General features: G+C 41.9%; 1 protein-coding gene across 1 annotated transcript; it reads right to left on the reverse strand.

Annotated features, from left to right (window-relative positions):
- Window positions 1-332: 332 nt before the first annotated feature.
- On the reverse strand, window positions 333-38,594 carry UFL1 (UFM1 specific ligase 1). Its single transcript, XM_074990863.1, has 19 exons — window positions 38,486-38,594; window positions 35,288-35,433; window positions 27,889-27,917; window positions 27,034-27,131; window positions 26,446-26,560; window positions 24,609-24,739; window positions 23,827-23,885; window positions 20,943-21,089; window positions 18,623-18,798; window positions 17,391-17,570; window positions 15,329-15,449; window positions 11,604-11,726; window positions 9,129-9,249; window positions 7,567-7,733; window positions 6,279-6,409; window positions 6,025-6,105; window positions 5,192-5,277; window positions 4,512-4,692; window positions 333-3,791 (listed from the first exon to the last, which is right to left on the reverse strand). The coding sequence occupies exons 1-19, from the start codon at window positions 38,560-38,562 to the stop codon at window positions 3,579-3,581; spliced, it is 2,382 nt and encodes a 793-aa protein (XP_074846964.1). The 5' UTR covers window positions 38,563-38,594; the 3' UTR covers window positions 333-3,578.
- Window positions 38,595-72,089: the final 33,495 nt, after the last annotated feature.

A 72,089-nucleotide genomic window follows, 5' to 3' on the forward strand; every position in this document is an offset into this window, starting at 1 on the left:
GCAATACACAGGCCTTCATAGCAACCTATTTCACAGCAGTAACAAGTCCAGCCAGATTTAACCTAAACTTCCACTTCTACCCTCACTGATATGGTGTTATCAGCTCTCCTCCCCTTTTTATTTTGCTCAGGCCAATTCACTCACTTTTCTTTTTTTAACTAAGGTTTCAATCCCTGACAATTCAGGAAAATAATCTGAAAACCTAGTTCATGGTTACATTGATTTTTTTTTTGTGTGTGTATGTATTCTTCAGATTACACTTTTGAAAAAAAAGCACAAATATTTACTTAAAATATATGCTCTCACAAAATCTTCAGAAGACCATCACTTTCATGTTCCAGTTATAAAATGCTTTCCATGACAGTAGTAAACTTCTCTCAGAAAGGCCACAAAAATGTGAAGGTTAAAGCATGAAGCCATTTAAAACATTAACCGAAAGGCATATAGAAGGCTTTAACAGAAGTTTTAAATATCAGCAGCTCAGGACAACCTCTGCGAGATCTCGCCACCTATCTGAAGTTACATCTACACGACAAAACCTGTGGACCATCCACACGAAAAATGCGTTCTGTCAACATACCATTGATAGAACTTGGCGCTTTTGTCAACAACCTTCTGCCTCTCCCCCATGAGGCAAAAAGCCGTTCTTGACAGAATCTGTCAACAAAAAAAAGCCACACAGATGCTCCAGGGGGCCCTCTGTCAACAGACAGGGCTTCTGGGTCATTGGGGCAGCCCCATCTGCTGTGCTTCCAGTTGGCCGTTATGTCGAGATAGCAGCTGGGCAGTCTGGCTGCTCTCTCTCGACAGAGTGGATTGACAGAGCGGTCCACTTTCATATGTGGCTGCAATCTGTCAATAGAATTTTTGTTGGAAGATATCATCCAACAGTAACTTCTGCTGACAGATCGCTGTACTGTTGACATAGCCTTAGACTGCATTTGTGCAAGTCATTTATGTTGTGAGTACACAATATATTAAAATAGTTTTCAAAGGTCAGCACTTTTTGAAGTATAACCTCAAGAGTTTATTTCCCCCATTTTTTTTTAAAGTCCCTTTCGAAGAGCCTTTATACAAGAAATTTTATGAAGCATGTATAGTTAGTGAGTAGAATGAGGGGCAATTTGTCCATAGTAATGCTTAGTTGTGGCCCTCTTCTAAAGAGTAATTTTAAATGAAGCTACAATATGAATTTATACGAAAAAGAAATAGGCAGCCTTATTTTGTGAACTGAACATCCAATGATTAGACTAAGAATCCAAAGAATAGGAATGAATCCTTTCCTTTTCCCCACTGGCTAAACCCTTCATATAAAGGAAAAATATTCAGCAAATTGTTTGGATAAAAATATTTCATTTATCTCCCTTCTGTCTCTCTCTCTCATAATTAAGTCAACTCTATCTAGGAATGTTAACCTCTGAACTTCATGGACAAATATCCAATTTTTCTGGCATAGAAATACTGCTGAAGATTTCTCTTAATTAACCACTGAAAATTCTAGGAAAAGACCACTATTGGAATGTTAGTACTTTTTTCCCATCTATTTTAAAGAATGTTTATTATTCTTATGATGTGGCCTATAATTTAAAAATCTGTTGCATTATGTAGAAGACTTGTATTAAGTTCATTATTATGTCTTACAACAGTATTTAGCAAAAGAGAAGCAAGTGTAATTGCAAATACAACAAATCAAATGGAACACCTTAACAACTGAAATTTACAAGCAACAAATACAAGTCCATTCAATATCAGTGGTGAAGTCAACAGCAGAACCTATTTTATCTGCTTACTAATTCATTTTATTAACATATATTTACACAAGCATATCAAATTGTAAAGTATTATTTATAAAATCATCAATGGCATATGAAAGTGTGCACATTTAATGTATGAAAATTAGAACTATTAGGTTTAGTAACAATAGACTAAATATACTGTAAGCAAACCATTTTTTTTAACAAAGTTAAAGCAGTCAGAATATTTCACTTTTTGCCTTTTTTTTGGGGCAGGGAGGCTTCTTTTCAGGTTTTGTAAACACCATTCTAAAAAGAAGACCAAATGCGAAAAAGATGAAAGTCTCAAACCACCTTTTACTGCAAACACAATTTTGGGGATATTTTAGGTTGGCTTTTACCTGGTGTACTGCACTGCACCCAACCTGCAGGAAATCAACAGCCTATGCAACTTGGTAATATCCCTATAGGTTTTTCTCAAAGCCAAAAGAGTTTTGGCAAGAGTGGGAGAATACTTAGAACAACTATTTTTGCTGGATACCTATGTCTATTACCTTACTATTCAAGCTTGATTTTATGCAAGCAAGTAGGTAACATTACAAGTGTAGATAATCGAAGTATACTCTAATGATAAGTTGAAACTGATTTGATAAATTAAAACTACACTGGCTTCAAAACAAATAAAAATATAGAACTAACATAAAATTATATAATTAACTAATACAGGCAAGAATTTAGTTGGTACTCTTTCCATGTTTTCTCTCAAACATATAATGCACCCCATGTATAAATGAGGATTTAAATTACAATGGAACATGACAAAGTATTGTTAAATAATATCAAGTACCTCTGGGAATAGGTTACCACCAGAAAAACAAAAACATTGTACCAGAGACCCCAAATGGTTAACATTTGCAGAATTTCTTTTCAAGAAACATACCGTAAAGCGTAAAAAATTCTGAACCAAACTCCCTCAAATAAAAATAGTATACATAATGAATATTTGCTCCTAAGAAACCTCTCTAGGAATCATATCTCAAATTGTGTGGTAGCAAATGTGTCCTTCAGTTACATGAACAAAATGAACAACGTAATCGGGGCATTAGCTACAAAAATCACTCCCACCTCACCCCTCAAAAATGAAACAAAGCAAAAAAACAAACAAAAAATCTAATACTGGTCACTTGCACTCCTTAACAGTTTTATTGCAATTCATTCGCTAACATAGAAAGATGAGAAATAATAGTGTGTACAGAACTCACTGGAATTCATCGAAAAAGATGTAGAAATTCATCTTTAATTCATCACAATAAACTCTGGTTAAAAACCTTCAAAACTCCAACTCATGAGATTAAAGATGACTTCTCAGTCCATACTACTATATCCCTGTAACCATAATTTTAAAGTGTAGCTGTGAAATCTGGACAAACTGTTATATTATGATAATTACTACAGAAGTAAATAAAAGAAAAAAAACCCACAGCTGTAAAGTAAATTATAAATGTATGGATATATGTAAAAGAATCAACTTGAAAAAGGACTTATTTCTTGAAATGCTATACAAAGGGTCCATCTTAGAATTTTAATTTTATAGTCAAAAGTGTTGCTATCAGTGTCTTATATACCAAATGTGCACACTGTGGTAATATCTTTTTTATAAACAATGCAAATCAAAATTCATATCCATCACTGTCTGCTCTCCTTCAAACTACAATTCTATAAGGAAAGTTTCTGAAGCCAAGGCCATCTCAACCATTCTTAAATTCCTGAATGCAGTGAACATCTTTTTCCTTTCAGAAACAATAATATTCTGACTGTTCACTGGAATTAAATTTAGTTAAACCTTCACTCATCTGTGACTGAAGATTTTCTGGGCCTGAGAACAAGATCTTTAAGAGGGGTGGTTATTGCTTGAAGTTCTTTTCGAATATTGTCTGCACATTCTTCCTCCTGTAGATTATCCACTGTGTTGTCATCTCCTTGCCCAAGTTTATAATTCTGACCAACCAATTGTTTCACTACTAAACCCTGGTATTTGACCAGAAGAGAATGTTGGTCCTGAGGGGAAAATATGAAAGAAACAGGTTAAGATTATTTAAGGCAGCACCACTAACTTCATAAGCTTAAAGTCAGAAAATCTTTTTCCATCAAGACATTTTACAATTTAAAATCTCGCATGAATATTTTGTGGCATCTCAAAAATAAAATGTCTATAGTAATCAAAAAAGCATCTGAAACAGCACGCTTAACCACTGGAGAAGGGAGTGCCATGCCATGAATAACAGCTACCACTTTGGGAGAGTAAGACATCTGAAGCACATTTTTGGGAACATCTTGGATTTCCTTCAAAACTAAACTGAAAGAAGTCAGATTTTATTCTCACTTCACAGAGGAGATGTAAAAATCAGAGAAAAAGGGCCTTTTCAATGGTCCAGCAAAAATGAATCCAAAGAAGTTGCAGAAACCTGTAGACTGATGAATATTCATGGTGTGGATCCCATAAATGTCAAGAGTTTGACACCGATATACCTAATTTCTTTGAATCATCCTCACAGATCACTGTAATTTACAGACAACTTGTGTCAGATGAAGCCACACGGAAGGAGGCTAGACAGGTAGTGCCAATTAACAGACTGAGTCAGATAAAACAGAGGAGTTTTATATTCCATACCTACAGAACTGGTTACAAAAACAAGTAAATCAGTTTCATTCAGGTTTGTACCATGCTTTGCTTACAAAAGTGTGACACTAAAAGATGTTATTACAGAAGTAGAATACCTCTGGGATCTTAGTACTTAGGAAAGTAATGATTTGTGGTACACATCTTCCTGGTGCATGAAGCATGCAGTGTGTTGAAAACTGAAACAGCAGGACTGATGTCAGGTGTAAAACAAGAGCTGGATCTTCTGTGTTTTTCAGTTGTTCAATGAGAGCCTGTCTATGCTGGAAGAGAATTTGCCTAAAAAACAAAAAGTGCAGAGTGAAAATGCTTTTCTCTGTTTTGTTCTTTATGAGGTTGGAATTTCTAATATGTATTTTGATTTTATGGACTTTAAGCTTTTTCCTCCTCGCAAACTGATTTTAACATCAATGGGTGGCATTTTTACAATAATCAGAGGAGGCCAATCTCAGAGGCTTTTGAAAATACAACCCTGAACTTTTAAAATGCCGTCTCTATAAAAATGATTTGAAGCAGCCAATTCCATTATCAGAAAAATTAGTTCAAACTTGGTACACTACGTACAAGTTAAATGCCTGATGTTTGGAAAGATGCCTTATATTGGCCGAAAAAGAAGACTCCCCCCACCCCAAAAAAAAAAAAGTTATCTCCTTCCCTATCCCTGACCTGACTGTGTTCAATTGCTACCAAGATAATTATCAAGAACGCATTCAGAAATAGTGTTATATTTCTCACTTTGAACAATTCTTTAAGGTAATAAATACAATTTAAAAGTTACCTTTCCTTTTTTTTGTCCCCTTTTTTCACCATAACATCACAAGCATCTGCTGAGGAATCAAGGCACAAAAGAAAGTCTTCTAAACTCTAACAAAAAAAAAAAATTAGACACGCGTATATACACATGTGTATACAGACAGTTAATTTGTGCTAATGGCTAAAATCCCAGTTTACATAACATTATTTTTTGTGTTTAAAATTATGGCATTCAGATCTTAGAGAGAAAATTAAACAATATACGAGGAAAACGATTTTGTTTAAAATAAAAACACAAATCTTTAAATGATTATATTTTTAAATACTAAAGAGTATGAAATTAAGTAATTGAATACAATTCATTCTAATGCTAATATAGTGTGGAAAAAATTATGATCTCTCCCAGGAGGTATTGCAATATTATATATTTTTTAAAGGAAAATATTATAAACTATTTTGTAGATTAGGCAGTAACCAGGTTTTTTCCCCAGTTTTGTTTTACAGCTGCTATAATCCACATTTTAGTATCCATGATTACGACAACTACATGCCTATAGAGGTGAAGGGGAATCAAGAATTTTAGGGTGAGGATCCATGAAATATGAAGAGTTCCAAATGAAGGTGAAGAAACTGCATTTTAATCTCAACTATCAACATCCTAAATTGAGAGTGCCCTCCAGCCCCTTAGAAATGTTTAAGGTATGAAGATTTACTTATTCTTACTGATTTACAACAATTTGGATATAGAATATTTGTATGCAGCTTTCACGGCAACAGTAATCACCTATCAGAATCTTTAATTCAGCTGTTTATTAGTGGAATGGATAATATGATCTGTAAGTTTTTGGAGCAAATTACCTTGCCATTCAGAGAACTATGTAGCTTACTTAAAGGACCTCTGGTTTCTTCAGGTAATTTAGCTAAAATCTTTTTTCTGACCTGTTGCGGGGGGGAAAAAAGTATAATATTGTTTTACAGATAAATTTCAGGCTTACTTTCATATCAGTACTTTATAACTGAAAAACTGCTGCAAATAATTATGAAAGAGTATCAAGATTGTGATTAATAAAATGAAACTGCCTTAAAGAAGAATACAAATGTTATCTACATACCTCACTTGTAATGGCAGTGCAATCTTCAGTTGCCATCATTAAATCGGCAGCAACAAAGCTGAAAATAAGATTTGTGATATCTGTACAAATGGTCTTCAGCATGTGTTTGGCAAGATTAGTTTGTGTCTCATCTGTAAGATATAATTTATTTCTGTAAGCAAAAGCAGAGTAGGAAAGTAATTTATTAGGTTGTCTAAACCACCCACATGACAGTTCACACTTCCCTAAAGCAGTGGATCCCTTGTGGCGGCCTAAGGACTAAAGGTAGTCTACAGAAGGTAAGCTGGATTTGTATGCAAGCTCTCCTTGTTTGCAGATGCTGCTATAAGGGTCCATTGTTTTTCACTTCATGCAAGACCCCAGAGGCCTGAAAAATGCAACTAGAATGGAAGAGTGAGAGCAACTGATACTACTAGGAGATACAGCTACATAAGAAGAAACTGGTGCCAGAGGGCAGCTGAGCCATAAGTGGGACTGAAGCCGCTCATGGGAAGCAGGAGAAAAAGGAAGAAAGCAGTGAGGTTCCAGAGACTAGGGGTAAAGAAACAACACTTCCAATTAAGAGGTTGTTCTGAATATGAAGAAATATGAGAAGCCTTGACTACAGTATATTGCCTAATGATTTATTTTAACTGATTCACATGATGATGGTTTTTGCTAGTTCACTTGGGAGACTGTTTCATAATCAAACAGATGTCACAATCAGGATATTTTTCCTGATAGCATAATTTCCCTGTTCTTAGTTTCATCCTAATCTTCCTATAGTTACAATATACACCCTTGCAATATCAGTGTAATTCTTTTCCCTCCTTTGCATTTACACCATTTAAATAAAACTACAGACTGAGCCTCTCTAATCCAGCATCCTTGGCACCTGACCGGCGCTGGATGAGAGAATTTTTCAGGCCATGGAAGGTCAATATTATCTAGCAGCATTATCAACACTTTCACTGCTTACAGGGCTCTTAGAAGATATTTAGGGGTAAATTACAGCTCAATAACAGCACAGAACACTGAAACCTAGGGGTGATGACTGTAAACAAACTTGACGGAACTGTGGGAAATTTGGCCCCAGCCATGATAAGTGGTCAACCAGATCACTAAAATCATGCCGGATTATGGATGTTGTTGAACGAGAGCATTCCGAATTAAAAAGGTTCAACCCACTCAATGACAGCATAGTTTCTCAAATTTAACCATCTGTCACTCTTCTCTTAAGTTATTCAAATTTCATCATTTTTCTAGTATTATGCTGTTAATGCTTGGTTTAAGGAAATATTTATTGTACCTGTAAAATGCTTTGTTCCCTTTTCAAATAACCGGATATTACTGTACAAGTTTGAAACCTCTTCCTGCAAGTCCTTGATGGTCCGCCTCCTGCTAGCTCCAGATGAAGAAGAGGTGGAAGACACAAATACTGAACGTACCACTTCCTGGTAACTCTTTGTTAGGGGCCTCAGAACAAGAAAGAAAAGGAAGATCTTTAAAGCTACAAAAAAGAAGTAGGTTATCTCCAAATTTATTCACTACTAATGGTAAGGCTTTTATAGTTCTGTTCCACATGGACATTCCAAAATGCAACAAAAATATAGAAAAGCGATAGCATGTAAGTGATGACATATTATTAAAATGAACACACATTATGGCTGCATCTACACGAGCGAGTTATTTCAAGAATTTTTTCGATAAGGGCTCTTTCAAAAGATCCCACAGAGCATCTACACACAAAAAGTGTTCTTTCAAAAATAAATGGAAAGAAGGTGGCACTTCTTTTGAAATCGCCCTTCCTTTCTCCTTTCAGGAAGAGGGTCCCCTTTCGAAAGCTTCTTTCAAAAGAAACCATGTGTAGATGCTCCGTAGGCCCTTTTTTTTGAACGAGCGGTCCTCCTGGGGCCTGATTTCTTGATCCCTGGCCCATTCTTTCAAAAACGTGGGGGCTGCGTGGATGCTCTCTTTTGAAAGAGCAGATTGCTCTTTCGATACGCCTGTTTGTGTGAGGACTCACTCTTTCGAAAAAGCTCTGTAGAAAGAGATCTTCTGGAAAGACTTCTTTTGAAAGATCTCTGTTGTGTAGACGGAGCCTATATGTTTCTGGTACTTTCTGCAGCACAATTTGCTACAATACAGTTAAGTCCTTGTCAATATTTTCAGTTTCAAAGAGCAACAAAACTTGTCCCTATACCCAAAAAAGAGTGGGGGAAAAGTGAAAGAGATGTCCAGTAAGGAAGCTATTTATATTCTGTTCCAAATGGTAACTGAACTGAAGTCAGATCAAGGAGTGGCATGGCGTGTTGGTTTTCCAAGGTCACTCTCAGACTACAGACTATGCTGACTGTCAGATACCATAATACAGTTTGCCACCATGCAGATGAAGAATTTCGCAGAATGTCATATCAGCACAGATTTCTGATATACTAGGAGGTTTGCTATATTATACTGAGCCTCACTAAGTACCAAGCACTAAAATTCTGGCTTCAGTCTGTCTGTGTCTACACTAGCTCCCTACTTCGAAGGGAGCATGGTAAGTAGGGTGTTGGGAGATTATTAATGAAGTGCTGTGGTGCATATGCAGCACTCCATTAAGCTAGTTCTACCCTGTGGCAACTTTGAAGTGTCGGCTTGCATGTAGCCACAGCTAACCCATATGTACTTTAAAGTGCCTGCGCAACTTCAAAGCCCCTTTACTCCTCAAAATTTTGATGCTACCATGCTCCCTTCAAAGTAGGGACCCAGTGTAGATACAGCCTCTGTCTCTCCCACCCCAAAAAAGTATATTCTAGTCAAACCAAGCAGGAGACTCATTCTGAATGAGAAATACCTAATTTTACCATGATGAAGTAGTGCACTTACCTTATTAAATGTTCAGCAAGTTCTATTATAAGCTCTTCAGGACAGTCATGTATATGGCTCCTTAAAACATCTTGAACCTCTTCCTGTGTCATGAAAGGAATCTCCTGGTGCCTACTCCTACCTGCAATGGTCATGAGCAACATTTTAATGGCAGAAGACATCACAACAGCACTAACCCCTAACGTGAAATGAATCAGCAAGGGATGTCAAAACATATGACTGACACCGATGCAAGTACAGCTGTATGACAAATAAAAAGACTGATATTTCTCTTCAGATGACATGAAAATACAGAGTAGTAGTGCTTTCAAAAATTATCCACAAAAGGTAAAAATGTCAATTATAGATTTTTTTCAAATTTGTTACTTGGTGCAGACATTTATACTTTTATAATGCTCAAAAGCCAGACAAAATGACAGAGCACCCTTTATTCTAGGTTGTCATCTAAATTTTAACACGCAACAAATGAGAGAAGAAATGGGGGTTTACAGCAATACAATCACATAGTTACTCAGTATATTCATGAACATATCTTGGTGGTTTTATATTTTTTCAAGTTGACTTTTTTTAAATTTAGCATGACATTTTTGTGGAAGCTGCAGAAGAAAGGAGTTCTCAAGAGAATTAAAAGGAATGCAAGATAGTGGCTTGGAAACGTTGCGTGGGAAGTGGATTCCATGCATAAAGGGCAGCAAAAAGAGAGATGCAGATCTATATAAAGAAACAGAAAATGAGGTATCAAGAATGGCAACACTGTCGAGTGGCAGGGTAGAGGTGATGAAGCAATAAAGGTTGGACAAACAGGAAGAGACAGAGTTACTTGTTCAAGGTCTTGGAAGTGAGGACATGGTTAAATTTCAATTTATATAGGAACTTCTTTCAGTCAAATTGGTTGGGAATTTGAAGAAGAACTCTGTAAATAAAAGTCTGCCACATACCATGCACCAAAAATTATTAAACTCAGCACATTTATTAGAACATATTAATATTTGCAATGACTGATTTGAATCTAAACTACTGAGGATTATACTTTAAAAAACCCCTGCAGTGGCAGCATCTGACCTAGTAGATAAGCAGACAGATGAATTACCTCTCAATGATCTGGCCAACACCTAAAAATTAGATTGACCTAGATGTGTCACTGACAGATATGAAAATATCATACACTGAGGCTGTGTCCTCAATAAAGAGTTTCGTCAACAGACGGGGCCTTCTGTCAACATAACTCAGGGAGCATCTACACACATAAAGCATTCTGCCAACAGAGTCTCGACAAAACTCTGCATTTGTCCTGAACTCTGCAAAAGCCCCGTTTGTCAGCAGAACCACGTCTACACTGCTTGATATGTGGCACAAATATACACATTAGCCTCACGAATATACATATTAGTTGTGCAAATATGCAAATGAACCATTATTTGTCATTTTCGAGACTGCTTATTTGCATCAAATTCTCAGCACTAGGGCTCAGTGCGGACAGTGCCCAGAAATGCAGTGTAGATACTTCTCTCGACAGAGAGGGCTTCTGGTTCACTGGGCAGCCCTGTTTGCAGAGCTTCCAGTCAGCTGGTCTGTTGACAGTGGGCAGGGCAGACTGGCTGTTCTCTGTTGATTGAGCAGATTGCTCTGTCTATCTGCTTTTGTGTGCAGATGCACTCTGTCACTCTGTCAACGCAGATGTAACCTGAGTGTCATCAGGTGAACACCCGCCCCGCCCCCGGTCCCCAGTACAGACACAGCTAAGTTGATGGAAAAATCTGTCCACTGACATAACTATTATCTCTTGGAGGGGTGGATTAGCTGTATCAATAAAAGAGTCTTCTGCTAATGCAGAAGTGTCTATACTATGATGCTATAGCAGCAGAAATACAACACCATGCTAGTTAGAATTTACCAACATTTATAGCAAAGCAATGTTTCTCCTTTCATTTAGAAAAGAAACAGAAGTATTATAACTGTGCTCACTTTTCGACTGCAACCACTACAGGTCACTAAATCAAAGTGAAAACTTTTACTTGGATGATTTCCTTTTCAAGGGAAAAAAGATCATTTATTTCTAGTCAGTCATTACCAGGATCTGTCAATTAAGGTAGTTTAATCTTGGAATTAGATGAGAATTGCTTGGTTTATCATACATTATTCAGCAGATATTTAAAGACCAAATAGGATCGGCATATTGAAATCAAGGTTATTTTCTACATTTTGTGAATTTAGTAAAAATTCCACTCCATATCTTTTTACTTCGATTTCTTTAAGGATTGCTTACCATGCTCACTATGAATGCATATTACAACACCACAATTTACTCTGAGATACATTTTCATTTATACAAATTAACCCAATCAACACATTAATATATTTTGATATTTTATTTGATCAGATAGCTGTGACGTGGAGAAACATAGGAAGAGTCATAAAAGCACAAGGTAGAGCATACCATTGTATGTAGATCCTACATAAAACAAAATTACAAACTTGTGCTACTTGCTTGTGATTCCTCATCACTGTCAGCATCCTTTCTTCCTTTCTTCTTGATCTTCTTAATCCTGATCTCTCTGGCATTTCCACCACCTCCTCCTCTGACACTTCCACTGCCCTCTGGTGGCAAATTATTTGTTTAGTACACAAGGAAGCATCCTCACATAATACAAATATTTCATAACTATGGTAACAAATGGGGCTGGACTATCTGTAGCCTACAATATATTTTGAAGATTAGTGAGTCTGATATTTAAAAAACATGCAAAGAAAGATCCTGATTACAACTTTTTTTAGTCATCACTTCATTATTAAAATAAAATGAACTTCTAAAAATGTGACTACTCCATACATCAATTTATATAGCTCATGCAAACAACACTGGTTAACTAACTACTCCTGATAGATAACAAAACTAGCTATCATTGCCCAACACATGAACAGGTCATCTGATGGCTGAAAATAAGATTTTATTTGTTAATGGAGGTCAGTGCTGCTGAATAGTTGAACTACTCAACAAGATTAATTTTACTGTTTCCTCACAAAAACTTACAAAGGAAGCACACTTGAACTTCCTTAATCACGGGTGTCTGTGATCTGGGAACAACTGTAGCTCTGACCCCTACATGGCTGGACTGCAACTGCCGGGGGGTAGGGGAGTGAGTGTTGAGGGCCAGATTCAGGGAAGCCACAGGCTGGATCCAGCACATAGGCGCTGCCTGCCAAGGGGAAGGAGGAAGCATCTCTGAATGCTGCTACTTCCCCCACCCTCCACCTGGGGGAATGACAGAGCAGGGATGCATTCATCTGGAGGCTTTTCCACACACTGCTCCCATTGGCCAATGGAAGCAGCAATGGGGAGCCACCTGTACCCCAGAGTGGGCAGCACATAAACACCCCCCACCACCACCCTCATGCCCAAACCCTACACTCCTTCTCCTCACACACCTTACCTCCTTCCCAGACCTCACCTCCTCACCCCCAGCACCCTCCTGCACCCTACCTCACTCCCTCCCTGCCAGAACCCCCTCCGTCCCTCACAGCCCATGTGCTCCTTTTTAAATACAGTGCATTAAGGATTTATCTTATGGCCTGTTACACATGTACAGCACTCTACAATGGTTTGTACATACAAAAGCCTTAATAAGAGACTCTGCGTACCCTTCATTACGGCCAACACCCATGGTCTGGAAAATTCCGTAAACCAGCACAGCCTATTTCATGGCTGTGGAACTAAAAAGGTTCAAGTATATTCAAATACTTGTACTACACAATTTTCTGGCTATTGTATTTGATATGCATTTCCAAGCCTGGCTACTCAGTCATGTCCTGGGACCATAACACTTAAGCAGCTATATATTTGGGTAAGCTCTAGCACTTTGCAGTTTCCTTGGGTGGGGGGGAAACAGGCTTTTTGTAGATTTATTTGAACTATGACTGAAGCTGAGCAGGAATCAGTCTTTCATTAACAATACAATAAGCAGAAATGATAAAAAGCTATTTTAAAATAAGCTATTTAATAATTTGCATCCTATCTTTCACTCTGTGGATCAACACACAAAACACGCTTCTTATATTATTGACGTGCAACCCAAGATTTGACCTGTGAAGAGGAGAAACGGAACAGCATGTAGGCCATAGTTTATTGACACCAGGTGAATGGAATGAAAGCCTAGTTAGAGAAATGATACCACAGCAGGCTTTCAACTTCATTTTTTTTTAAGAACTAACTTGCAAAAGTACTGTTAGTGTTATCTTAGTGTCTGTTTTTAGTTTGGGCGCAGAGACACACCATGGACACATTTTAGAATTTCATACATATAAAACTGTCCACCACTAAGAGCAACTAAATAGGTGGTAAGTAGCATCTGTCATTATTTCCCATGTATGTAATAATGGTATGTGGAACCTTACACCACGGTGATGTGGATCTTCTTGATGCATGCTACATAACGGCCAAAAAGGAAACACCACATCACTAAAGCAGATTTACCAGGATGCAAGATATATTACATATGTATGTGACTATATTTATATGCATAATTTACGCTTATGACAAAAAAGACACCAGCAGACTGGAAGTCATTCTATTTATGACAGTTCTATTAAAGTTCAAGCTCCTCTTTAACAACCATGCCCTAGAAAAATCTGCCGTCTCTTGGGGTGAAATGAGTTTGGTTTCCATGCCAACTCAGTCCCGGCCTCTTGAGAGTGGAAACTAATGTTCTATTTAAAGATATGGTTAGACTTGATATCCAATAAAGCTAGATATTTTAGCATTTTGATTCTGTTGCTTGCAAAAAACACAACACTATGGAACTAAAATAAATTTCTTAATTGCACTATTTAAGAATTTATTGTATTATGTTTACCCTGATGAAAGGTTTTCAGTGATTACTGAACACTATAGTTTCAGGAGGTTTTTACACATATTTACATGCTGGAGCAAACTGAGATCTATTATAAACAACTTTATTGCTAAATGGTGTTATGCAAGCTGACACCCTTTATTAATTTGGCCCAGAGCATATTTAATAAACAACCTTGTGAACCTTCAGATTATTATTATCTGGCAGTATAATAGAGAACAGGCTACCAAATTATGCATGGAGAGGACACCCTGGTTCCAAAACTCACTCCTACTTCATATGACTAGCTTTTTTGTTTTGATAGGATATAAACTAGCACGGCTCCCTCTCTGTTACTACTTCCTATGGTTTGGATTTGATGAGTTTTAGAATACACCACAAAGCTCACCAATTTCCCCTGCCTTTTGGAAAGTAAGGGGAAGGATGAGGATGGTGATTTGGGGGATGGGGATTTTTCAATGCTTACTTTTTGCCTATCATTGATTAGGGGCTTAGGTGAACCTGGTGGAGTTTTAAAACTTTTCTAAATAAGTATGACCAAGAAGAGACAGGTGCTCTTCTATATAAATAAAAATCAATCCAAATGTGATTTTGTGTTGTGCCCCTGCTGTGCTGGTCACACCGCTGACATCTGCCTCCCTGCTCTCTGGGGCACTCAACAACCCTGTCTTGGTGGGCCAGATCTTCTGGTCTTCCTGAGCCAAGTCAGAGCTGGGGTTACTGCTTCCCCAGCAGAGCAGCACAAAGGCTGAACCAGTATAGCTCTGATACAGCTTAGTTTTAAAGACTCAGCCCCCAAGAAACCAATTGCTGAACAGGACCCAAACCCCCAAGCAAACCCATCTTGCCCCATGTAAAAGTTTCACAGAGGAAAAGCTCATAAGCTTAGCTCACTTTAGCAGTTAAAAAGAGATATGTATTGTGGTTGCTCCCTCTCCCAGGCACCAATTATTTATAGTGGCCTTGATAATGAACGAAAGGTATTAAGAAAATACCAGGTTTAAGATGGTTTATAACATGGTATGGACTAACCACAGTTTAGACTTATAGGGCAAACACTACCATTCACAAGTTGGTGGTTTGAATAGTGAATCATTAAACACCTGAAGTTTCAGGAATGATCTGCATTAACACATTCAGAACTATAAACAGATTCACACTTCATATTTCTAACTTTGCATACAAGAATGATACATGCATAAGCGCAAGATATACAGATCCAGCAGACTGTAACTATTAAACAGATATGCTACATTACCTGCTTTGCATAAAGCACCTCTGAGTTACGCATATTTATTTTCATAAGCCAATCTTCAGAAAGCCTGGGGCGGAGCATGACATTAAGTACTTTACCTGTTGCTTTCTTCCTTCTTTCATCCTTTCTGTCTTTTTTATTAACAGATGAATTTTCTAAAATAGAAGCCTGTTTCAGTTCCTCTTCTGTGACTAAATTTACAGGGTTATTTTTCATTTCCTAAAATGAAGATAATTCATTAAGTTTCAAAGTACAAATGAAGATTATGACTAATACAGCATCACTCATGCCGTATAAACATTTTAAAAAATATTGTCTTAAACACAGAATGTGTTCTAAATGCAGAACAGGAAAAAGATACTTATTTTCCTCCTCTAAACACAACAACCTGCCCTGCAAGCTTCATTTAACAAAGCTGGTTAATAAATAACTGAATGTAAAACAAATCCAGGAAAAATTACATTATTTTACAGTAATCAGTCGAGAAACTAAAGTGTTTAAATATGTCACCCTCAATTACTGAAACAGATTTCAGAATTATAGCACTGCACTTTATAACCTGTCTGTTATTTCCATCGTTATATTTCAAATCATAATTCTCCAAAGAATATGGGATTCACAGTCAATAGTGTTTTCTGTGTGCATTCTAATGAATTTAAGATAATAGCACACATGACAATTGGCAAAAGCAGACCAAGGCACTGACAGCACGTGGGGTGAACGAGCAGCCATGCCCTGGAAGGGAACCTAGCAGTAAGAGACTAGCAGGGATTGTGGAGTATATGCTGGTCCAATAGATGATTTAGGAAACTGTGATTCTTACTCAGATTTAATAATATAGGGACAGTCCTGGAAAATCAGGATTGCTGGAAAGGTTTGAATTTACTCTTGCTTTCCTCTGTGTGGTTAAAATTACTTATGGAAAAATAACAGCTTACACAAGCAAAACTGAGAAGAAGCATACTTTAAAAAAATCAGTCAGTAAATAGCATGGGGAAATGCAAGTTTTTGATAAAGTGCAACTTTTATCTGAATTGGAATGCTGAAATAACATGCAAAAGTCACAATGATTTCTTTATGATGGCCTGACATACTTAAAAATGATCCAGAAAAATCGTTCTCTACAGCAACCTTGGTCAACAACTTTGATTTCCCCAATCTTACACTAATAGAACAAGGAATCTAGGTATTATCTGATGTCCTAAGTGTGCCCAGATGTATTTCTCAACTTCGTTGCAGTAAAAAGTCAAATTACTGATCCTCAAACACTGAGAAATTCTAAAAAAACTTTTCAGGTTCTCCTTATTTTTCTCAACTTATTAATGGGAATGCACTTGGATTTCTAAACACAGGAAGCAGTCATTTTATTTATAAACCACAAAAATTTCAATAACTAAAATAGGGCCTGATGCTGATCCCACACATATATTTCATGCTAGAGATTTCAATGAAGTTCTCATTTACTGTGATGTAGGTGACATAAAAATAAGGTTACGACTATAAAACATGTAAAGATATACAGTGCAGATGTATAACTTTGATATTTATGGATTGATCTGACAGAATCTTTTAATCAGGTTTAATAAAACATCATTTAACTCACACTTACAGAAAGTTCAATAATGGATTATAATAGTGTACGTATCTAGTGCTTTACAAACATTATGTGGGCAGGAGCTGAAATCTGGCTATGTAAAAATGGCACCTGCAGTTGCTTGGTTTTCCTCCAGCATATGTTCTTAATCATAGCCACCTAATTTACCACTTAGGGGAGTTTAGGGAAAGCTGCACAAATGCATCCAACAAAAGGACCTGGTCCTACAATAATTTTTCCTTGTGTTAGCACTCCAGATCTCAAAATCAGCCAAATGCTTTTCTGGCAGCATCAACAGAACATAATTAAATTCTTTATAGACATGTTAGGTTAAAAGAACATACTGCCAGATCAGGCACTTGAGGGATGGCATTGGAGAAAACTTTTACTCTGAGTAATATCTGCTTTGAAAGACGATGACAAACCCATGGCATCTGAAGATGTCATTTTTACAGGAATAAGTTTCTGCCCTAAACCATAATACAAAGGATAAAAACAATACAATTAATTTCAAGTATGGTTAAAACCTGAAACATACACACATCCAGATATACATGACAACATACCTTTTCTGCTTTTTGGTGCATCAAATCACTGAACAGATCTATACAACTGTTTATAAATTTCTCGCTGACTACAATAGTGTCACTAAATATTATAGTTGACAATTGCTTATTGAAAGCTCTCATCACTTGTTGAAGCAAAATTCCAGCATCTTCCATGGATAATGAACTGGGCAGAAGAGTCTAAGATTAAAAAACAAAATCATTTATATATACTGCACAAAATAGTACTTTAAGAAGATCAGAAAAGGTCACTTTTACATGTATTAAGAGGATCTACAACATACAGTAACTGTTTAAAACAATCCCAGAGGGGTAAGTGTGTTTGTCTGCAGCTTCACAGGTAACACACAGTCCTGTAGCACCTTAAAGACTAACAAATTTATTAGGTAATGAGCTTTCATGGAAGTGGGTCTTACCCACTGAAAGTACATTATCTAACAAATTTGTAGTCTTTATGGTGCTATAGGACTGCTTGTTATTTGTTTAAAACATACAGTAAAAGCTTGGTTATCTAGCACCTGGATAACCAGCATGCTACAAGCTGGCCCAGCCCATCAGCCCCGGGATGGCTATTGGGCCACCAGTGACAGCAGCGGGGCTGGAAGCAGGGCCAGTAGTCAATATCCAATACATTTCATTATTTAGCCCCTGCAGTTCCCTGGAGATGCTAGATAATAGAGCGCTTACTGTATTATGCTACACCTGAACTAGATGTGTCCTCATGTTTTAAATTAACTTTTAATCTTGAAAGACTCCCGAAGTGGCACAGGAACACTAATTAACTTCACCCAGCAATGATATATAGCTGCCTGTGGGAATGCAAGGTGGCAACTTCTTAAAAATGCATCCCAACAGAGTAGGATAGAAAATAAGGCAGCATATTATTGTTAAAATGAGGTCCAATGTCCAACATCCTCCTATTTTGGTAAAAAGCGTACCAGACAGTCTGTTTTAGACCTCCTCTAACAAATGGCACCTCTAGAAGTACAGTGTTCCCTAACACAATACTGGGTTAATGGCTCTGTACTGAATCAGAGAATGAGTTTGCCATAAATGTCTACCTACAAAGCTTGAGTCAGCTTCAGGAAAGTTTAAGGTAGAGAAACAGTAGTTATGTGTTTTACTTGTTACTAGATCAAAGTAAATTGAAAATTCTGCTTAAAACTAACATTACTAGAGGATATATGACCAAAAAAAAGGCAGAAATACACCAAACTGAAAAAAGAGCATACCGCTATATCCACCCACGTTCCAGAGCTGATGGCTTCATCTACTGATGCCTCTACCTGATCCACAATTTGCTGACCAACACAGGCTGCTTTCAGAAATAAAAGCTTTGTGGACTTGTATCTTTTCTTTATATAGCTCACAGGGTCTGGGATACCAAGTCTGGACAGTGCATCAAATTCTATAAAATTTAAAAAGTTTATTAAGTTTTATCCATTCATTGGGCCTAAAGAAATAAAACTTTCCAAGAACAAATACAAAACAGGGAAGACAGTAAAACTCTTGATGACCCAATGGTGCCCCATAGAAAAAAAAAACCCAAAAGAACAAAACAATAACAACAAAAAAACCCATGATATTTAGAACCCATTTCACTGACTGGATATTTATGAATGCCTACAATACAATGTAAGGAAAGGATCTGAGAAATAAAACCTAAACATTAGGGCTGTGTCTTCACTACCCCTCCCTTTTTGAAGGGGCATGTAAATACAGCAGATTGGAAATGCTAATGAGCTGCTGATATGACTATTCACTGCCTTATTTGCATAATGGTGGACACTCGACCACCACTTCACTCCTTTTGAAGGAACCCCATCTACATGGCTAGTTTGCATTTCGAAAGCAGCACTTTTGACATGTTGAGTGGCTGTTATGTAAATGAGGCACTGAATAATCATACCAGCACCTCATTAGCATTTTCGATCTGCTGTATTTATATGCCCCTACCAAAAGGGAGGGGTCATGTAGATGCAGCCAAGTAACACACAGGCTAAGTGTGCTCAGTCAAGGCGAAAAATATTTATGTTGCCACTCATTCAAATTAAAGGGATAAAAGCTAGCCAGTTTTCATTCTGCAGCTTCTTTTTCAAGCTGCAGCAGAGGCATTCTGGCGATTTTTCTGCAGACCTAGATATATTGTTCTACACTTGATCCACATTTGGAAGGGCAACCTCACAATCATATGACTTTTTAAATGTAAGGCGAGGTTCAAAAAAAGTTATGGTATTCACCTAGGAATGCTTCCTATTTATTCTCCATAAGCACCATGCTGAATGGGCTTTTCAAACACTGACACTTGCATGAAAACAGACTGATTCTTTTTCAAAACTTCATTACCATTTGAAGTTTCTCTCCTTCCAGAAATCATAATCATTTGTGAAATGATATGCATCTCCGTAGCAATCCATTGTAATGTCAGAGGATTAGATCTTCAGATAAGAGCTAATAAGATGCTCAGATTTCTAGGCAAGAAGGAACCATTGTGATCATCTCTAGTCTAACCTCCCATATAACACCATCCACAGAATTTCTCCAAAATAATTCCTATTGCACATCTTTCAGAACTCTTAAGCCTTGCCAGCCTCAAGTTAGACACTCAAGAGCTACCTACCTATGAAAAGCATCCTCAAAAAACAGCAAGCTAAACAAGAAGCTAACCTAGCCAGGAGTGAAATGCAGAACACATCCAGCCCATACAGCCAACAGACCACAGATTAGGGCACTCCCATGAATTCAAGTTTCTGCTTCAAATCAAACAGAGATTCAAACCTGGGTCTCCCACTTCTCTAATCACTAGCATACTGAGCATTCTGAACAAACACTCCCACCCCCCTGGTGTCGTTTGTGAAGCACTGTAACAAATATGCATGCTGAGAGAGCCTAAAGGCCGCTGCAGATGAACTGGAGAGGGAAGTAACACCTAGTCTGAAAATCCTGTTGGGTAACTGGGGCTCTGAGCAGCTTTTTAGCTTTGGAGCAATGTCAGGGTTTAAGTATGTTTACACATGCCAGTGTAAACTTAGGTGCCTAAAAAGTTAGGTCTCAGTTGAGCAGTCATACTTAAATGCTGGACATGGGCATCTGAAGAAGCAGTTAAATGCCTAAGTACTTTTACTGGTTTAGATCCAAGTCTCCACTGTCCACCAGGCTTATGACATCTGTTTTCAGCATGATACATATAAAGTAACAAGATGAGCATCATCAAGTATCCTGATAAATAAAAGTACCCTATAAATTTATCTGTTGGCATTTAAAACATTGAAACTGTTCTCACATCATTAAAGTAATATGCAGGACTTTAGCTGAACTCTCCCTTCTATGTGGGCAAATACAAATGCAGCTCAGATTGCAAATGTAGGCACTGCAATTATGCAGTTATATATGCATGTATTTTGGAAGACAGTAAAAAGCCTTAACCAAAGAAAGCACTTAAGTTATTCTTATAAGACTCAGTCACAGACACTAAATTCAATGGGGCTCTTTTAGTTATCTAGATCAATTTCTAAAAAGACCCTTTATTCATAAAGAATAAAGATCAGTTACCTAGGTAACTGTTTTGCTTGAAAAAGGAGTCCACCCAGTTGCTCTGTGTTCTGGCATAGATGTCTGGAACAAACACAGCCTTATCCTGTCTCCCACCAACCACTGTGCCTTTCAGACGTCCAGTGTTAACAAGTTCTTCTAAAACAGCTGAAAGAGTAAAATAAATGAAGCAACAATTTCAGCTAAATGTATACACAGAAAATTAGGAATTATTTTTCCTTCTTTCTTCTGGTATTTTCCTCCTTTTTTATTCTACTAGTTACTAACTGAAAGAAACCAATCACATAATTACCAGTAGTTATTTTAGTGAAACAATATGGAGCTCCCACAGTTTAACACTTCTGATAATTGCCTAATGAGAGCACTGCCAAATGTACAGTTCCAAGGGAGAAAGCTGGTTGGAGAGTATCGGACTGGGGATAGGGTGTGGATGAATGACTCGCAGGAAGGGGGTGCCCAAACAAACTAATAGAAATTGGTGTGATTATACTGTGTTCTATTGACAAATAAAATATGCAGAGTTTTAAAATACTGAATGGAGACTTTTTAATTTTTTGCTGCAGAATTTGCCCAGGAGTACCTTTATATGTTGATACTCCTTAGGCTGTAAATTTGTTTGTCACGTTTCAGAACCATGTCCCAAGAAACAATGATTAATTCAGCCTCTCTCTACACAGAAGCCTTAGTAATTTGGGAATAAAAATTAAAATTGCAGAATTAGGGCCTAAAAAGACTGCATTCAGAGTAAAGAGAAATGGGTGGCAATAAACAAGTAGAATAACTAAATGAAGTTGAGCTTGTGCCTTTCTAATGTTATTTAAACACCCTTATCCCCGCCTCTATACACATTTTTAGTACAGTTAAGCTGTGTCTACACTAGAGAGTTTTGTCGACCCAAGCAGACTTCTGCCCACAGAACTCAGGGGCCATCTACACTCATAAAGCCTTCTGTCGAAAGAGTCTCAACAGAACTGTGTCTTTGCCTCGACAGAGTTGTCCCTCAAAATTTGAGTCATAACACTCTGTCGACAGAGTACTGTCAAAAACAGAGAGGGCTTCTGGTTGCCAAGCAGCCCTGTCTGCAGAGCAACCATTCTGCTTTCTAACAAAACAAAGCAGCAGAAATGTAGCACTTTAAAGACTAACAAAATGATCAATTTCATTTCCAATTCAGACTGACACATAACTACAGAGGACCAAGAAAAGTGCAATAAAAACTGACAAATCAAATAGGATAGAAGGAAGGGGTGAGAGGGTGAGGGATGTTAATTGTCCTGTCTGACATAATTACAAGCATCAAAGGAGAGGAAGTAGTCCTCGTAATGCATGAGGTAGCTAATGCCTCTGTTCGTACCACGTGTTAATGTGTTGAATTTGAATATGTACTCTAACTCAGAAATCTCTCACTGTAATCTGTTGTTAAATTCCTTATGTTGCAGGACACAAATTCTCAGGTCTTTAACAGAATGGCCTACTCCATTGCAGTGTTCACTGACAGGCTTACGTGTACTGAGTTTCGTGATGTCTGTTCTGTGTCCACTTATTCTTTGGCAAAGGTTTTGCCCAGTCTGTCCAATGTAAATAGCGTCAAGGCATTGCTGGCACATAATAGCATATATAATGTTGCTGGAAGGGCATGAGAACATGCCTGTGATCTTGTAACTAACCTGGTTAGGTCCAGTGATGATATCCCCACAATAAATATGTGGACCAAGTTGGCAGCAGGGTTTGTTGCAAGCAAAAGTTCCAGGATTTGTATTACTGTGGTGTAACCTGTGATTGCTGATGAGAATCTCTCTCAGGTTAGGAGGTTGTCTATAGCAAAGGACAGGCCTGTCAACCTAGAGCATTCTGCTTTCTGTCACCAGGTGGCAGTGCAGCCTGGCAGGTCTCTTTTGACAGAGCAAGCTGTGTGTTGCAGCAATATGTCGACAGAGGTTCAGTCAAGATTTCTCTGTTGACAGTAACTTCTGTTGACAGATGCTTCTAGTGTAGACATAAACTTAGTGTTTCTCACTAGATAGCACTAAAGCTAGAGATGCTCATTTTCTGCTATGGTTGGGCTAAGGTTATCCGGCTTGTCTGAAAGAATTCTGGGATCAGGGTCAGTGAGAGGCTCACAGACATAAGGGACTTAGACTATGTCAGTGGAAGAGCCTAAAGTAGCAGTTTGCCATGTAGAATGAAAGAAGAAATGGAAACTACTAGAACAAAGTCTTGTGAGGCCCTGAAGGCCAAGAATAGGAGATAGGAGGATGTGATCAGTATACAGACAAGACAGATGACACCTGAGATACTAGTTAGTACTGAATAGAGCAGAGATGAGAGCTGGATGGCCAAAAAGGGGCTATAATTGTTGAGGTGAGAACTATTCAAGGAATGTATGAGGAAAATCTTCATGTACCATAATTCTGAGGCGTTTTTACAATAAAAGAAAATATAAACAAACGAGAGTCTTTTCCCAACTTACTAAGATCTCTAGTTCTGCCCATAACAAAAGCTCTGCCTCTACTCTCTTTGAATCAAGTCAATAAATAAAAATCCTGTGGTGCTAATGTCATTCAGTTATGTGAAATCTGTGCCCTTTTCTGTGCTCTGCTGAAAAAATTACCAGTATCTGAGAGCACATAATGAAATAGACAACAAAAATGAGTACTGCACTTTTTGCATCATTCCACTCCTTTAGAGGTATTTCATCAATGAACTTCCACTGATGTAGATACAGAGACACTTTTCTGAGCTGTGGAAAGCACAAATATATTACTTGTTAATCTGGAAATGAGACCTATTGCTATTTACTTCAAAACCAGCATTAAATATTAAAAGGTTTATTTGAAGTGATTAATCCCAAGAAGAATCTAGAAACAAAATCTGACAAACTCACAGTAAAGCAGTTGCTCCTGAAATCCATACCGAGTGATCAAGTTAGTTACAGGAGTAGGCCTATAAAGAATAAAAAAGGGTAAACATGAGACAGGCCTGGAAACTCTCAAACAGTAGTTTGAGAATCTACAAACAAGACAAACCAATCTCTAGACTTTCCCACAAGAAATATATTGTCTACAAAACTGATGAAGCAATTTAAATAGCCTGTTCCTGCTAAGTTTAAACAATTAATGAAATTCACAAATTCATATTGATTTAAAACTTTGTATTAGAACTAACCTACTATAAGTATAATATGCACACACAAATGTCTGCTAACATAAGTTCCTGCTCAAGATAGAGCCTTAAGATGATTACTGAGCTGATAACCAAATGTCTGAAAAGTCAAGTATAGTTGGTAGGTATCAATCTAATTATGTTAACAAGGGAGACATTTTACAGAAAATTAAGAATTCACAGTGAATTCATGACTAGTTTTAACACAGCTTGACCCAGTTTTTCAAAATATTTGCCCACTGTAATTTAGCTCATATTAGCTAACATTTTGCCCTTTTCTAGGAATAAGCCTTTTCCCCTGCTCAAGTAACTTCGACCATTAGGCAAAGGACTGGTCTCACATTAGATGTTGCTACAGAAAAGTACAAGACATTCTCTCATGGTAAAATGAATTGTAATGGAAAATATCTCATTTGTATGCTTTTATTACCTTTTTTGTGTATTACAAATAAATCAATGCACAAATAATGCTGGAAAACACATTTACATACAAATAGGGCTTACCGAGTAATGGCACTGAACAGACCACGAATGCGTGCCCGATGCCGTGATACAAATGCCTCCGTAAAAATAACTCCTAGGTTGTCTTGATCTATCTGGCCATGGATAATCTTACCTAGACGCGGGGACAATGCCTGTGAATAGAAGGCATGATAAATATTGGCACAAGAGTTTTCAGTCACACTGGGAAGAAAGAAATGCATCAGAACTGGAGATTAGAAATTTAAAATAAAAAAAAACTAAAAAATCAACATATCCAGAAAAAAAGAATGGACTTAAATGATAGTAATTACTGAATATACTATAAAACATATGTATCTGATGAAGTGGGTTTTCGCCCATGAAAGATATGCTCCACTATATCTGTTAGTCTATAAGGTGCCATAGGACTTCTAGTTGTATTTGTAAAACACAGATCTGTGCGACTGTGTTAGTTTGACTCAACTGCAATCACTAAGTTAAGGTTGCTTTCTTTATAATAAATAGAGTAACCTGAACTATGACTGTTCCCTTTCCCCCAGTCTGCAATCTTTATAGGTGAACGAAGAACGTACATATTGTGAAATAAATTCATTTGATCTGGGATTTCTGGGGCTTCACATTCATGTTAAATCAGGTGTTTGTAACAAAGCAAGTTATGGGGCAACTCTTCACAGATGTCAAAGTAAAAGTTAGCATCAAGAAAAAACCCAGACAAAAGAAAAAAGGGATCTGCAATTGAAATTAGTAACTTAGAATATTCAGATTATCTGGGACAAAAAAAGAAATGGTGTGTGTATATATTCTCAATAAAATTTTTTAGAGGATCATATCAGACACATTAAAACCAGAAAGAATCATTGTGATCATTTAGTTTGAACTCCCAAATGATGAATGCCACAGAACTTCCTACGGCCTCTGTTGGAGACAGATCCATTTTTGATCTGAAGATTTCCAGTGAAAGAGGATCTAATGCACAACCATTGGTAAATTGTTCCAATGCTGAGTTACCCTCACTGTTAAAAATATGGATTTTTATATATAGTTCAAATCTGGCTAGTTTCAACTTGAAGGCACTAGATCTTATCATACTTTTCTCCTTTACACTGAAGAATACTACTATTATCAAATTTCTGTTTCCCAGGAAAGTACTTGTAGACTATGCCAAAATTCAGCCCTGAACCTTCTCTTTGATAGCTAACTAGCCCGTGCCCCTTGAGTCTTTTACTTTAAGGGAGTTTTTGAAATCCTTTAATCATACTGTTAAAATATGTGTATTCCTTTTTTCCTAAAGGATCATAAAGGCTAAGAGGAAACCTAGCTCAATTGAAATACAGGCTGAATGTCTCTAAGCCAGAATTCTTTCATCCAGCAACATCCATAATCCGGCATGATTTTAGTTAGCTGGATGACCACTTATCATTGGTGTGGCCAAGTTTCCTATTGTCACAAAGTTTGTTCACAGCCACCAGCCCTGGCTCTCAGTGCTCTGTGCCATTAGTTAGCTGTAATTTACCTTTAGATGTCTTCTAAGAGCCCAATAAGCAGCGGATGTGTTGATAAAGTGTCTGATAATATTGATCTCCCATGATCCAGCAAATTCTCTAATGTGGTGCTAGTCAGATCCTGAGGGTGCCAGATTAGAGAGGTTCAACCCATGCTGAAATTCTGCCCAGGCAAATATTAAGCTAAATCAGTTAATAGCCACTAAAATATAAACCAGAAGCTTTTAATATTGACCTTCTTAGGATGCTACCCATAACTTCATATAACTATCACCTTTATAGCCTGTAAGAGGAAAATATTCCTTCAAATGAGAATTCAACATTTCTATATGAAAGTGTAGATCACACGCAGTAACCTGAATCAAGAAGCCTCCTGGAAGGTCGTATGCCTTGCAGAGTTCTGATATTGTCACCTGACCAGTTTCCTGTAGTTTATCGTTTATCTCTTCTGCTAATTGGTCTAGGTAAATCCTTATGTAAAACCAGGAAGAAAAGATATTAGTGTTACATTCCCAATTCAGATTGCATCTCTTTACATATCGTTAATCCACTTCTTTATTAATTTATTTATAACTCAGTGTAAACCTATTTCCAGGGTACATATACACACATACACTGGAACTTCCTGTAAAACAGAAATAAGATGGGTGTGGAAATTCACTATCATGGGGGAAAAACTGTATTTTTAAAATTCATCTAACCAACCCATAATCCTGTAATGTGTTCATGTATTTCTTCACATGAAACAATAAGTAGTTTCACACAGCCCACATTTTTCCCCTCAATAAGAAATGAACACTGACACAAGGCCACAAATGTCCATTCTCTGCGCCAAGAATGAACTCTAAAGCATAGTTAACAATAGATGACTAGTTATGTTGCAACTCAAACATCTGAAGTCACATCTCTGGACCACTGTGTACGTTTTTTCTTAATGTACTCACTCATTTATAAGCTGTCCTAGCACCAGCTGAACAGTTTTGTCTGATTTAACAAGGTCATTAGCTCGGCTTTCAATATGGACCAGGTCTACATTTATGATCTGGAAAAAAAAATCATCAGTTCCTTAAATTCAAAATAATTTTCAGACATTAAGACACTTCACTTTCAAAAGGAAGCCTGCTTTTTATTTGTTCTATCATATTTATGTGCAGTGTATCTGTGGCTTGGTACCAAAGTGTTTGTACTTTTAAAAAAATTCTTGCAATTAAAACTTAGTTAAAGGGCCCTTGAAAATTGAGATTTCTGTACAGCTCTGAACAGACACCACTCATTATCTTATAGAAAGTTTTCTTATTTCAAGCAATTTTGCTGGAGATACAAGGAAAAAGTAGTCACAGGAAATTACTAGGGGACAAGGAGTAGAGGAGACGGGAGATTAACGAAAGAAGAGAGAGGATCCAAAGAGGCACACAGCATTTATTATGTTTCACTGTATGACCCCATAGCTCTAAATTTAGGCAAAGGCCACCTGTATCTGTCAGTTCAAGAAAGCACTTTTACGCAAATAACTCAAAAGCCTTGCTATTTTTTTAGGGGTAATTTTAAAGAGTGTCACAATAGTAGAGAGAATAGTAATATTTATCTCAAAATCAGTGTAAGCATGACTACATCATTTCTGAAGTGCTATACAAATGGACAAAGTAGTCAATGTTAATGAAACAAGTGCCATCAATTTTGGAACTGCAGCCATACAGCACTTCAGTGGCAGTGTAGTAGCTTACTTGGAGACTGACTAATATTGTAAGAATGAAGGAACATCAAAACAAAAAGTATACATTTTTATAACAAAAACATACCTGTTGTAAGTCAACAATATTTACTCGACCTTTGAACAAAACACAAATATAATTTAAGAATTTAGTGTACAAAATAGCTTTGAATGGGTTTGTAACATAGCACAGACAATCAAGTATGAACTTTATTTCGTGTTTTAAATTATCACAAGGAGCGTCAGAGTGACAGCACTTAAAGATGACATCTATTTAATCAGAGGGAGTTAAAAACAAAACAAAACAGGCAACATGCAAGATTACCTATGACACCCTGCCCTGTGGACCTAAAGACAATGTTAGCGCAAAGTTTCTAAAGGTAAAAGAACTGTTGAGACTTTCTCTCCCCTTTACCCTGTGCTGAAACTGTCAGTTATGGTACCTACAAAACGTGAAGAATGGTTACTCACGCTGTACAGTAACTCTGGTTCTTTAAGATTTGTATTCCTATCAGTGCTCCACTCTAGGGTGCACCTTTGCTTGGTGATTTCTCATAGCAGAGTTCATTCAGACTGCATATGCATGGTATGCAGCCTCATGCATGACAGGGTGAATAACCATTTCTTTCTTTTTAAACCAATGTCCACCTCAATGCTCCACTCTAGCTGACTACCGAGCAGTTCTCCTTTGTGGAGGGAGCTTCAGAGTAGGGATGTAAGAGACTAATAGAGTATCCAGATACATGACTAACTGATAAGCATCTGCTTATCAATTAGTGCTACTGGTTACATGCAGCCCCCTCCCCACAAGTAGAGAGTGGCTGGCTCAGCCTCTATCCCTGCTGGCATTGGAATCAGGCAGTTTCCCCTGCTGCCACTCTGCATTTAAAAGGCTGAGCAGGCACAAAGGCTGGCTCAGCTTCTGGCCCTGCCATGGGAATTGGACTCTTAGCCCCTGCTGTTGCTCAGCATTTAAATTTTAAATGCTGAGCGGCGGGGGAAGGGAGAGGAAACGAGGAACAGAGGCTGTGTCTACACTAGCCAAAAACTTTGAAATGGCCATACAAATGACCATTTCGAAGTTTACTAATGAAGCGCTGAAATACATATTCAACGCCTCATAAGCATGCGGGTGGCTCCGGCACTTCGAAATTGACACGGCTCATCCAGACGGGGCTCCTTTTTGAAAGGACCCCAGCAACTTCAAAATCCCCTTATTCCTATCAGCAGATAGGAATAAGAGGACTTTGAAGTAGCCAGGGTCCTTTCGAAAAGGAGCCCCGTCTGGGTGAGCCACGTCAATTTCGAAGTGCCGGGGCCACCCGCATGCTTATGAGGCACTGAATATGTATTTCAGCGCTTCATTAGTAAACTTCGAAATAGCCATTTGCATGGCCATTTCGAAGTTTGGGGCACGTGTAGACACGGCCCCGGGCTCTGAAGCAACACGAAGCACATTTCCTGTTTATTAGCAGGGTGAAAAGGTGTATCTCAGGAGTCAAAATATCCATTGCCAAAATATATGGTGAACTACAACGGACTCTATCTTCAACTTGTCATCTCATGAAAAGTGCCTGCTTAGTATGTCCACAGTCATCATCTGACCTCCTGGAAGGAAAACACTATGATGATAACCTGATTACATATACCCCAGTTTTGAAACCTTATTTCCTTGGTTGAAAGGGAGGGAGACTTGCTCCCCACTGCCAATACATATAAAACATGCATGACATGTTGTCTATCGTGAATTTTGTGAGTTTGCCTCTGATTAATGGCCAAAACTCGACGGACATATCAGAATTACAGACGGTTGATGTGGAAATTATCTTCTTGGGATGTTCACCTGTTCTGAGTTGGGTGGATTTCTAGCTGTGCTCCCCATCCTAAGAGAGGAATATATGTCACTACTGCGACCATTCGAGGAGGGCTGGGGAAGGGGTCTCTGGTGCACACACACTAAGAGATTCCCTCACAGAAGTGGGTACAGCAAGCAGCATACTTGAGCTATGTCTGTCCCGTGAATAAACTATCCTAAGTTATTCTTGAAGGTGTTGCATACACAATCGTGTGTGATGGATAATGAAAGTGATGGCCACAGTAAGCCCCACTAGATGAAGATAAATTCTGACTGGTATTTGTGGGCTGATCTGAATCGTACTAACAAGGAACCCAGTAGCATCATGATGACTAATAATTTTATTGTGGCATAACCTTAGTTGCAATTCATGAAAGCTTATGCCTTAGTAAAATTGTTAATCTTTAAGGTGCTACTGGACCTAATATTGTTTTTGCTGAAACAGACTAACATGGCTACCTCTGAAACCTGAATTGTATTGACCAAGTTGGATTTGAACATAAATCTGTGCATAGGGAGGAAGACTCTTGCTACTCAGTCAAGATGAGCACCTAAGAATTCCAGCTTTTGCATCTGGAGGTTTGAACATCTGTCATGAGTGAGCTCAGGCTCCTCAGGAAAAGAACCCTTCTGGGACAGAATGGAGAGCCTTGCACAGATATGTGAGAGGCTGAGGCAAAATCTACATTAGAATCCCCTTACTCATAGTCATCTGGCAATGGTGAGAGAAAAGAAGGAGCTTGAGATGCCACCATTGGTACCCAGCTGGTGTCTGGACATCTAAAAGTTCTTGGTTCCAAAAAGAGATCAACTGAGCAATGGTGAATCAGGTATCATGGACACACTAAGATCTTGAGGTAACCAGAGTTCTTACAGTACCACCAGCATTGCTGGCACTGTGTCCAGGGCTTGAGCTGAAGTAACAGTACTGACAGTACTGTATCAGCAACTCTGGGGGGAATCCAGACAGAGCCTAACTGAACCTTCCCAGTACCAAGGTAGAGCTCTTCTTGCCATCATGGTTTCCTATTGGTATGAATGGTGTTTCGGAGCCTTATATTTTAGGGGTTGTTCACTTATAGTTCTGAGCTTAAGAAATCAGCAGCATCAGGAATACCATGTCTGAGACCAATGAGATCTGAAAAAGCTGATGTGTTTGATTTCTTTGAAGTAAGTTTTGAGCATGGAGCACTGAGCACTTCCTCCTAGATGCCCTTGAGGACCGTGGCTCAGAGGCAGCCTCTTACTTGAAAACTGGTGCAGGTAAGGTCAGTGTGGGAAAGCTCCTCGACTGGGTCAGAAGCCAGACACAGCAAGTTCTCTAGTACAAGGAGTCGTATCTCCCTGTATTTTCTGGCTGTAGACTTTAACACAAGATAGAAGTTCTACTTTTGAGAAATACGAGATTTCCCAAAGCAACGGATGCATCAGCAGCTATCCACTACTCATGAACTGCATGACAGGCAATGCCTGAATCTGGAGAGAGAAAAACATCTCCATGGGGAAGGGAATTATAGTAGAATTTAAATTTCCTGCAGGTCAGCAGCCGGGAACCAGGCACATTGCTGGTCAGATTACTGGCTGCTGCCAGCACTGGTAAGTTTCCTGTCTCCTGTGAGCAGCAGGCCGCCCAGACCCAAGATTCCTCACCTAAGTCTTCCTTCAACAGCCTGGCTCTGGGCTGCCTGCTGCTCACAGGTGAGGGAAAACGGCCCAGTGCTGCTGTGCTGGTCAGTTCCCCGCTCCTCTCATGGGCAGCAGCTGCTCCTGTAAGTGGCAACAGCCATGAGTCAGGCTCTCAGCTTCTGCCTTGACAGGAGCCAGAAAACTGACCAACACAGCAGCTGGTCAGTTTCCCCGCTTTTCAAAGTCACGATAATCTGAGATACGAGCAAGTTGACTGCATGTCTCTTGGGATTCTACTGTATATAGAAACAATATTTTGTACATCTTTTAAATGTATCTATGTGTGTGTACTTAGTTACTTAAAAGCTAAGAGAACACCGCTGAGCCATAGTTCAACTTGGACAACTTGCTAAGGCTTCATCTTAAGCTGGGGCAGTTAAGAAGGAATGATGGATGTTGCACCTAAACACTGTTCCCGCACTTCCCCCTCACAGCCTCGTGCCCCAGCCCATTGCTAAGTAATGGGTATGCAAAGGCCAATGGACACTGCTTGGACAAACCTCTGATCAAAGGTACAGAGGACGTAAGTGCACCTGGAGTGGAACAACATAAGGAAATTATTAGAACAGCACCAGTCTACCATGGATGGAACTGAAACCACCAGCCCATTCCATATGGACCAGAAAGTTGCTATCACATAGTAAAAACTCTGAACTTTTGTCAAACTAACAGATGGATTTGGCACATATTAAGGTATATCACAGGAAAGAAGCAGCTGGAGTGCATGAAAGTGGTAGGTATGTTAACTTATTTTCCAAACCACATGATGGAATGAACTTCATATGAGAAAAAGACTTTTAATTAAATTAAAAAGAGGCATATAGAATCATAGAATGCTAGGACTGGAAAGGACCTTGAGTAGTCAGTGAGTCCAGCCCCCTGCCTTTGTGGCAGGACCAAGTACTGTCTAGTCCATCCTGATAGACATTTATCTAACTTGTTCTTAAATATCTCCAGAGAAGGAGATTCCACAATCCCCCTAGCAATTTATTCCAATGTTTGACCACCCTGACAGTTAGGAACTTTTTCCTAATGTCCAAAGTAAACCTCCCTTGCTGCAGTTTAAGCCCATTGCTTCTTGTTCTATCCTCAGAGGCCAAGAAGAACAAGTTTTCTCCCTCCTCCTTATGACATCCTTTTAGATATGTGACGACCACTATCATGTTGCCCCTTAATCTTCTTTTTTCCAAACTAACCAAGCCCAATTCTTTCAGCCTTTCTTCATAAGTCATGTTCTCTAGACCTTTTATCATTTTTGTTGCTCTTTTCTGGGCCCTTTCGAATTTCTCCACATCTTTCTTGAAATGTGGCGCCCAGAACTGGACATAATACTCCAACTGAGGCCTAACCAGTGAAGAGTAGAGTGGAAGAATGACTTCTCGTGTCTTGTTCACAACACACCTGTTAATGCATCCCAGAATCATGTTTGCTTTTTTTGCAACAGCATCACAGTGTTGACTCATATTTAGCTTGTGGTCCACTAGAACCCCTAGGTCCCTATCTGCCATACTCCTTCCTAGACAGTCGCTTCCCATTCTGTATGTGTGAAACTGATTGTTCTTTCCTAAGTGGAGCACTTTGCATTTGTCTTTATTAAACTTCATCCTGTTTACTTCAGACCATTTCTCCAATTTGTCCAGATCATTTTGAATTTTGACCCTATCTCCAAAGCAGTTGCAACCCCTCCTAGCTTGGTGGTATCTGCAAACTTAATAAGCGTACTGTCTATGCCAATATCTAAATCATTGATGAAGACATTGAGCAGAACTGGTCCCAATACAGACCCCTGCGGAACCCCACTTGTTATACCTTTCCAGCAGGATTGAGAACCATTAATAACTACTCTCTGAGTAAGGATTATCCAGCCACTTTTGCACCTGACTTATAGTACCCCATCTAAGTTGCATTTGCCTAGTTTATTGATAAGAATATCATGCTTTCTCCAGATTCTAATTTAGGCCATGTCTACAGTAGAAATGCTTATCTAATACACTACAGTAACAAAGAGCAACTAGAGTGGAAGTATCTGTGTTGGGAAAGCAGAGCTTTGTATTAGAATAGTACGATCACTCTCCACAGGTAAAACAAGCTATGCTGTTTAAAAGTGTAATTTTACTGGTATACTGTACCTATATTAAGAGCTTACACTGTCAGAGCTCTTGGTCAGGGACTGTTAACTTCACTCAGGTGACTAGTGTCACTGAAGTCAGTTTCCTCTCTCGCCAGAATAGTCCTCATGCCCCTGAGCCTGATAAAATTACATTGGCAGAAATCTCTATGCTAGACATACCCTGATACTATAGACAAATGGATAGTTTAAGCCATATGGGCTCCCTGGGCATCTAAGTCATATCTAATACAGTAAAGCTTTTACTGCTCTTCAGTCTATGATATCATACATGCAAGGAAAAACATGCTGGATCTCATTCCACTTTCTACATAAACAAAGCTGATTCCGAATCAAGGCTGCAGTTCTAGTTCTTAGGCTTCACCTATTTTAGAAAATTTGCACTAAAGACACGAAGTCAATTCAACATCAAAGCTGGCTACCCCAGTGCAAACCTCCAATAAAGATGTTCTTAAACTGCTTTAAAAAATTCTTTGGCTGTAATGCATCCATATTAATGGTTTTCATTGGTTTTAAATGGATAGTTATACAGTATTATTGTAACCCTTCTAATAGACACAAGCCTTTAAAAATAATTTATCCGTGAAATGAGAGTATTTGACTGCAAAGTCAAACCCCACCACGGAACATTTCAGATTCACTTAAATGCACATACATTATTCCTTCCCAGAGAATAATGGTTGGTTGGTTGAGTGATTTGCTTGATTCAACATGTCATGTGTCTTTGAAAACATAGTCACGTCTTGATGATTTCTGACTATAAAGCAATACTTTTCAAAACAAAACAAAACAAAACAAAACAAAACAAAACAAAAAAGCCCATATACACGTATGGTTATTTTGTACTACAGGATCGGGACTTAAGTGCCTACAAAAGTACAATGAAATTTTACAGTCTGAATCACACTTGTAATCTGAGAGCAATACGGAATCATTATCATTAAACAGAACATCACATTTACTGAATTTATTTTAAAAAATCACTATTTTTATTTATGATACATACCATATGGCTTCCTCTACACTACAGCAATCTTTTGAAATAAGTTCTTTTGGAAGAACTCTTCTGAAAAACTTCATTTGAAAGAGTGCATCCACACACAGAAACATGGATCGAAAGATTGATCCACTCTTTCAATAGGGATTATCCACACAGCCCGCGCTCTTTTGAAAAAATGGGACAGGGACTGAAAAATCTGGCACCATAAGGACCACACTTCCAAAAAAAAGGGTCTGTGGAGTGTCTACACTTTTTTTTTGAAAGAAGTTTTTGAAAGAAGATGGTCTCCTGATCCAGAACCAGATGAGGGCTTCCAGAAGAAGTGATGCATGCTTTCAATTTTGCACTGAAAGAGCGCATTTTGTGTATAGATATTTTGTGTATAGCATACTCTTTCGAGAAAGGGCCAGATTTTCCAAAGAATTTGGTAGTGTAGAAGCAGCCTATAGGAAAAATATTAATTCCCACAAAATATCAAAGTACATATTTTGACTAAATATCTTACACAGATATACATACACACTCACTAAAATATTAGCATTAAGGGTGCTAAAAGATTGGAGCTTTGTATGCATTGTAAACACCCTTATCTTGTATTCTTGATACTATAAAATAACAGTGACAATTCTGGTTCATAACAAGATGGTAGCCAGAACTTGAAAGGGAGACAAGAGTGAGAGTAATCTATCTTCAATGAAGCAACAGGGAAATGCACACTTAAGTGATACTAAGTTTTTTTGACTTAAAAGGACAATCTTAGAACACCCAAGTTTTCTTCTAAGGTGTTGCTATTAATCTAAAACAAACATAACTCTTACCTCCACAAACATGAAGCTCATCCTGTATCTCTCTGCTAATTTGTGCTGGAGTGACATACTCCTTTCCATCAAGCGTATGCACTACTTCCAGCTGCTTTTCTGCAATCAGTTTAGCAACAATCTCTATGCAGTTACGTTCAGACAGCCTGTGGATGTTATACAGAATACCCATGTCATTATACATAAAAATGTATTCATTTTGTGATAAATAGTTGAAGATTTTCAAATTTCACAATCTGAAAGATTATTTTACTATTCTCGGCACATAACTTTTAGTATGTCAATTTCATACAGAGTCCTAATTCTCTCTTCATTTTAAAAACATGGTCTTGGTACATGCAAATACCCATGTAAAAGATTAACATTATTCATGTCACTGAAGTCAGTTTCCTTTCACTCCTGAACACTGAATGTTTCAGTGAGACCCTTCACATTGGCAAAGTTAAGCTCTGTATCAGTTTGCAAGAATACGCCCTATGATTGTAGTTTGCTACTTGAGAGCTTGATTTTTAAATAATTAAAACAACTAAAAAAATGCCCCCTTTTGTACAAGTTAAAACTGTCAAGACAATACACTACCAAAAGATTACATATTCAGCTGATGTGGATATATATAAAAAACTGAGAGTGACATTGTCAGATGGAAAATCCCATCAACTTTAAAATATGAAAACAAGCAGTGCTGTGGCATTTTAGAAACTAAAAGATTTATTATGGCATAAGCTTTCATGCATAAAAACTAATAAATCTGTTAGTCTCCAAGGTGCCACAGGACTCCTGGGGTATGTCTACATGGCAAAGTTATTTCAAAATAACAGCCATTACTTCAAAATATCTATCCTAAGGTCTATAGAAACAAACTGCACAGCAACATTCCTTTAATCTGGCCTCTGATGGTCCAGAAATCCTGATGGTGCAGCATCTGGCAAAAACCAGTCCCATTTAAAGAGATAATCCGACAAAATTTGATGGTCCAGCATACAGTAATCCTCCACTTTATGCAGCTTCACACTATGCAAAACTTCCTAGGCGCTGGTCTTGGAACGTAGGGGTAAGTAGATAAAATCCCCTTTCCCCTCGCTTGACAGCCATGCCGCTTCATGCATTAAACCCCCTGAAAGCTCAATCCCCATGGCCCCAGCTCACCCCCTCCCCTGCGTGCCCTGGCTCACCTCCCCCACAGTGGGGGCTCCAGCTATGGGAGGGGTTAAGCCTGCAAGGGAGCTGGAGGCTGGCAGCTGCAGGAGCTCCAAGCACCAGAGAAGCAGCAACCACAGGTGCTCTGGGCCCTGGGGAAGCAGCAGCCGCCGGCGCTCCAGGTCCCAAACTCTGGAAAAGCAGAAGCCACGGGCACTCCTGCCCCTACCCCCGGAGGGCCTAAATATGGGGCAATTCATCCCATTTAAAATATAAGTAGGGACCATCCCACCCAATATGGGATGATTAGTCACCCTACAAAGGGGGAGGAGCGTGGAGGTGAAGAAGCTTGGCATGTGCGGCAGTGGTGATTTGCACCTGGTCACAGGGGTGGTGAAGCTGCAGGAGCGTGGGGTGGCGACATCCAATAGTCCCAAAAATTTGGTAATCCAGCACCTGGCCAGTCCCAGACATGCTAGATTAAAGGCATTTTACTGTAGCACTTGGCTTATTTTGAAATTGGTAAACCTCAGTGGCTACATCTACACTGACCCCTCCCTTTCAAAAGGGGCATGAAAATGCAGTGGATTGAAAATGCAAATGAAGCTCCAATTTGCATATTCCACACCTCATTTGAATATTGTCAGCCACCTGCCCTCCCAGAAGAGCTGCTTTCGAAATGTGAAAAAACTGTGTAGATGGGTTTCCTTCAAAACGAAACCCTGCTTTCTAAAGCACTTCCTCCTGAAAAAAAATTAGGAAGAAGGGTGCTTTCAAATGGGAGGCTTCTTTTCAAAAAAACCCCATCTACACGGCCATTTTGCATTTCAAAAGCAGCTCTTCCAGATCGGCAAGTGGCCATCATTATGCAAATGAGGAACTGAACATACAAATTAGTGCCTCATTTGCATTTATGATAGGCTGCATTTGCACACTCTTTTAGAAAGGGAGGGGCCAGTGCAGACATAGTCATCTTATGAGAAACAGTGCCTGTTTTGAAAAAGCTATTTCAAAATAGGGGCTATGTAAACAGGGAACAGAGCCTATTTCAAAATAAGCCACAGTGCATTTAATGACTCTATTTTGAAATAGGCGCTCTATTGTGTGTAGATGCTGTATTCTGAAATAGCTGAGCTCAGGCTTCTCAGGAAAAGAACCCTCAGAGGAGCAGAATGGAGAGCTTTGCAAAAGATATGTGATGGGCGCAGGCAAAATCTTCATCAGAATCCTCTTACTCTAAGTCATCACAGTAATGGTGAGAGAGCAGAAGGAGCTTCAGGTGCCACCACTGGTACCTCGTTGAGAACTATTTCAAAATACATTGTGTGTGTAGCAGCATTATTTTGAAATAAACTATTTCACAATAGCTCTTCCAGAGCAGCTTCTTTTAAAACGAGACTGCGGTGCAGACTTGCTCCTGGTCACAAGTATCAGAGGAGTAGCCGTCTTAGTCTGTGTCTGCAAAAACAACGAGAAGTCCTGCTGCCCCTTATGGACTAAGAGATATTTTGGAACATGTGTGTTCCGAGGCAAACACCTGCTTCGTCAGATGCATGACATGACATGCACCTGACGAAGCGGGTCTTTGCCCAGGAAAGTTTATGCTCCAAAACACCTGCTAGTCTATAAAACACCCCTGGTTGTTTATGCAGCTCCAGACTAATACGTTCAGCCCCTCTGGGACTTCTTAACACGCGAGTTAACGCCGCCATGTGCCCATTCCTGCAGGGCTACGACCACAGCTTTCCTTTGCTGAAAAAGGGGCTCTCCCCCCGGCGGCGGGCGAGCCCCCGACAGCCAACCGTCTGCGCCACAGTGTCCCGTCACGATCGGGGCCCGCGGGGTGCCGGACACCTCGCCACCCCCCAGGGCAGGGCAGGGCAGGGCAGGGCAGGGCAATGCCGCCCCTGCCCCACGAAGCCAGTGTCGCCTCCCCCCTCTCTCCCCACAACTCGCACGCGCGGGGCACCGGGCAGCGCCTGGTCGGGGGGCTGGGGGAGGCTCCGCGGGCCGAGCCCCGGGAGGCGCCGGGCGAGGGGAGGTCCGGCCCGTTCCCCTCACCTCTGCGCCGCCTCGGCAAACTGCGCCCGCTGGAAGTCAGCGGCCAGTCTCCGGATCTCCTCCCAGGCGTCCGCCATGGCTGCGTCCGCCGCAGACCCACGTCACCCTAGCGGCAGGGCTACGGGCCGGGCGCTGGGACATACCTCTGCGGCGCCTCGACCGTCGCGTTCGCTTCCTTCTAGCGCCCCCTGCAGAGAAGAAGCCGCAGCGCAGAGAAAGCGGCTCTTTCTGCCCCAGCCGGCCTGTCCTGGGCTTGTTACAGCCCTGGTCCCGCTGCTCTGTGGTGGTCGTGCCACCGTTTTCATTGCTAAATGGGGTGCTCCCAGGGGCACCTTTCCGCCCCTCTGGGGGCCTCCCCTGCACCCCCGTTCTCCACAGGGCACCAGTTACCACTACCCTCCAGCCCAGGGCTGACTCCTTTCCAGCCTGCCTGGGGCAAGTGGTAGGAGCCTCTTTCTGCCAGCCACTGTCTTGGCCCAGTCCAGCATCAGTCTTGGGTGAAACCTGTGATAGGAAATACCTCTTGGCAGGGACAGTTTTTCATGTCCAGGATGGATTAAACTGGAATAATTCAGGAACACCTATGTTCACACCCCACCTTAACCCAAATTACTTTTCAAATATAGACAAAACTTTGCCTTGCCCTAGGGAGCTACCTCTTTTTAAACAAATCACTTATAGAAAAAGCTTTGCCTCAGGTTGAGTGACTGGGATTTTCTCACTCTTTTGGCTTGAGCAGAGAGAACAGCACTCTGGGCTCGGTTGGAAAAGCACTCTTCTTTCAGAGAAAAACAGACAGGGTGGTGTATGACTGAGGTTTCTGTTTGCAGCAAGAAATTGATACGCGGAGCTGATCTTGAAGTGTGGAATAAAAGTATGCAGTGTAGCTGTAGCCCTGTTGGTCACAGGATTTTAGAGAGACAAGGTTGGTGAGGTAATATATTTACTGGGACAACTTCTGTTAGACAAGCTTTTTAACCAAACACAGAATTCTTCCAGTCTGGGAAAGCACCCTTCTTTTAGTATTGTAACAGAGAGGGAGCCATGCTAGTCCATATACTATCAAAACAAAAAAGCAGTCAAGTAGCACTTTAAAGACTAACAAAATGATTTTTAAAAACTACGTTCTTTACCAAATATTCATAAACCTGAATTACCCAAAAGGAGAAATGAAAAAACAAATCGACAGGGCCAGACGAAATATTTGCTTTGTATATTGGACAGACTTCAAACTCAGAGACCTATAGAATGTGGTATTGGAGAGTTGCCTGGCAGCTTCCTTTTGGTAGTCTGTCCTATTTATGATGACAGCAGCGCCTCCCTTTTTGGCCTCTTGGATGATAACGTCAGAGTTGTTTCTGAGGCTGTTGACGGTGTTGCGTTCTGCATGGCTGAAGTTATGGGGTGAGTGATACCGCTTTTCCACAACTTCTGCCTGTGTACACTGGCAGAAGCATTCTATGTATAGGTCCAGTATGTCATTTTGACCATCAGGGGGAGTCCATGAGGAATTCTTTTTCTTCTACCGTAGGTGGGAGTGGGTCAGTGCGCTGTTCTGCATCATTTTGGAAGTATTCCTTGAGTTGTAGACGACAAAAGAAGGATTCCAGATCACCACAAAACGGTATCAAGTTTGTGGGGGTTGTGGGGCAGAAAGAGAGTCCTTGAGAAAGGGCAAATTCTTCAGCCAGGCTGAGTGTGTAGTTGGATAGATTGACAATATTCCTGGGTGAGTGAGGGGTACCACTATTGTAGCCCCAAGTGGAAAGTAGGAGTTTAAATAGTTTACAGTCCTTTTCCTTCTGTAGAGAAGAGAAATGTGTGTTGTAAATCTTGTCTTGTTCTAGTAAAGTACAGCCATGTGGAGGTTTGCGTGTAAGATTATTCATTTATGAGGGGCTCCAGATTTGAGAGCTCTCTTTTGATGTTACCCTATTTGTTGTACAGGCTCCTGATTAGGTGGTTCCTCAGTTTCTTTGAGAGTGTGTGGTACAATCTCTCACTATAATCTGTGTAGTATGTTGATTTCAGTGGGTTTTTCACCTTCAGTCCTTTTGGTATGAAGTTATTCTGTTTGCATTTGGAGACAATACAATATCGCTGGAGTCAGTGCACCTTAGGTTGAGTTACTGTGGGATCTGCACTGTGGGAGATCAATGGAGGAACTCTCCAGTTGATTTACCTTACCCTTCTAATCAGGCACAGAATAAAGGGGTCTACTGCAGAGCGACCTGTGGTTGATTTGGCAGGTCTTTGCTAGACCTGCTAAATTAGCTGCCATTGGATTGATCTCACCACTGTAGTATGGATATATGCTGTTCGCAGATGCTGCTGCTGTAGTGTCTCACACAGAAGACCAGCTTCAAAAACTGCTGGATCAGTTCTCCAAAGTGTGCAAGGACTTTGGGCTTACGATCAGCCTAAAGAAGACAAACGTACTCGGTCAGGATGTTGCTGAATCCCCATCAATCAGCATTGACAACTATACGTTAGAGGTCGTCCACGAGTTTGTTTACCTCGGGTCCACCATCACTGACATCCTGCCGTTGGACACTGAGCTAAATAGGAGGATCGGAAAAGCGGCCACAACTCTGTCCAGGCTCAGCAAGAGAGTGTGGAATAACAACAAGCTGTACACTCAAACCAAAATGCAAGTCTGCAGAGCCTGCATCCTCAGCACCCTCCTTTATGGCAGCGAGACTTGGACCCTGTATGCCCTCCAGGAAAAGAGGCTGAACGTCTTCCACTTGCGCTGCCTCAGGTGCATCCTTGGAATATCATGGAAGGACAGAGTGACCAACACCATCGTCCTCGAGCAAGCTGGAATCCCAACCGTGCACACCCTCCTCAGGGAGTGTTGGCTCTGCTGGCTTGGCCACGTCTGCAGGATGAATGATGGAAGGATTCCAAAAGACATCCTGTATGGTGAGCTAGCCTCTAGCAATAGACCTCCCGGACACCCCCAGTTGCGCTACAAAGATGTCTGCAAGAGAGACCTCAGAGAGGTAGACATTGAGCTGGACAACTGGGAAGAACTAGCAGACGACCACAGCAGATGGAGGCAGGGGTTACACAAGGGCCTTCAGAAGGGCGAGATGAGGGTCAGACAGCTAGCAGAGGAGAAGCGAGCGCACAGAAAGCACACTAAGGACTTGCCAGACACCCACCACATCTGCAAGAGATGCAGCAAGGACTGTCACTCTCGTGTGGGTCTTCATAGTCACAGTAGGCGCTGTAAATGAAGCCCTCAATTGAAACTATAAAGGGCGCGATCCATAGTCTATGCAGACTGAAGGATGCCTACTACTACTACAGTATGGATATAGCCCCCGACTTGAATAAGAACTCAGTGTAGGCTCAAACACTTCTCTTTCTCACCAATAGAAACTGGTCCAATAAAAGATATATCACCCAACTTGTCTTTCTAATATCCTGAAACCAACATGGCTACAATGACTCTGTTTGTTCCCTAACAGTTTCTACATCTAAACGTTCTTCATATAAACATAGGCATTTCTACTGCACAAATCAAAGGAGTATTCAAATTAAATAAAACCATCTGTGGTTAAAAATAATAAACATTTTATTTAATTATCTCACATATATGCAATAGAACCACAGTGGATTGAACTCTCATAATATTAGAGGCTGCTTGGGAACAGGGAAATATACAGTAAGTACACGGTGCATAAATAACATTTATTGGGCTCATATTTCATTTCTCTCTAGTAGTGTGAGCTTTACTGATTCCAGAGTCAGGAATACAGCAAAAATTGCCTTAATCAATTGTTTCAGGCAATGTTCTCTCAAAATGAAGATTTATATGGGTTTAATGGAGATAATTGATTCAAATTTATTTATATTAATATTGTAATATGGATTGTCATATTACTTGATGAATACAAGTTTGTAATATGATCCACATACAGTATCCTACTGATTCACCTTCAGAGCATCAAATTCCCGTCTTAATTATGAAAAATGAATGAGAATGATGGAGGATATTAGTGTTGTCAAAATAAATCAATACTCCTTTTGTGACATGAAATAGATTATAAAGTTTCACATTATAATACACAGAGAATTTCACAGTGAGAACTCTAAATTCTATTTTTATAGGCATTGAAAGTTCTTGTTTATCAACCAAGCAGGAGTTAAAGAAATGTGCTCAATTTTGTTGCTGCTGCTCCAAGGTACTGAGTCATTTATTTATCACAGGAACAATCGCTGAGGAACTGTATAGTAGCTCCCCTCTTGTGCAACCCTGCATAAGTCAAGTTTCACCTTACTTGGGGGAGCCAGGCTGCCCCCTGCTCACAGGAGACAGGAAATTGACAATACTGGTCAGTTTCCCCGCTCCTGTGATCTGCAGGGAGCTGGAGCAGCTTGAGGTCCTGTATCTCGGGGTTCTAATTTATAGTGTAACTACTGGCTGCCAACCTGAAAAAGAAATTATACAATTAATGGCCACTAATAACAGCCTGTTGGACAAATTACATCTTGTAAAGAGGTAAAAGCTTGTGGTGTTAGTTACAATTCAGCAGAAATCAGGGAGAGTTGAACGCAGGGACAGGCAAAATATGGCCCCTGGGCTACATCTTGCCTGCCAAGCTGCTGGATCCAGCCCAAATGAGCCTCAGACAGATCCCTGCCTGCTCCACTCCTGCTCAGCACTCAGAAAAGCCAGCAACAAGGATCTGAGAAGGCTGTGAGCTTGGGGCGGGGGCAAGAGGCTTCTCATGCTACCCCTGCCCCCACCAACATCTTGCAGCTCCCATTGGCCAGTTTTCCCCTCCCAGTCCCTGGACCCCAATTTCCTATCCCCAGTCACAACCCAAAACGCTCCATCCCATCCTGCACTCCTGCTCCAGGTCACAACCCTCTCCTGTCCACTGCACTCCCTCTTGCACCCACTTCTCCAGGTCAAAATCCTCTCCTGTACCCATAATCTCTCTCAGGCCCTGCACCACAACCTCCTGCTCCAGGTCAGAGAACAAACCCCTTTCAGAACTAGAACTCAGCTCCTATACCCCTTCTCCAGGTCATAATCCCCTCCTGCACCCATACCCCCTTCAGGACCTTTCACCCACTCCTGCACCCAAATCTGTTACCCCAAGGAAATCATCTGTAAACACTTGGAAGGTGATAAGGTGGTACAGAACAGCCAGCATGGATTTGTAGAGAACAAATCATCTCAAACCAATCTGATAGCTTTCTTTGATAGGATAACGAGCCTTGTGAATGAGGGAGAAGCAGTAGGTGTGGTGTACCTGGACTTTAGTAAGGCGATTGACACAGTCTCACATGGTCTTCTTGTCAATGAACTAGGCAAATACAACTTAGATGGGGCTGCTATAAGGTGGGTGCAAAAGTGTCTGGGTAACCTTATTCAGAGAGCAGTTATTAATGGCTCTCAATTCTGCTGGAAAGGTATAACAAGTAAGGTTCCTCAGGGGTCTGCTTTGGGACCAGTTCTGTTCAATATCTTCATCAAAGACTTAGATAATAGCATAAAAAGTACACTTATGAAGTTTGCAGATGATACCAAGCTAGGAGGGGTTGCAACTGCTTTGGAGATAGGGTCAAAATTCAAAATGTTCTGGACAAATTGGAGAAATGGTCTGAAGTAAACAGGATGAAGTTTAATAAAGACAAATGCAAAGTGCTCCACTTAGGACAGAGAAATCAGTTTCACACATACAGAATGAGAAGTGACTGTCTAGGAAGGAATATGGCAAAAAGGAACCTAGGGGTTATAGTGGACCACAAGTGAAATATGAGTCAACAGTGTGATGCTGTTGCAAAAAAAGTAAACATGATTCTGGGATGCATTAACTGGTGTGTTGTGAACAAGACATGAGAAGTCATTCTTCTGCTCTACTCTGCGCTGGTTAGGCCTCAGTTGGAGTATTGCATCCAGGTCTGGGCACCGCATTTCAAGAAAGATGTGGAGAAATTGGAAAGGGTGTAGAAAAGAGCAGCAAGAATGATCAAAGGTCTAGAGAACATGACCTGTGAAAGAAGGCTGAAAGAATTGGGCTTGAATAGTAACAGAGAGTAAGCCGTGCTAGTCTATACACTATCAAAACAAAAAGCAGTCAAGTAGCACTTTAAAGACTAGCAAAATAGTTTATTAGGTGAGCTTTCGTGGGACAGACCCACTTCTTCAGTGTTCTGGTCTGGCTATGGTCTGAAGAAGTGGGTCTGTCCCACGAAAGCTCACCTAATAAACTATTTTGCTAGTCTTTAAAGTGCTACTTGACTGATTTTTGTTTTGATAGAATTGGGCTTGTTTAGTTTGGAAAAAAGAAGATTGAGAGGGGACATGACAGAGGTTTTCAGATATCTAAAAGGGTGTCATAAGGAGGAGAAAACTTGTTCTTGTTGGCCTCTGAGGATAGAACAAGAAGGAATGGGCTTAAACTGAAGCAAGGGAAGTTTACATTGGACATTAGGAAAAAGTTCCTGACTGTCAAGTTGGTTAAACACTGGAATAAATTGCCTAGGGAGGTTGTAGAATCTCCATCTCTGGAAATATTTAAGAACAGGTTAGATAAATGTCTCTCAGGGACGGTCTAGACAGTACCTTGTCCTGCCACGAGGGCAGGGGGCTGGACTCGATGACCTCTCAAGGTCCCCAATCCTAGAATTCTATGATTCTATGGTTCTGTGATTAAGCTCCCTTCTCCACCCAAACTCCATCGCAAACCCTGAACTTCCTCCATTGATATGATGTAAGAGTGCATCCTTGATCACTTCCCAGATTCTTGGAGTGCCCCCATCAAAAATTATTGCCCATGCCTGGTGTACTGCTATACCCAAATTGCCAATTTTGGTATTCCTTAAAGGGATGCACTGTACGCATCTCTTCATGAATGGCCTGCTGTGCTAGGTTGGATAGGGGAAGGGGCAGGATCATATCCCCTTTTTTTCCATGTTTTGACACTAGTGTGAAGTCTTTCAGTTATGGAAGGAACATTCACTATAATTCTGGCCAAACTTACAAAGGAGGATGCCACTTATGTCTTCCACACCCAAGCAAAAGTTTTTTTTAAAATTGGGTGTATTTGCATTCTTCTACTTTCCCTTCTGTTTGCTGAATTCATGCACACTTTATTTTAGCCGTGTTTTTATGTTCCTCAGTGCAGTTTCCTTTGATCCAATGAGAATGTTCCCAGTGCCTCACACTCCACAGAGCGCACTGTTAGAAAACCAGCTCCAAGAATGTGAGCTTTTGGGAGAATGAACAAGGGAGAAAAAAATCTTCAGGACAAACTGACTGTATATGGACAGTGTCTAGCATAATGTGGATGATACTAAAATAATCTATGCACAAGAGCTAACAAACACAAACCACTTATATGCAACCAGGGATGCTGGTGGGGGTGCAAAGGAGAAAGCTGACCTGGGGTTTAGTGATTTAAAAGGGCCTGGGACTCTGGGCTACCGCTCCTGCTACCATGACAGCAGCAGCAGTCAGAGCTCTGGGCCCTTTAAATCACAGCTGGAGCCCCACGGGTGCTAATGGGGGAAGTGTGGTTGGGTCCACAGTCAGAGCTGAGGGCTGGCTGCACCTAGCTCCACCCCTTCCATCCAAAAGCCCACCCCTTTTGGGGGCCTGGAGCTGAGCCCCTCCCCCACATTGCCCAGGGCAAGTGAAGTCTGTCCCCAGCCCTGTACTCAGCTTTAAAACCACCCTGCCATTCATTTGACATAATACTAGAAGTAACAATAGATACTTACAGAGTGCAAGAAAGTAGCTTGCACCAAGCATTGTATCTGTTATAAACAGAAGTTATTAATATTACTGTGAAAGACTCTGTTGAAGAGCTAAGAAATGCAAGCTGAAATGTTTGTGTGTGACTTGACGTATCCACTGTATGTTCTAAGATGGACGACGAATTCATTAGCAAGTCGACAGGATGATAAGGCAACATTTTATCAGTACTGTAGTATGTAAAGGATGGTGGCACTGTTTGTGCATACAAAGCATGCTGTGAATGATGTTTATGTGTGCTCTGAGTAGCCTTTAAAAATATGAATTGAGTTATGGAACATTCATGAAGAGCACAGTACCTGCACCTAATGTAGCTATACTGCACTGGCTGAATGTGTCATGAATAGATTCAGTCCCTTTCTTTGTCACAGGCCTTCATGAAGGCACAATTATAAATAATATGTTTTCTCTTTTCACTGTACTTTTCTCATCTTCTGCCCTGTCTTTCCTCTTTCGCTCATGAGCTGGCAGCTGTGCTGAATGCTAATGAAACAGCACATAGTTCCACCTCGGGCAGTCTTTTCTGCATAACGTCGTTGGTTACTAAACAGAAAACCTGCAATTAATTAGTCAGACTGCCTACCTACCTGTGGATTTAAAAAAAAAAATGAAGAAGTCCCCCAGAACAGATTCAGTCTTTTCTTAGCAGGGAATGTGGCTTTTCTAATAATGATTCCTTGTAGCTCAAAGCTAGAATGTACAATCCCTGTAACAGCACATACAAACAGGTAATTGTATTTGTATGCTGCTCGGAGTAAAATGAGAATTCCATGTGCAATTGTCTGATTTGTGCACAAATATGTAATTTATACATGCAATTTAGACACCTATAATTGAAAATATAACCCTATTTATATCATTACGATGATTTTAAACAATTCACCTATTTTTGTAGATACATTTAAAAGGGATTATTTATTCTTCTCTCTCTCAAAATCTAAAAATCCAAATTCTATCCTGTTTGGGAATTATATTTTTCTCCATGTGTTCTGAAAGACTGAAAATATCAAAGCATTTTGATAGTAAACTACTACACCCTGTATTGTATTAAGACTCTTTGATCTTCCTCCAGGGAGACTATGAAATACATTACATGAGGTTTCTATAATCATTTGTTTCTACCAATCCTTGAATACCATGCAAAATCTGTGATAGGAGGAGAGACATATTTTTGAACTTTTTCAGCCTCTTATGCAGTATTAAGTCAAATATATTGACATGTTAGTAAGACAAATTTAAAAGAATCAAAGCTACTGTTGCAATTATTGGGCATATATATTTACTCAGTTGTGAGCTCAACTGCAAAAAGTGAGTGAAAGCTCATAAATGATACAATAACCTACAACAACAACTGTTGAAGGGAAAAGGTGCAAAAGGGAGACAAAGACTGAATTAATTCCCCAAAAATGTCCAACTGATATAATTCTAAGACAATGTTAAGATATCATCCAATAAGCAAGAGAAATGTAGGACTGAAAATCAATTAACCTTATCCGGTGTGTTGAAAATTAGACCTAACTGATAAACAAAATAATGAATAGGTGGGCAATTCCACATCACTCCCTTTTGGGGTCTTAAAAAATCATGTTGCGGTGGAAAAAGAAAATCAGGAATAAGCAGTTGTCTGCCTACAACTGCTGCAGCAACTTTCACCCTTATGGCTACTGACCTCAAATGCCTGGGTCCTTGGGTCCTACTGTAACATGGCTAAGACTTCATCTTCTGATATTGAAAGATGTCCTGATACTTAGCCTACATCTACACTAGAGAGCTGTTTCAAAAGAAGTTCTGGAAGATCTCTTCTGAAAACACTTCGAAAGAGTACGTCCATACACAAAAAAATGGTTCGGAAGATTGATCCCCTCTTTCTATAGAGGCCGTCCACACAACCCCTACTCTTTTGAAAGAACGGGCTGGGGATCAAAAAATCCAGTGCCATGAGTACTGCTCGTTCAAATAAGAGCCCATGGATTGTTTACACATGCTTTTTTTTCAAAATAAGTTTACAAAATAAGACAGCTCTTCGTGGTCCAGGAGCAGAAAGGGCTTCCAGAAGAAGAGCCACATTCCTTTGATTTCATATCAAAAGAGCATATTTTATGTGTAGATGCTCTGTGTGGTCTTTCGAAAAAGGGACAGATTTTCTAATAGAACTTGCTAGTGTAGATGCAGCATAAGGGTGTGTCTACACTAACCAGAAGATCAAGTCTTTCAGGTCAATTTTCCAGGTTTGATTGAACACATCTAATGTGGGATATGGTAAACCAAACCATTAGGGCTCACCAGTCAGCCCTGATACTCCTCAGTCTCATGAGAAGTAACGGAAGCTGAAAGAAGAATTCTCCTGTCAACATCACCTCTGTGTGGATGGCTAGAGAAATCAGTCTTGGATACACTAATTCAAGTTATACAATTGTCATAGCTGTAATTGCATATCTTAGATTGACTTTTCAGTTTAGTGTGGACTTGGGCTGAGAGATGTCAAGAGCAGGCCAAAGAGAGAGGAACACGCCTCTAACTCCACCTCTGCTGGTTCTTGCTAAATCCCATCTCCATCCAGGAAATGAGACTGTGACTGCATCTATGCTATGAGATAAAATCAAATTTATAATTGATTTTGTAACTCTGGAATTTATAAATTTGATTTTGACTATCCTCAGCTTCCCACATGCTCCTCACAAAGTTGATTTACTGCTGCCACACTCAACTGGCAAACATCGACTGTTGCAGTAGCGCATTGTGGGAACCTTTCTCCCACAGTTCCCTCATTCCCATAGCATTCTATATATGCTCGCTGGTCTTTGACATCATCTTCCCACATTGTATTTTCCTCATTCCCCTCCTGTGTTAAGCAAATGTCCACTTTTTCTGTCTGAAGGAAGGAAAAGTACGGCATCCACAGAGATGGCAAAAAATTAACAGAAATCTCTTTCTTCTGTAACTGAATTCTCAACTGGCCATCCACTGACTGTCCCCCCTCCCGTAACTGCAGCTGATCCCTGAAAATAACACAGAGGCAGACTGTATTCTCAAAGTTAAAGAAAGCAGATAGAATGCCTAGGAATGCGTTGCCTAAAGAGGTGGTGAATTCTTCATTCCTTGAGGTTTTTGAGTCCCGGCTTAAGAAGGTCCTGGCTCAGATGACTTAGTTGGGGTTGATCCTGCTTGAAGCAGGGAGCTGATCTAGATGACCTCCTGAGGTCCCTTTCAGCCCTATGATTCTGTGATTCTGTGGGTGCTGAGTCTGGGATAGAGGGGGGTGCAGGAAGGAGCTTGTGGTAGGGGATTGGGGTGAAGAATAGGGTGCGGCATCTTGGAGAGTGAGGAGAGGGTGTGACCTAGGGCAGGGTGTATGATTGCAGGGTCCAGGAGGAGGTATGGGTGCAGGAGAGGATTCTGGCCTGGCGTAGAGGGATAAGAAGGGGTGCAGAAGGGGTGGGAGGGAGTTGGGGTGTGGTGCCAGAGGCAGGCTCTGTCCGGAAGGCACTTACCTAAGCAGCTCCTGGCCAGCAGTACTCTCAGCTATGTTTCCTTCCTGCCAGCAGCCCCAGCCCACTGGTTCAATGTTGTTCCCTGCAGTAGGGGCGCCTTCACCTGCTGTACTGCCTCCAGCAAAATCTCTCAGTTACTATTGTCCTCAAACTGGCCAATGGGAGCTGAGAAACTGTGCTGCACCATCACCACCCCCGGCAAAATCTCTTAGCTCCCATTGGCTGGTTTTGTGCACTGCCCCTGCCTCCGGTAAAATCTCTCAGCTTCTGTTGAGCAGCAACTGTCCAATGGGAGATGAGAGATATTGCTGGGGACCAGGGCAGGGTGTAAAACCAGCTAATGGGAGATAAGAGATTGTGCTAGGGGCAGAGGCAGCACCTAAATCTCCCTTTATTTGGGGCAATAGCCCCAGCTGCAGGCCAGATTAAGAGGCTGGTCCATGGGCCATATCTTGCCTACCCCTAACCTGAGAGGTCTAACACATGCCACTTTTGTGAGAGGTTGACCAGGTGCTATCAGAGTTCCCCATAGTGAGGCAAAACTGACTTATGACCCCCTCTTATGCTCTGCTAGCCACGTCTGACAGGACATAGGGGAGGGCAAGGGCACACAGGCAGCTGGTATATCAGAAAATATAGAGGAATTATGCAGAGAGGCAGGTTGAAGAAGCCCCCTTCACAACCCTGAGCTGTGAGAACCTGAGGCTGATAAATTACACTGGCTCTCCGACCTTGTCTATCAATATCCACCTTTGCTTGGATCCTAAATTCTTGATTTTAAGACCAGTGGCATTTACAGTGCCGGGCACTGACTTTTCCTGTTCAGCTAGCACACCATGAATTGCTCTGTCATTGCGATGCTACATTCATGCCATTGCAGTGCTCAATCACCTTAAACCTCTCCAACTTTCTTTCCTTCAGCCAGCCCCTGCTCCGTTCCACTTAAAACAGCCTTCATGTCAGCCAGAGTTATAAATCAATGATTGTATTGACTTCTGATGAAACACAATTATTTGACAGCATGAGATCTCGCTGCTTGGGAGGAGGCTCTTTCCTGTAGAGCAGCAAAGCATTCCCTGATAGTCTCACAGCTCTTTGAGGAGAACACCCTCTACCTTCCTCCTTGTGGTGCTTGTGGTACACCAGAGATGTGGAGCAGAGGCGGGGTGCAGCTCCCAGGATCTTCAGTGCAAGCGTCTCTCCTGCCAAAGTCCTTCCACAGCACTGATTTGTGGATTGATATTGGGGTGCTGGGTATCAAGCTTGGGGCCTGGGCCAGCTTCCATCAGCAGCTCTTCTAAACGGAAGTCACGTACCTTTCTAGTTCTAGGCTTGAAAGGCATACAAATCTAGCAGCATTCAGACTGATGTACCTTGCCAAGACACCTTGGGCACAAGTTGTGGAGGTTGCTATTAGGCATAAGGTTTTTGGCATACACTATGAGACAAACCATAGGGCTTGCAATATGCCCAAAGATGAGGGGATAATGAACAACAATATACTAACTACTTAAACAAGAAACTGGTAGAAGTAGGTGCCACTCCAGGGAACACTTGCAAGCAAGCAGAATGCAGTTCCAATGCTGCCATGGATGGTAAGAAGGAATTGAAGGGGAGAAGGTCAGAAGGATCATATACTGAGTGCCGTGAAGATGTCACTCCATTGTTCTGCCAACCTGATGGGAGCTGCTCAGGGAAAGCGTTTCCAACAACCATGCATGCATTGCAGGCACACCTGATTGGAATAGATGCAAACACGCACTCAAAGAAGAATCAGTGTGTCCCTGTGTCTGTGCATGTGTCATTCAGCAATCAGGCAATAGTAGTCCTGAACCAATCACGGGGCTCAGAGAGGTGGAACAGTCAAAAAGTCCGGTTTGGGGAAGGGAACATGGGTGTAAAAAACTTAACTGGCTGTGTAAGGAAAGATTAGTTAGGCTTGGTTCACACTAGGAAATTACTTTGATATAACTATGTTGTTGAGGGGTATGAAAAGTCCAGAGTAACACAGTTAAGGCAACCTAACAAGTATAGACAGCTCTAAATTGAACTATGTTGTCAATCAAATTACTGCATCTTGAGAAGGTGAAGTACCCATAGCAATGGGAGAAGCCAGCATAGGTACGTGTCTGAATGCTTGTTTTCCATGATTCAGGAGTTTTCTGGATCTCAGGGCAGAATTTAGCCTCCTAAAAATGGGGTTTATGTGCTTAAACTCATGCGTACATGCCTAATTAGCTTTGGGGATTGCACCCTTAGGCTCTGTTCCTGTTTCCCATCTATAAAATGAGTGAGGAGTGTATTTCTGTGCCTCTCAGAATTGTTCTGAGAACAAATACATTAAAGTTTAGGAAACACTCAAATGTTACAGTGATGGGGGTCACCTGACTATCTAAGATAGACTTTAAAGTGCTTTAGAAATGTGGATAGCTATTGCTAATGGTATTTAAGAGACAGGATACCTGAAAGAGAGAAAAGCAAAGCGACTTGCTCAAGGTCATAGACACAAGAAATAGTGGTGCAGGAGCTGCAGAAACATGCCCCAAATTTTGGGCCAGGTGCCAGAGTCCCAGCTACCAACCTGCACCTGGGCTCTCTGCTGCAGCCCAGGGTCCTGTCCACAACCCTGCTGACTCTGAGAGCCCTGGCTGCCAGCCCTGCAGGCTCCACTCTTGTCTCTGGGGTCCTTGTCATGGGGAACACTGCTGCTGTCCAGAGTTCTGGGCACTGAGCCACTGACATGGACCATGAGCCCCACACCCAGGGCTCTGCAGCCACCCCCAGCTGTGGCCCCATCTTGGGACAGTAAGGGGTGCAGATAGGGCAAGGTGTTTGGGGGTGCACAGTGCAGCACTCCCACCCTAAAAATTGTTCAGCACCAATGCTCAAGGTACCCATTGAATCTGTGGAAGTCTGGAATACAGTCTGGGTTCACAGTCTCCTAATTCCTTGTTTTATCCTAGTCAATGCCATCTGCAGTTGAGTTTCATTTACAGCTCCATTTCCAAAAAAAATTGGCACAAACCAAATCAGATTTGTTGCTGATCAGCTCAGATCAATCCTTATTAGCAGAACTTCATTGACATTCAAGAGCAAAGAAACTGAAATGTAGAGCTTTGCTCTTTCACAAACTTATCTACAAAAGTTAGTCCATTTTTCCTTAAATGGCAGTTCCAGCATCTTTGTAGATTTCCAATCAAATGGATACATCTTTTTGTCTGCAGTATCCAACAGGTTAAAGAATCAAAAATAAAGTTAAAGAATCCTCATGGACTTCCCTGATGGTCGAAATGACAAACTGGACCTATACATAGAATGCTTCCGCCAACGTGCACAGGCAGAAACTATGGAAAAGTGGCATCGCTTACCCCATAACCTCAGCCATTCAGAATGCAACTCCATCAATAACCTCAGAAACAACTCTGACAGTATCATCCAAGAGGCCAACAAATGAGGCGCTGTTGTCATCATGAATAGGACAGACTACCAAAAGGAGGCTGCCAGGCAATTCTCCTACACCACATTCTACAAGCCTCTGTCCCAGGATCCCACTGAGGAATACACAAAGAAACCACAGCATCTACTTAAGACCCTCCCTATAAAAACACAGAAACAAATCTGTGCAGACACAGCCCTTGAACCCAGACCAGGTTTATTCTATCTGCTACCCAAGATCCATAAACCTGGAAATCCCGGACGCCCCATCATCTCAGGCATTGGCACCCTCACCACAGGATTGTCTGGATATGTGGACTCTCTACTCATACCCTATGCTACCAGCACCCCCAGCTCTCTTTGAGATACCACCAACTTCCTCAGGAAACTACAATTCATTGGTGACCTTCCTGAAAACAACATCCTGGCCACCATGGATGTAGAGGCCCTTTACACCAATATCCCACATGAAGATGGACTCCAAGCCATTAGGAACATTATCCCTGATGAGACCAAGGCACAAATGGTGGCGGAGCTTTGTGACTTTGTCCTCACCCACAACTATTTAAGATTTGAAGACAAATTATACCTTCAATCAGTGGCACTGCTATGGGCACCCATATGGCACCACAGTATGCCAATATTTTTATGGCTGACCTGGAACAACGCTTTCTCAGTTCTCGTCCCCTAGCACCCCTCCTCTACCTGCGCTACATTGATGACATCTTCATCATCTGGACCCATGGGAAGGAGGCTCTTGAAGAGTTCCACCGTGATTTCAACAGTTCCCACCGCACCATCAACCTTAGCCTGGACCAGTCCACACAAGAGATCCACTTCCTGGACACTACTGTGCAGATAAGCAATGGTCAGATAAATACCACCCTATACCGAACACCCACGGACCGCTATGCTTATCTACACGCCACCAGCTTCCATCCAGGGCACACTACATGATCCGTTGTTTACAACCAGGCACTAAGGTACAACCATATTTGCTCTGATTCATCAGACAGAGACAAACATCTACAAGACCTTTGCCAAGCTTTCCTCAAACTACAGTACCCATCTAAGGAAGTGAAGAAACAGATTGACAGAGCCAGACGGGTACTCAGAAGCCACCTGCTACAAGACAGTCCTCACAAGGAAAACAAGAGAACACCACTGACCGTCACATACAGCCCCTACCCAAGGCCTCTCCAACGCATCAGCAGGGATCTGCAACCCATGCTGGACAATGATCCTTCACTCTCACAGACCTTGGGAGGCAGACCTGTCCTCATCTACAGATGGCCTGCCAATGTTAAACAAATTCTCACCAGCAACTATATATCACAACACAGTAACTCTAAACCTGGAACCAGCCCCTGCAACAAACCTCACTGCCAACTCTGCTCACATATCTACACCAGTGATATCATCACAGGACCTAACATCAACCATGCCATCAGGGGCTCCTTTACCTGCACATCTACTAATATAATATATGCCATCATGTGCCAGCCATGCCCCACTACAATTTACGTTGGCCACACTGGACAGTCTCTCCGTAAAAGAATAAATGGACATAAATCAGACATCAGGAACGGTAATTTACAGAAACCTGTGGGAGAACACTTCAATCTCCCTGGACACTCAGTAACAGATTTAAAAGTAGCAGTCCTACAACAAAATAATTTCAAAAATCAAATGGAGAGAGAAATTTCTGAACTGCAATTTATTTGCAAATTTAACTCCATCAACCAAGGATTAAACAGAGACTGGGAGTGGCTCACCCCTTACAAAAGCAGCTTCTCTGCCCTGGGTGTTAATATCTCCCCTTTAGACTCTGACAATGGGTCCACATCCCCCTGTCTGATCTGACTTGTTTTTTTCCTTTTTTGACACATACTACTGATAATTGGCTATTTCCACCTTGCTGAATAGACTTTGTCAGCTCCGGCCCTCCCTTTGACTGGGACCCCATTCTTTAAATACCCCTCTGAAACCACACCCCCCATAGTCATGCATCTGATGAAGTGGGTCTTTGCCCACAAAAGCTTATGCTCCAAAATATCTGTTAGTCTATAAGGTGCCACAGGACTTCTTGTTGTTCTCGAAGATACAGAGTAACTCAGCTATCTCTCTGATACAAGTTTTACATGGCATTCCTTGCACAGCTGCATTTCAATCCTGCATTAACTCACTGGGATTACACACAGTCTCAAGCAGAACAATTGCTTCCTATTTTAGCCAACATATTAATCCATTCCATTGTGTATCTTTTATTAAAGGATGCCTACGCGTCACACACACTTCAAATAGCACAGATGTGCTGGGATAAAGAAAAACTCTAGCAAGCAATTAGTTTTTAGATAGATTTTTATGGAATGCCAATTCATAATGAGAAGCAAGTTAATCCTTCTGTAAAAACAAACACACCAAATAAATATATAAATAAATTCATTCCCTTGTCTCCTCAGATTATGATGATAAATGTTAGTTTTGGTAAAACAAAAGACTTCCTGATTGGTTGTTAATCAAACTAGTGTATTAGGTCTTTATGTGAGAAAGATAACCATTAGAGGTTGGTCTCTATGCCTGTATGCTGCCCTATATTACAGTATTTCTAGTGGAAAATATTATAAGGGTTGAGCCTCTGAAAATTAATCTGTAGAGATCTTCATTTCACTCTCTGTTTCTCTCCCGTAATGTCACATCCCCCGGCGATGTTTGGTAATACATAATTAACTCTTTCGTTATGGTGCACATCTTTTTTTAATACAGTGTCAGACAAATGAAAAAGCATGGGGAAGCAGCTGCTGGAAGTTGATATGAGGATTAAATGAACAAAATTAGCTTAGAATGCATGTTCTTTACACCTCCTCACAGGACAGGGCACATGTGAGTGAATTGTGGAGCATTTCTTGTATCAAGCTAGGGTTTTACATTTTCTTTAATCCTTTATTTAGCCCTGTGTCTTCATTGCTTGGGGAAGCATTCCTAAATTAGCTTTTAAAATAAGAGCGCTTACAGAGCAGTTTAAAACCTCATTGAGTTCCCGGACAATGTATATTTTCTTACAATTAGTGGTGAGGCTGCAAGTTTGCTATACGACTTCCTCAGGTACTGATCACATTGTCCCATCAATTCTCTGTTCTCCCCTGTCTTTCAGTCTGTTTTCTCTTGTCGCAGATTCTGAAGTCTTTGGGGCAGGAAATGCCTTTTTTCTATGTGTTTATATGGCACCTGGCACAACTGATCCTGGTTCATGACAAGGCTGATAACCATTATTATAAAACAAAGAAATACATATATAAATGAATAGTAGTAGAGGTTCAATCTCTGAAATCCAGAACACTCTGGTCCAGCAACATCCAAGGTCTTTCTGGACCAGGTGACCCCGGTGGCTGGGAGCAGGCACCGGCTGGTAGTCCTGCAGCTAGCTGGGCAGCTGTAATTGGGACAGGAAGCTGGGTGCGGGGGGACCAGGAAGCAAGTGGGAGCTAGTCATGGCAGTGGGGGGCAGCTGGGAACCTGGTGGGACCCAGGAAGTCAGCACAGACCAGGATGTGTGATGGGGGTTGCTGTGGCCAGGGAGCTGTGACAGGAGTCACACCACCGCGGCCGGGCACCAGGAAGTCAGAGGCTGCTGGGACCAGGCCGCCATGGCTGGGGAGCTGAGGCAGCTGGCAGCAGGGCTGGGAAGGTGGCAGGAGCCACACCTGGGCCAGTGAAGGGCCAGTGGCTGGGAGCAGGTGGACACCCCAGAGTGGACCCCCACAGTGGGTGGGCAGACAGCAGGGGACCATTGATGTCTCCTGACCCAGCAAAATCCCTGGTTTGGGACCACTCAGGTCCCAAGGGTGCTGGACTAGGGAGATGCAACCTGTAATGGCCATTTTTCTGTTTTAAAAAGGTGATGATAGTGATTTACTTTCCTGAGCTACTACAACATCGTGCCATAAGATGTGCTAATGGAGCCCTCAATGCAGAAATTGCTTCCAAATTTTACCACAAGCAGTTTCATTGTGTGAAAATTTCACTTTTGCTTCTAGGAATAATAGTGTTTTATGCTTGCATAGTGCCTTCCATCTGAAGATCTTAGAGTCACTTGCAAATTAACGTAATGCCTTTTTGTCACTACCTCTCTTAGCGGCTGGCAAGTGATATTAACTATTTTATGCATGAGGAAGGTGAAACAGCAAGTTCTCTAAAAAAAAAAACAAACACCCGAGAAATCTGTGACAAAGCCAGGAACAGAAGTCAAATATCTCAATTCCTAATCCTGTGGCTTTGCCAAAAGATTATCCATCCCATACTAGTTTTTGCCTGACATATCTCCCAGATACATGAATTTGATAGAAGCAAATATTTTTTCCATGTGATAACTTCATCATGCAGGGTAGAAATATCCACAGCCTTAAAATGAACACCTCTCAATGACTATTACCCATCTAAGGAATATCAAAACAAAAAAACAGTAAAGTAGCACTTTAAAGACTAACAAAATAATTTATTAGGTGAGAAAGTGGGCCTGTCGCATGAAAGCTCACCTAATAAATTATTTTGTTAGCCTTTAAAGTGCTACTTTACTGCTTTTTTGTTTTGATAGTAGCATGGGTTTCTCTCTGTTACTAATCACCATGGTTATGTCTACACTAGCCCCAAACTTCGAAATGGCCATGCAAATGGCCATTTCAAAGTTTACTAGTGAAGCACTGAAATACATATTCAGCGCCTCATTAGCATGCGGGCGGCCACGGCACTTCGAAATTGACGCAGCTCACCACCACGCAGCTTGTCCAGATGGGGCTCCTTTTCGAAAGGACCCCGCCTACTTTGAAGTCGCCTTATTCCTGTGAAGAGATGGGAATAAGGGGACTTCGAAGTAGGCAGGGTCCTTTCGAAAAGGAGCCCCGTCTGGACGAACCGCGCGGCTGCGAGCTGCATCAATTTCGAAGCACCATGGCTGCCTGCATGCTAATGAGGAGCTGAATATGTATTTCAGCGCTTCATTAGTAAACTTCAAAATGGCCATTTGGATGGCCATTTCGAAGTTTGGGGCTAGTGTAGACACAGCCCATGTAAGGAATGTGTCAGCAGGAGCCGAATCCTGTTGAAGGAATTTGATGAATGTATTCTTTAGAGATGCAAAAGAGAAGAGTTATAGGGTGTTCATATGTACAATAGCAGGTTGTATATATGTAAAATTGCTTTGTGTGCAAAAGCTTCTGGGTAGTAGGAAAAAACAGTGGTGTTTCACCTCTTGTAAAGAACTTGTTGTTGTAAAGTCTCAAATTAAGCTATCACCCAGTGTAGGAATGATGGAATATCACCAAGGCTTGAAATTTTGTGTGGGTTTCAGGGTAGTCATCATCACTGTGTAATATGTAAATCACGCAGGGCCCCCCTCAGCAGAGTCCTGTGAAGGCTGATGGGGGAGTAGAAGGAGAGGAGATACTGGTTGAATCAGCTCTCTGGGAGCTTTTTGGCTATACAGCTATAAGTTTGGTTTGACTAATTTGGAGAGAGAGGGATAGCTCGGTGATTCAAGCATGGACTTGCTAAACCCAGTGTTGTAAGCTCAATCTTTGAGGCAGTCATTTCAGGATCTGGGGCAAATAGATTTTAAAAAAATTAGTCAGGGACAGTGATAGGTCCTGCTGTGAGGTCAGGAGATTGGACTCAGTGACCTCTGAAGGTCCCTTCCAGTTCTATAAGATAGGTATATCTCCTCACACAATTCAAAGACCAAACTAAAGCCCAGGCTAGTGCTGGTGTCTGTAGCTATTTTGTGAGAATCCACCCTAGTGGGTATGGATATTCTGTGGCTAAATCCAGAGCTGAAGCCACGGAGATCTGAAATCACAGGGTTTTGCCTAGAGCCAAACCCACAACACAGCAGATAGGTAGCTGGCAGGTGTGGCTGGTGAAGCATAGCAGACAAGTGGCCAGAAGGCAATCTTGCACTTGCTGATGTACCTGTAAACTCTGGATTTGTATGGACCAGATGGTGCTATGACAGGTATACCCTATAAGTAGGAGTGTGTAGGTAAAGAGCTCTAAGCAAGGGACTTGGCTTAGCAGACTCTGTGGACAGTGCCTTGCTTAATGAGGTTCTCCTTTCTTTTGTTTAGAAATACTGCATATATTACTGTGTAAGTTTATGTCAGGATACTGTTATTAAATGAGCTGTTTCTACCTCCGACTCTGTGCTTGTGAGAGGGGACGAACTGCCTTATAGGCACCCAGGAGGCAGGGTGAGATTGTCCCAGGTTTCTGGGTGGGGGCTTGAGCTAGTTAGGTTGCAGAGTTAACAGAATCCCCTAGGAGCTGAACCTGGCTGTTCTGACAGTTACCTGCCATTACACCCAGAACAGCAAACAGGCTTTAGGGCACTCACATGGGATATAGAAAACCAGATTCAAGTCCCTGCTCCAAAATCAGTGACAGCAAGGATTTAAACTGGGCTATCAGCTATTCTAGGGGTCTCTCTGTCCCTCCCTCAATGTCTCTCTAAAATATTTCAAGAGATCTCAGGAGCCAACGTGAAACACGTTTTTTGGAAACCTTGGAAATGTTTGCAGGACAGTAAACCCATTAAGCACCAGCTCTGTGAGGGAGCAAGTGTCGGTGATAAGAGCTGTCCATGGAATCCTGCTGTTCCTGCCTTCAGATGAACACATGTAGTGATTGCGAGCTTGATCTCAACGGCCAGGGTAAAAAACAAGGAGGAAACAGCTTTTAACCACAGAGGGAATTATAGATCAAAACTAATGCCTGGAATCACACTCAGAAATAAATCAAAGTAATTAAGGAATATCCATGTTATAATTATAAAAAACCCTCTCATTTCACTGCAACAAACAGTTTGAGCATAAAGTGGCTACTACAATGAGCACATCTTGGAGTACATATATCAGCTGAAATACTGTCCAGATCTTATCTATAGCTCTATCATCTGATCCAGCAAAATAAATAAGGACCAATGCTCTTTCATCAGACACAAGCCATCCAGGCTTCTCCAAGATCAGCCAGGTTACTACAATCTGAAAATATGCAATCCAAACTTGCTTATTTTCCTATATAAAAATAAAAAAAATCTTACCTAAATAGCGTAAGAGAGAAGAACCTATTGATCCCTCATGAACATGGCAGTCATCAGCACTTATTTCTGCCAGAGAGCTGATGCTGCTACTAACCCTTTCAGTTATTGCATTTTAATCCCTTCTCTGCTTGAATCCTTTCACATTTATCGTCCCCAAGGTTTTATTCCTAAATCAATAAAGGAAAGTGTGGAATCCAGGGTAATCTTTGCAAACAAACACTACACCCTAAATCAAAACCTGCTGGGGGATATTCTACACATTAACAGAAATGTAAAAGTCTCTGTCCACTCTGATTCTTGGAGAAAAGTTTCAAAAATACCCCCAAGCACATTTTTGAACAAGACGGAAGCACCTGTAAGCTTAACTTTCATGGATAGCCTATGGTGTCCTGAATGGGGATGTCACTTTTGAAAATTAGCTTCTCTGTGGTTTTGGAAAATGTACCTGTTTTCTTTGGGCACTTTTTCTTTTGGGGGTCAGCCCAATTTCTTCTCACCTCTCTCCTCCACTGCAACCCTCCAGCTCTCCATTCTCACTGCTCTGCTCGTGGGTTGACATTTGCAAAGCTGCTTCTGAGATTTTGATGCTGAATTCCCATTAATATTGATGTAAAAATGTCCAAATCCCTAAGACAGCTCTGAAAATCCCACCCATTGTGCTTCTCACCCTCCTCCCCTTCCTCCTCCACCATTCCTGCTCCCCTCCTCCTCACTTTCCCCGTTTGTGAGATAAAACTCTTTTCTCCTTCTCCACTTCATCCCCAGGTCCACAACCAAAATAAGGTCAGTTGTGATCTGCCCAGGCTAATGAATAGCATGTTGCTGAGAAGGAAATTGTATCTCAGGCATTACATAATTTCCTTCCCTATCTTCTTACTGCATCATGAAGGGAATACACTTGCCTGGATCTCTACCCCTGACAAACACCATGATAAAGCTACTTTGCTAGGTATACTGAAAAAGCAGAAATTTGGTTTCCTACCCCTATTCTATCCTTTTCTGCCCCCTGGTGTGGGGGGCGGGGGCAGGGCACGTAATAGCTGGCTGGAGCCAGCTGCTGTCCAGGTGCTGGATGTGACAGGGTGGAGGGGCTGCCCCCCCTATTCCTTTGGGCTGGTGTGCAAGTCAGGCTACAAGATGGTGCAATACACATACATAAAGCAGGCACTAAAGCATACGCTAACTACTAAATACACCAAGGGGGAAACCGTCGCAAGCACTGTCCCAGCAAGATGGGTGCATACCTGTAGTCACACAGTCGTGTGGCTGTTCCCCTGTTCTTCCATGAGCCCTGCTGTGCTGTTATTCTGAAGGTCAGTTCTTTGGGCCAGCCACTCTTCCCTATGCTCTGTAACTCTCCTAGTGCACCTCTACAGTCTCTAAAACCAATCAAGCAATAAATTACAGCGTTTGTCAGCATACCATCGTTAGCGTTTCTATAGCCTCTCCTTTTAGAAGGGCTGGAACAGGATGGGCACAGAGGGGAAGGAGCAGCTGCTGATTAGGGCATCATCCCTGTCCCGCCCCCATATGACAGAACTTTATCAGGTGAAAGAATGCTGACAATTCATTCATTTATATTGACTCTCCTTATCCCCCTAAACCCATCCCAGGAAACTTTTATGTGGCAGTCAAGTGGCTAGTGAGTGGATTCCCTGGCAGCATGACTGTAATGGAATATAGGACTCTGGTGCCTTATTTTCCAGTGGCATGGCAAAAGAAATTGTCATTGAAGTCAATGGCAGCTACTCACAAGGCTCTCTGAAGGGAACAGGTAGGGAAGGCTGCTTTGCCTTGCTCTGTCTTTTCCGGTCACCATCCTTGTATTTCCGTGGATGTGCCTTGCTGTGTTCTGTCCTGCACTCACTGGGAGCAGGATAACATCCTCGCTTCTTTGAGACAGTCTCAGTTAAGTGTAGCTTGGGTTCTTCTACTCTCAGCAATGAGATGAGTAAGCTGCCAAAACTGACAACAAGCTGTTCCCTGGGGTTAAAACTTCATACTTTTATGCAGAAGAAATCCAGGCCAACTGAATTCACCAAGAAGGATGGGGTTCAGGGGTAGGGGAGAGATAAAGTGAGAAAGCCCATTTTCCCATCACATTAACATTTCTTGTCCTTGACCAAGCCTTCCAAAACAACCATGAGAGTATTACCTTGTTAAGGTTGTCGCCCATTCTTAATTGAAATCCATAATTCCATTACTGCTGCATCCAGACACTTTTAATCAAACCATATCCTGTTGTGCAAATTGAGATCCGAGTTCATAGCTCATCCCTAAACAAATTATACACAGTGTGAGAATCCAGGCTTTGAATTGGAGTCGTGTAATGAGTGTTGCCAGTTCCTTCAGGGTCAGCTAGAAAATTGTGTTTCCACTGTTTGCAATTTCTAAAGCGTGGCAGGATAGCTCCTTTTCTCAGCTGCCTTTTGGATTTCTAAGTAGGCTACCTTATGGGGATATTTATTCTTCTGCATAATAGTGTTCTGGAGGTGGGCAGAGGCTAAAAGGTATTTTCCTAAGACTTTCTTGAAAGTTTGCAAATTTTCATTGTTCAGAAAGAAGACTCAGGATACCAGTATGGGACAATTGTTAGTCCCACCTATCGGCTATTATTATTTTGGAAGCCAATAGGTGGGACTAACAATTGTCCCATACTGGTATCCTGAGTCTTCATTCTGAACACGTAAATTGAATGAGACTTTCAGATTTTGATAGGACAGTAAAGTCTTGATTTAATGGACCCTGATATAATGGATTTCAGAAATAATGGATGCTGTCTGCCAGCCCCACCCTCCCTACCCCCAAATAAATGTTGGAGACTCAGCAGAGCTACTGCCGGGACTAGAGTGGCTGGGGCTGCTTGGGCTGGAGGGTCCATCTCAGCAGTTGAGGTCAGAGGAGGCAGGAGAGCTGCTGCAGGGCACAGGAGCTCTCCTCCCCCAGCCACATGTGCGTGGAGCATGTCGGTGCCTGGCCACCGCAGCCTGCAATGGCGCTGAGCAGCAGCCATGGTGTCGGAGGCTGCTGCCCGCTGGCAGGCTGGGGGAGGCCACACTCTACCTTTGCACGGTTGGCTTGGGGCTGGGGGCTGGAGGAGCTGCAACACTGAGAGCTGCAGGAGGTGGAAGGAACCAGGCCGGCATTCAGCTCCTCTCCTGGTAATTGGGAGAGGGAGATGGAGGAGTGACAGGAAGAATGGGGCAGGAGGAGAGAAAGTGAGGCGGAGGGCAGAAGACAGGAGTGAGTGATGGGCTGGGAAGGTCAGTGCATTATCATACAGTATAACCAGTTGGATATAATGGACTTTCAGCATTAATGGACACCCCTTCCCCATATTAATCCGTTAAATCAAGGGTTTACTGAATTTTATAATAAACAGAAATAAATTTGATCTGTTGCCTTCTACTGATTCTACCTCATATTTTCATGTTTGACTTTATAAATCAATTTTGTAGGCAGGGTTGCCTAATGCTATTTTATATCTATATCTATATCTATATCTATATCTATTTCTATATCTATATCTAGCTATATTCATAGCTATGGGTAATACTTCCTATTTAGTATTCTTGAACACAAAACAATCTTAACTTTGCTTGGAAGTTATCCTGTTTTTTTCATCATCTCTGTATTTATGTAATACTGAGCTCTAGGTGGCGGTATGTATGAATGAATATCAGATGTTTATGTTAAAGAGCTACTTCACTGCAATCATATAGCCATGTAGCTAATTTATTTTATAAGCATCTCTTTTGTTTTGCTGTTTTGCTGCTGTGTATTGGATTTTGATAGAATGTCAGTGCAGTATTTGCTACATAGACGGAGAAGAATGTACAAATCCAGGAGTTACTGAATTTTGATTATGGTGTAGGACAAAATCCAGCTCTTCCTATAAGAAGAGATGCTAAGAGAAAAGCATTGCAGAGGGTTCCTAGACTTTGGCACGACGGCTCCAGGCAAGCAGTTTAGGATGTTTACTGCATCTTCGCGGCTCCCTCCCAAGCATGGATTTTCTGTAACAATACATGGAAATCATGTAATTATCTACTGGGGTTCAGTTCCTGTTTCATGCCATGTCCATATATAGGGACAACAAACTGATTGGCACGCTGAGACTTCTTACATGACGGGCAGAGGTTTTCAGCCAGTGTGCTGCTGGTGTGCCATGAGAACTGTCCAGGTGTGCTGTGAAATTCATCAATTTCCCCTCACTGGGGCTCTTTGCAGGGCTAGCCTGGGGAGGAAATTGACAGCCCTGTACCAGCTGGGGCTCAAATAGCAAGGCTGCCTGAGTCCCAGCTGGCTTGAGGTTCATCAGTTTCACCCCCGCCCCCACCGCCCAGTGGCACTTTACAGAGCCACCATGAGAGGAAATGCCAGACCAGCAAGATCCCACTTGCACTGGGAGGCAGCTGGAATGCTGCTTCCTGGCTCCAATGGGCTGACAGGGAGCCTGTCCCCATTCCCTGCTGTGCCAAGGATGGGAAGAGGAGGGCAAAAGCCTGTTAGAGTTGGGAAGTGGTTTAATTGCCACATCTCAGCTCCAATGGGCTGGTGGGGAGGGGAGCCTGTGGTCATTCATTGTCTCAGCACACCTAGCACGGCATTGAGCGGATTTTGAAAACGTGTCTGTAATCACTGTCTAAGACACGTATTCTGTGGTGGATAGGAAACATTAATGCATTTGATCCTTGTTCAGCTTGTTGTATGCACTACCATGTTGAAAACTTCTCTACTAAGACTGTCACCATAGTAAATATGATGTTTGTGATCAATCAATTCAGCTGACAAAAAGTAGGTGTATCATGGAGTCGTCTGTCTCAGTGAAGTGTGCCATGTTTCTGAAAAGGTTGAGAACCACTGCTTTAGGGAGAGGGGGGATGCTAGTGCTAGAAGGGTACTGTTGCCATATAAGTACCTGGGAGATCTGAGCAGTGGGGAGAGAACAGGGAGAAACTTGCACCTTTTTCCCTAGCACGCAGGCCCACCAAAAGGTAGGCTTTTGACCTTCCTGTTTGGTAGAGGGCAGGGTATGTATTTGGAATTCTTTTGTAAAAAAGTCCAATACAATCTGATAGGGATCAAATCAATCCAGTTCTGTGGAAAGGAGGATGTTCATATTCTCCACCCCTCACATGTTTATGTTTGCTTCCTTCAGACTTAAATTTGCCCTTTTCTTCTGAATATCCATCTATCTTGACATACAACTAACTCTAGCAGAAGCAGGTAGTTCTTAGGTATCATAAGCAGAAATTTAGGGTTAAATTGTGGTATGTGTGCACTGTTCCAAATAAGGACGTTAGAGCTTTCCTTTCTCATATGGGGGATTCATAGCATGAGCTGTGCCAGTACCTCTGATATTAATAAAGGCTTGTCCACATGAAGACTTAGCAAGCTGTAATGTAAATCTATAGCAGATCAGCTTGCTACCCACTAGCCATTTGGACCTTGCTACCACAAAGCAAAAATTCTGTAGTGAGCTTTGATTGATGGCTGTTTGCACTACAGAACTTTTGGTGTGCAACAACTGAATCCACAGACCCAGTGAGAGGGCAGGCAGACTGGTGAATTTAGATTCACACTCAGACTTAGTGTGTACTCCATCTTCACATGACCAAGTCCTAAGTGACACACTGTGCTCATTAGTGTACATACAAATGTTCAATTCCTGTTTGGACTTTACCAAAGTTTTGCCTTCGTTGATATTTTCATGCAACTAAATTTATTGTTTTGGGTTTTAGTTCTTTTTAATTGCTCCTTCCTACAGTGGTGCAGTTGGAGTTGTAGGAACTAGATTCAGTTAAACATTTGCAAAATTGTTTTGCTGTAACGCACGTGGATACAGTAGTCAGCAGTAGCTGTGTTTGTATCATCGCAAAACAAAAGGAGTCCCGTAGCACTCTAAATTATTTTGTTAGTCTTTAAAGTGCTACAGGGTTGCTTTTTTTTTTTTTGTGGACAGAATACACAGCTGCTTGCTGGGATATGAAGATTCTTTTACAAGCATTCATTTCAGAAAGGAAGTAAGCATGTGAGTAAACCGACATCCCATACCCATTGTGATAAAGCCTGGGGACACACCAAAACTTTTATACTATGACATTGCATTACATATTTTAATATATTGTATTAGGGTCTCTTTCAAATTATTGTATAGAATCAAAGTAATGAAGGGTTGTAAGGAACCTCAACAGATCATCCATTCCAGCCCCCCACACTGAGGCAGGGCCAAGTAAACCTAGACCAGTCCTAAAAAGTGTGTATTCCACTGGTTCTTAAAAACCTCCAGTGATGGATTCCACAGCCTTTTGGAAGCCTCTTCCACAGTTTAATTAGGCTGGGCCAATACCCTCATAGTTTGGAGCTCTTTTCCTAATCTCTAACCTAAATCTCCTTTGCTGCAGATAAACTCCATTTTTTCTTGTCCTATGTAACAGGTTCACACACAGGCCCCCTCAGCTTTGGGCCCTTTTTGAACCCACAAACCAGTCAAAGAACTTTGTGTGCAAAGATCAATGCACTTTGTCAGTTCCCACCCCCTTCTACGTACAAAGGTTCAGCAGTCAGCTCAGAGACTACTAGTTCCTACAGCTAGTTGGGGAGCACAAAATTCATTCCCCCCTCTCCTTCCTTTCTTCCTTCCTGCTAGGCTTATATAGCTCTGTGGCTAATGAGGCCTGCAGCTGTACCCCATTTACCTCTGATGTTTGGGCTAACTGCACTAATCATCCTTTCTAGTGGAGCTGGTGAGGTAGAGCTCTGGCTCCCTCTTCTTAGCCAGCTGTTTGTCACACACCTCTCCACTTTAGAGCCATCAGGTTTGGCCAACCACAGCCCCTCTGGCATCTCCCTACTTCAGTCAGTCCCTGGGGACATGTCTTGGGGATTCCTTCATCCCCCCATTCGCAGAGGCTGTGTCTACACTTACCAAAAACTTCGAAGAGGCCATGATCAGAGAATACTAATGAGATGCTGAAATGCATATTCAGGGCCTCATTAGCATTCTGTGGCACTTTGAAATTGTCACATTTCGCTCCCACGTGGCTCATCTACATGGGAGTCCTTTTCGTAAGAACCCCATCGACAGCAAAATCCATTTATTCCTATGAGCTCATAGGAATAAGGGGATTTTGATGTCAGTGGGGTCCTTTCGAAAAGGACTCCCATGTAGCTGAGCCGTGAGGGAGCAAAACGTGGCAATTTTGAAGTGCCATGGCTGGCAGTATTCTAATGAGGCACTGAATATGCATTTCAGCACCTCATTAGTATTCTTCAATCTGGCCATTAGCATGGCCATTTCAAAGTTTTTGGTAAGTGTAAAGGTAGCCAGAAAGTACTGTGGTCAGGGGAAACTGACCCCCACCCCCAATTCTACCTCTGCCTGCAGTTATCACACCAATCACAGCCTTTCAAGAATCCCTTCTCCTGTATCACCCTGACTCCAAGGGGGCATTTATCCTGACTGCCTCTCTCCTGTGGGATCCTCTGGGCCTCAGTTTTCCCCTAAACCAGAGCAGCATCTGTCTTTCCTCTCCTAGGGACTGTCCTGAGGAAAGCTTTAGTTGTCCCTTCTCTCCTGGGAGTTGTGTCATGGGGAGACCCAGTTGTCCCTTCTCTCCTTCAAAAGGGCTTGGAATAGCCACCTCCCCCATGCATCCTTCCTTTTGGTCTACCTCCTCTGGGCTCTGTTGTCTGTGGTTTTCTTGTTCATTCCTGGGAGGAGTTCTCTGCTCTTCCTCTCTGGGGCTTCCTCTCTAGGAAGTCCCCTGCCCTTCTTTGAGGTTCCTCTTCTCTCTTTGGCTGGCAGGCCCCGCACCTACAAACACCACTGGGTACGGTAACTTCTCTACCACTTCAACCCACTCCACTTAAAGCCACCCTGCCCTTCTAGGCGCACCTGTACCACTAGACAGGACCTTGTGTTGCCATGGATACGCTCCAGGGCCCTTCATGCACCTGGAATCATCCAGTGTGGTTTTACCAGAACCCTCTGTTATGAGGGAACAGGCTGAAGCAGTGTCCACTAGACCCATCTGTGGTTTCCTTCCCACCATCCCTGGGATGGTGGACAGCCTCTGCCCTATTTTCCACCCTCCAGTATGAGTCCGGCCACAAAATTCAACCCACTCACATTGCATATCTGGGCAGCCCCTTCTCTGCTGTCCTGTCTGAGTTTTCTGCCAGCAAACTTGGAGCCAGCCCCACCAGATACTCCTCAGGGTGCCTCTGTCCTCTCCAGGCCTCTCCCAGGAAGGGCTTCCTTCCCAATTCTTTGTTTTTAAATAGTCGGCCCTCTCTCTGAGGAACATCTGCCTGTGCGTACACTTCCGTCAACTTGACTGCTGCCTGCACAGTGTCAGGTTGGTGGCATCTGACCCACATGCAGATATTCTCGGAGAGAGTGTGTAACAACTGTTCAAGGACAAATGTGTTCATTATTTCCCCCACTGTCCATGTCTCAGGTCTCAGCCAGCAAGACACCCAGACCGCCAACCTCTGGGCAAATGCCGAGGGCTGCACCACCTCTGTCCATCAGGCCAACCAAAACATTTTATGTTATTTTTCTGCCGACAGGCCCACCCGGCTTAGAAAAGCCACCTTCACAGTTTCATAGTTCCGTGCCTTTTCATCTCTTAAGGCCATATAGGCTGTTTTAGCCACTCCTGCTAGGTATGGAGCCATGCACAGGGACCACGTCGCTCTCTCCCATCCAGCGCCCATGGCTACCTGCGTGAATGCTCCTAGGAAAGCACCCACGTCATCTGCCAGGCCCATTTTGCAGAGTCCGAGGCCGGCCACTTAGGTGCCATCCTCTCCCCCAGGACTCACCACTTGTTGCAGGATTTGCTGCTGCACACTGTTCTGCTCCTTGGTAAAGTCTCTCAGGCTTTGCTGTTGCCCTCTCCACTGGGTTAACAAGGCCTGTCTCTCAGCCTGGTGGGACTGCAAAGCTGAAGCTGAAGCTTTGCAAGGCCAGCTGCATCTGTTATTGTTGCCTGACAAGCCGTGGCAGGGTCTCCTCCCTCTCCAGACCACCGACCACATTCACTGGCTCTGGCTTTCCGGCAAGCACCCACACGTAACAAGTTCACACACTGGCCCCTCAGCTTTGGGCCCCTTTTGAACCTCCAAACCAGTCAGAGACGTTCTTGTGCAACACCCATGCCCATTATTGTCCATATCAGTTCCCACCATCTTCTTTATATGAAGGTTCAGCACAGTCAACTCAGACATTGCTAACACCTGCACAGCCTTTCACTCCTTGAGTCCTCCCTTTCTTTTCCCTCTACTCTATGGTTTCCCAAACTGGGGGGTGTGCCCCCTTGGAGGGAGATGCAGATATTCCAGGAGGTGTGTGAAATGACCCAGCCCCTCCCCTCATTTCTCCCCACCCAAAGAAAGAGCCGCTTTTGCTTCTGGTTCTCAGCCCCTGCTGTGTTATGTGAGTGACCCACTGCAGATGCTATAAAAAGCAGGCAGCTGGCAAAGACCCCTGTGCAGAGGTGAGTGAGTGTGGGTTGAGGGGAGGAGGAGGAGGAGCAGGATGGGGATGGAGATGGGGATGGAGTTAGATGGGGGCTGGGGTGAGGCCCACCCAGCTTAGAAAAGGTAAGTGGGATAGGATAAGAATGTAGGGCTGGTGGTGCCTGGCTTTGTGAGAGGGGAGGAGCTCAGGTGGGTGGCTCATGGGGCTTGCAGGGCTTCAGCAGCTGGTCAGCTTGCAGGACTCATGCGGCTTGGGTGGCTGGCCATGGCATTCCAGGGCTCAGGCAGCTCGGGCTGGCAGGTGGCCCCTGTAGCACAGAGATAAGGGGCAGCTTGGGTTGGTGGGTAGTTGGCTGGCCTGGGGAGCATGCAGCTTGGGTGGGCAGCTTGGGTGGCTGGTCCGCACCTGGGTGGGCAGTTGGTGGCTAGCCCTGGCAGTGTGGGGCTCAGGCAGGTGGCTCTGGCAGCGCAGGTCTCAGGTTTGGGAAGCTCTGGCAGTTGGCACAGGGCTCAGGCAGCTGGCCAGCTGGGGAGTACCAAGCACCCGCAAGGGGCCAAGAAAAACTATTTGTGCTTATTTTTAATTTTAAATAACATTTTATATCAAGTTTTTGTGTTTATTTTAAATTACAAATTGATTTTTTTGTTAAAGGGGGCTGGATGATAGTAAAGAAGAGGTGGGAGGGAGTGAGGGTTTCTCAAAAATCAAAAGAGGGAACACAATGCCAAAAAGTTTGGGAACCCCTGCTCTACTCCCTTCCTGTCATGCTTATATAGCTCTGCAGTGAATGACACCTGCAGCTGCTCCCCATTTACCTCTCAGGTTTGGGCTTACTCATCCAGAATCAATCATCCTTTTTGCTGCAGCTGGTGTGGCAGAACTCTAGCTCTCTCTTCTTAGCCAGCTGTCTGTCACATCCTACCTTTGGTAGCCAGGGAGAACAGCTTGGTCCTCTTTAAAATGGTATTTTAAGTATTCAGAGATTGTTTTCAGCCCCACCTCTGCCCAGTCTTCCTTTCTCAGTACTAAACATGCCCAGTTTTCTAAACCTTTTATCCCTTTTGTTGTTTTCTCTCTTAATCATGTGTAATGCCCAGAGGACCACCCTTGTGATGCAGGTACACTCAGTCTGAAGGGAAAGAGTCTGTAGGAGCCATCATGTTGTGTAACTAACACAGAAAGCAGCATTTTAAATTTTGTCTTTCAAGTCTCATTCTGGGTTCTTTAACTACTGCAGGTGCAGCAGACACACAAGAACGATACTCTTGGCTATGTGTCTGTTTCAGACACCATGACACGCACACAGAAACTCTCACCTGTATCTGCATAGGCAGACTCAAACCTGCAAGTGAAATAGGGCACTAATGTGCCCTGCACCAATTTGCACGTTTGATAAAATAACATGCCTTCTCATCACGTCCAAGCACAGAGAGGTCTGAGGGTGTTTCAGATACTCTCCACCTCCAGCTGTCCCCATCTGTTCAGACTTTCCCTTCAGGTCCTTTTGCTGATGAAAGTCACCTCTCTGTGGCTCTTTCAGACTTGCAGATCGATAAATCCGCACTATGGCTGCATTAGTGCCCCTCTCCTATGCAGCAGGTCCTGAGTGCTGCACACAGCAGATTTATTTGCCCTGCCAGTTGCTTCAGGTTTGTGGTCTAGTCAAATACAACCTAAAATCAATCTCAAATGCATTCTTGAGCTGCATCTTTGTAAATGGTTTTGGAAACTCCACAGTCCCAGCTAGCAGAATGCCCAAGGTTGGCGTTTCTAATTCTATCACTTCCTCTTTGAGATAATTAATATGCTATTATATAAAAGGAAATCCAATGGCAAGGGGATATTTTGAGTTCTGTAAAGGGATTTGATTGGGTCGTACATAATATATTAAAAATAATAAAATAAAATACAGTAAAACCATCAATGTGATGGACTGATGGGGGGAAGGGGCGTCCGTTAATGCCTAAAGTCTGTTATATCCAAATGGTTATACTGTATGATGATGCACTGACCTTCCCAGCCCATCACTCACTCCTGTCCTCTGCTCCTCCTCTTCCCTTCCCTCTTCCTGCTCCATTCTTCCCCTCACACCTCCATTGCCCCCTCCCAATTACCAGAAGAGGAGCTGAATGCCGCCTGGCTCCTCCTCCACCTCCTGCAGCTCTCAGCGCTGTGGCTCCTCCAGCCCCGGCTCCAAGCTGCCCACATGAAGGTAGAATGTGGCTGCCCCCAGCCTGCCAGCGGGACACAGCCTCCGACACCATGGCTGCTGCTCAGCACCATTGCAGGCAGTGGTGGCCAAGCACCGACATGCTCCATGC

The sequence above is a fragment of the Carettochelys insculpta genome, chromosome 3, assembly GCF_033958435.1.
Source record: "Carettochelys insculpta isolate YL-2023 chromosome 3, ASM3395843v1, whole genome shotgun sequence".
Classification (NCBI taxonomy): Eukaryota; Metazoa; Chordata; order Testudines; family Carettochelyidae; genus Carettochelys; species Carettochelys insculpta.

Excerpts from the sequence above, each read along its gene's own strand:
- UFL1 (XM_074990863.1), bottom strand. The coding sequence starts at position 38,562 with ATGGCGGACGCCTGGGAGGAGATCCGGAGACTGGCCGCTGACTTCCAG. Across the intron at positions 24,740-26,445 it reads CAGGAGGCTTCTTGATTCAG|GCATTGTCCCCGCGTCTAGG; the intron begins GTTACTGCGTGT and ends TTCTATTCACAG. Across the intron at positions 9,250-11,603 it reads ATCACAAGCAAGTAGCACAA|GTAGGAGTAGGCACCAGGAG; the intron begins GTTTGTAATTTT and ends TGACCATTGCAG.